At 40.0% G+C, this 72,089-nt stretch overlaps 2 protein-coding genes across 2 annotated transcripts; both read right to left on the bottom strand.

Annotated features, from left to right (window-relative positions):
• Nucleotides 1-40,437: 40,437 nt before the first annotated feature.
• LOC129728253 (uncharacterized) lies at nt 40,438-41,433 on the bottom strand. The gene has a single exon (XM_055686676.1). It carries the CDS (start codon nt 41,431-41,433, stop codon nt 40,438-40,440), a length of 996 nt encoding a protein of 331 aa, XP_055542651.1.
• A 37-nt stretch (nt 41,434-41,470) lies between these two features.
• On the bottom strand, nt 41,471-44,395 carry LOC129728252 (uncharacterized). The gene has a single exon (XM_055686675.1). The coding sequence runs from the start codon at nt 44,393-44,395 to the stop codon at nt 41,471-41,473; it is 2,925 nt and encodes a 974-aa protein (XP_055542650.1).
• Between the last annotated feature and the right edge of the window lie 27,694 nt (nt 44,396-72,089).

Raw genomic sequence — 72,089 nt, 5'->3', positions numbered from 1 at the left:
CAAAGACTGCATCCAATGCAGCTGAACTTCCGCAGAGACGTAGTTCTACGTCCAAATGTTGCAACTCGAGTTTTACTCGCAATATCTTTGAGCCATGAGAGTTTTTTGCGGGAATTTCTCCAGGAAGGCAATAAATTTGTCAAATTTGAAATGAAATTTGTCAAATTTGAAATGAAATTTGTCAAATTTGAAAAGAAATTTGAAAACTACTCATTTGTCGTAAAACGAATTTTTTTTTCTCTAATGGAAAAACAAAATATCAAGCAATACTGCTACACAAAATATATAAATCAACCGGATTCCTTGACAATTATTTTTTACAAAATTCAATCTCTAGAAAGTCCATGATTGTAAAAAACCAGGAATATTAATGAAGTAGATTCCATAAAACCAGCGAAAATTTTGTTTCATTTTTTTAAATGCTGTAAATCGAATTTTGTTCATTATACTAGTGATAGGTATGTTCCGTATAAAACTTTCTCAGAAATATAATGAAATTATCAAATTTAAAATCTAATTAAATCGTCGAAAAATGCAATATAATTTTTCTAATTCGAAAACGCCCAGCAACGAAGGTTTGATTTTTTGTCGTTCCTAAATAAAGGGTGTTACTGTCAAAAATTGGTCAACTTCAATCTGTCGTATAATTTGTATCGCGTAACCAAGAAAACCTCAACACCCTTCCTTCTAAAAATGTGTGTCATGCCTTGTGTTTGTTTTTGACATATGTACTCCAGATGTGAAAATGGTGTCGAAACAAGAGAAGCAACGCGTCAAAATTTTGCTCGCGCATCACGAAAATCCGAACTACTCGCATGGCAAGCTAGCAAAATTTTTGAATGTGACCAAATCAATCGTCACCAACGTAATGAAAAGAAAAAAAAAGACATGACCGAGGGAGAATCGTAATCCGAAGGCCACAAAGATGACGAAAAGAGTGGCCTGCAAACTCTGAATCGAGCCAAATAAACGAGCCGGACTGTCGACTTACAAAAAAGTGGTGACTCCCAATCGTGGCGATAAGCGAAACAAGCCGGCCAGATAAAGATCGCGAAAACAGTACGTGAAGATGCTGACGAAGTTTGATTGCGTGGTACAGGATGATAAAACTTACGTCAGAGTGGACTTTGAACAGCTCCCTGGACAGGATTACACTGGGGTCTTTTTTTACGCGGTTGATCGTACCGCGTTTGAAAGATAAGATTAGATTTACTTATACTAAACTTATTGAAACCGCGTACAAATAATCTTCCGAATCGCGTGAAAATAATCCGCTTTATTGTATAAAAATCGCGTTTAATAAAATTCACAAAAATAACCCGCGTAAAAAAAGACACCAGTGTATTATACGGTAAGAGAAATAGTGACCGAAAGACACATTAAGTTGCTAAAGTTTGCAAAGCAAAATCTCGTGTGACAGATCATCTCTTTCTGTAGTTTGAAGAGTAACATTTTAATAGCGAAAGGTTCCCGTTAACCAGGAAACTTACCAGGCAGTCTTATAAGTACCTGTAAAATGAAACACGCAGACGTTTTTTGACCAAAGTCAGATTTATTTTTCAACATACTCTCCTTTTAGGTCGATACACCGAGTCCAACGATTTTCTAACTTTTTGATACCGTCCGAAAAGTACTCGATCGGAAGGTCTTCAAAATACGCCTAAGTTTAAGCTATGAGCTCCTTATTTGAGTAAAAACGGATAGCGGAGAGCCATCTATTCAGATTACTGAACGAGCAGTAGTCGCTGGCTGATATCCAGCGGTGAATACGGTGGCTGAGGAACCAATTCGAAGCCGATTCCATGCAATTTCGCTTGTGCAACCAAGTATGAATGAACAAGCGCATTGTAGTGTTGTGAAAGCGGTTTTTTCTTTTTTTAAATGTGGTCGTTTATCGGCGATTTCGATTTTCAATCGGTTATATAATGATGAATAGTATGACTGCGGTTATGGTTTTACCCATTTCAAGATAGTCAACGAATATTATATATATTGAAATACGGAGGCCGTAACCTTTCCGGCCTATTGTTGCGTTTTTAGACGCTTCGAAGCACTTTGACCCGGTGAAACCCTCTGTTATAACTGTTGCGTTGACTCAGAAGTGTATATGTTATTTTTAAAATTTGAGTTAATTCAATTCAAAAACATGACAAAAATTTTGATATTTTCATATATTATGCATATCAAAGCACACAGGTTTATTTTTTGGTATTTTTTTTTTCTTTAAACTAGAAGAAATTACCTTTAATTTGATCCTAAAAGATCGAAAATCGTTCAATTGGTTCAAAAGTTATGAATTTTTGGAAATAAAATACATCGAATACAGCCGTTTATTTATGGTCACCCTATTTCGGGATTATTCACGCAAAGCTCTTCAATTGTGCTCAAAATTGCAGGGATGAATCTATGTTCAAAATAATCAAACCCGTACTTTTTCGTTGGGTCGTTTTTTTTTCAAAAATTCATAACTTTTGAACCAGTTGCTTGATTTTTGATCTTCTGGGATCAAATTAAAGGTAGTTACTTCAGTTTTAAGAAAAAATACCAAAAAAATAAACCTGTGTGCTTTGATATGCATAATAAATGAAAATATTGAAATTTTTGTCATGTTTTTAAACTGAATTTACCCAAATTTAAAAAATAATAATATTTTTAAAAAATTCTCCATTTCTAGAGTCAAATGTGCCCTTTAAATTGAAATTTAAAGATATTTTTTTATGTTTGCCCCAAAAAGAATGACAAGCGAATGAAAAACGCATATTTTTTATGAAAAACAATAATAACTTTGAGTATAAATGAGATATTCACGATATCAGCATTGTAAACTGTTTCTCTTAAAAAGCCCTAAAGTCGTTCAAAAACAGTTGCAAGATGAAAGTTAAAATTAAAAAGTTAGAAAGCAAAATGGGTTTTTCCAATATAAATTGGTTGTTTTCAAAGATAGGGAGAAACTTTTTTCACAAAGTCGCTTAAAATTAACGGATTTATAACATTGTAGAACAACTTTTTCTTCTATGTTCAAAGATAACAAAGGTAAATACTTAACTTCATCGAAAATTTTGGTCACCACAATTTTTGAAATTTTTTCTCTAAGCGCTTTAGTATATGTAACAACTTTGTAGAAGAAAGTTTTTCTCTAAAATATTGCTATAGAGCTCTAGACCCAAATTTTCCCCTAATTGTGCAATGGTCCTGAAACCGAATGTTGGGGGAAATTTTGTTCTAGTACTCAATTGCAGAATAACCATCTCCTACAAAAAGGTTATATATGATGAAGCGCTTATGGAAAAATTATCAAAAATTATGGTGACCGAAATTTTCGGCGAAATGGGGTTATTTAACTTTTTATTTTTGTAGATAAAAAAAAAAGTTCTTCAATATTGGTACCCCGTAAAATTTTAAACTTCTTTGTGGAAAAAAGTTTTCTCTATCTTTGAAAATAACCGGTTTAGAGTAAAATAAGCTTTTTTTTCTTTAATTTTTTTATTTTATTTTCTTTGAAAGACTTTTAGGGCTTTCTAGAACAAACAATTTGTAAATAACTCAATTCTACGCCATGTTATTGATGTTTTCATAAAAAAAAATATTTTTCATTGGTTAGTTGTTTTGTTTTGGCTAACATAATTTATATCTCTTGGTTTCTATCATACGGGCATATTTGACTCTATATATGGAGACATTTTTAGAAATATTTTTTTTTTTTAGTAAATTAAATTTGGGTGATTGCAAAAATTATAAAAATTGAATGCATTTTGCGTTTGAATGCACAAAGATTTGATTTATCGATATTGTTCATTAAAACAGGATCAACTGGATCAAAAGTAATGATTTTTTGAAAATAAAATATAAAATAAATAAAGTCGTTTTTGTGGCCTATTCTGGTCATAAATAGACAGTCTTGATGTGAAAATTTAAATTAAGAAATCTGAAGAAAAAAAATGTTTTTCCAATTTGAATCGATTATTTGAAAAGATACAGATAAACGTAGAATTAATTCGTTTGTTCAGCGATTTAGGTATTTTAATTCTCAGCCTCCCCTTCGTTTTTTCAGAAATATATTTAAGAACACTCGTGGGAACTTCATTTACACTTAGTGATATTGTGCCGGTAGTGTTTTTTTTATGTGCAAACAACATTTAATAATCACAACGAAGAATGCACACAGAATGCATATCAGAATAGAAAACAAAGACGTAGTAATATGTCAAAAGAGCCGCGGTAGTTTTGACAAGGCCACGATTGGGACATACTCATTATACTCACTCTTTTTTTTGATGTCGAAAGATAATCTCCCAATTTGTGATTATTGCAAACGAAATATTTCTGTTCAATACATATTTGAACATTGCACAGAGGAGTACCTAGAACAAAAAGCTGGCCAAAATAAGAAATTTTTTTTTTCTTTTTGGTGCCGCTTTATTTTTTTCTGCAGCTTAACCCTCTAGTGCCCAGTGTCGCCTTCAGACGGTCTTCAGTCAAACCTCTAAAAAGCTTCGATACGGACTTAAAAAATGTTTATAAGGCTCTATAGTGATTTTTTCGAAGTACGTCTAAAAGTTAATTTGGGCACTAGAGGGTTAAATAAATGCTTCACAAAATGCCATCACTCGATAAATATTAATCGGTATTATCATATGCTGGGAGCGCTGTAAACATTGACAAATTTGCAAGCATTTCTTTTGGGAATCGAACCATTTATAGTAACAAGTTGTGCCAGGCATAAAAAAAATGACAATTGATCAATATTTTGCAGCAAATGAGTTTTTTATGTTCAATGCTAATAAACCGGTTGATAGAAATTCCGAAATTAAAAATTATAACTACTCTTAGGAAGTTTTCGAAATTAGTGATTTTTACGCATTTTCAAGCGTTTTCAATATTAAAAAAGTTATCAAATCTCGCGGAATCCGATCATATAATCATCGGGGGAATGGAAGTTCATAACATCACGAACACATCCTCGCAAATATCTCATCCGGTGACGTCCGGATTGACATTTTTTGACGTTAAGTGTTCACGCGTACACGGGAAATAAAAAAAAATCCTGATTGGTGCCTGCCTCGTTGTTAAAACAGTGTTTCAGCTCAACAAAGATGAAATGAGATTAGTTTAGTGGATGAATTTCCACTAATTTAAGTAAACTTAAAAATAACTTGATGCACAGAATCAATAGTCCGGGTAAATAACACTCCGTACAAAAGGCTTTTTCCAAACTACGTAGATTCCACGAGGCATCATATAATCTGTGAGCATCAAATGGATAATTCCAAATGAAGATATTTTGCTACCTCATTTTGCTGGTAAATTCTTCGATTCGTTTCGCTGCCCGGTTTGCGAAAACAAATCATACGAGCGTATTACTTCATATGCTCACTAACATTATTGAAGACACATAGGCTATGTGAATGTAAACATTAAGTTGTGTGTGTGATATTCAGAGTTACTCTTTGATACAATACTCGAACCAGCCACTTCCACTTCTCACTTAAATATCTCCCAAAATATTGCTAAATAGCAGCGAAAATAATTTTGGCCAGGTTTTCACTCGAGTTGCTCCTCTGTGCATTGCTCCAAATATACTGCGTTTCGAAGAAACCTGTCTATTAATGGCATGGATGCCCTCAAAGATGACTTAAGAAGTACAAAAAATGTTATAAGTTTTATGAAACAAACTGATTTATATAAGCTCATTTTCAGTTTTCTAATTTGTATGAATGTGAACCAAAACTACTATGGTATTTGCGAAAAACATTAGAAAAACGCTCGCTAGAGAATCTTTCACTCCCTGCAACACAGAGGAATAATGCACATTGAAAGGCAACTCACAGTTGTTAATAGGGGAAAGAAATGTTTTCTTCTTATGATCAAGAATAGCGAAAAGAAGTCAGTTTTTTTCAAATAAAAAATGGTCGTTATCGGAAGATGGGATAAATTCCGAGGAAAACAAAAAAATTTAAACAAAAATGTGTAGATCAATACTAAGTTTTAATTTACAAAAACAAGAGAGATTTTTTTTTACTTTTGGCAAAACAAAATTTTTTGTAAAAGTCCAGGATGGAGAAAGAAAAAATATTTTTGATTGAAACGGAAAAATTTAGGCGGTTTAAAAAATCCAACATTTTTGAAAGTCAATTTATTTTAAAATGCATATCAATGATGCATATGCATCACTTTTCAAGCTATTTTGATTTGAAAAAATAGCAAAATAAACACTAAACTGTACATTTTACCAGAAAAGGCTCAAATTTTCTCTTCGCTTTGTTGAGGTTCGACGATAATCTAAAATTGGTGGCGTGAAAATCGAAAGTAAAAAGTCAAGTTCACAAGACAAAAGTTCAAGTCAACAATAATAAAGTTGGAGTGATCATCGGAGAAGTTAGAGAATGGGTAATAGTTTCATATAGATTTGAGTATTAATAACCTAGATACATAAACAGCAAACAGTTTGATTGCTTTTTCAAAATGGTCTTACACCGACTCACTCTTTTTCATCTTTCCTACGAAAACTCTGAATAACTGTGTTAAGCCAAATGCAATGTGCAAGGCAACAATGTATGCAAACAACGATCAGCACATTTGTGCAAATTTACTCGATATTAATACATTTTTATACTAAATATTAATGCTGATTTGTCAAAACCCCAGTTTCCACTTTTCAAATCCCAGTCGCAAATCCCGAAAAAAAGATTTGTTAACGAACCGCTCTTAAGCAGGTATTAGACGAAGCAAATATTTGCTATTTTTGGTACGATTTTTATTTGCACAAAACAAAATCCGTACCAAAAACAGCAAATATTTGCTTCGTGTAATACCTGCTTTAGTTTCGGAATGGAGTCCTTTGATCAGTATTAATCCTACTCTACCCTCCCAGCAGAAGGTATTACAGATGTGGGTTACAATTCACTTTCCCAATTTAGCACACATACACACAAGCGCGTGCCACCTCATGTATGCTGAAGCATTTTCCAGTTTGCAACGCAATCAGTCAATGTAAAACCATTTAATACAACAAATACGTCTTCCCAAGCAGCCAAAATCTTCGAACTTTTAATGATCCTTTTCACCCCGGTGTACCGCTCACTCGGCACCGCCGCCGGTAGGAGAAATTCAATTTAATACATTTTCAATTGTGATATATGATGGTACATTTATTTTCGTTGCCCGCAGCCACGAACCGAACGGATGGGTGTATCCATCGTTCCACCGTGAGTGTATGCTGTCCGTCCGATTCCAGCGACCGGGCGGTGGCAGTAGAAAATGATCAAATATTTATCGATTTCCCATTAATATTCCCTGTGTACTCGGTAATAAATCGGACGATGTGAATTTCATTCTCCAAAAACGACATGCTTTCCTTGACTTTGCTGGAATTTACCCCGCAAACGTCCACCTCAGCGGAAGGCAAACGTTTTTGAAGTGGTGCGGTGAAATCATTCGCCCAAAAACTCAATTTACGATCATACACCGAGTTTCTATTCGCATACCTTCGGCTTCCTGCTACCTCCAGCAGCCGGTGCAAATCCAGCGGCGCTCTGAAGCTGAACACTATTCACATAATGTTGGGCATTCCGTTGGCTTTGGTTCGTGCAGCTATCTTCTACATCATCGTGAAACCGCATCATTTCAGCAAACGGTTCACATGGTTGGTTGCTGTATCGAACCTGAAGACTAGGCCACTCTCATGCAGCACCAAGGAAAGCTAGTAAGCTGGAAAAGTCCGTACGGAACAGGCCTTGCGGTTAAGCCAGTTCCACCGCACACTATTCGCAAGATTGTTTTACGGCGACGAGGAGAAAACACTTTGAAACTATAAATACGTTTTTGACCTTTTTTTCGGTTGCCTGTTCTGTTGCTCGGGCCCCACCCCCCTCACTTTTCGTCCGTCTGGTCCTATTTTTCCCGAGCCGTGTCTTGCTTATTTTCTGCTCTTTTGAACGAGTATGCAATTTTCTCTGACGCTTCTTTTGATCCGCTTCAAAGGGGGCTCAGTGCGCGATATGGACTTCCGGCGTCGTCGCCCGAGGGCATTGAAAAGGGAATCATAATACTTGGAAACCGTCCAACGCTTTTTGTTAGGCCGGCCCAACTTCAGGTTGATTGTGTATCACTATTCCGGTAGTGTAGGAATTGCATTTACAATAAACATTAAATAGACTAAATAAGACTTAACTAAGCTCACGATGAACAATACAAGATTATATGTGTTAAGAAATTACAGAACATTTGAAATAAATATTCGTTGACGATATCACAATTAATCTTTATGGTGCAATTTAAATTCAACCCAATAGTCCTATAGTGCTTGGTGAGAGCCCTGACCTAGAATCATAGAGTGCGCTTTCTAAAAACCAGCCAGGAGTTGAGTCGACCTAATACCAGACCAAGCATTTCGCCATTACGGCTGTTACCGGTTTGCTTTTTCCAGCTGGCTGGGGAAAGTTCTATCCAGTAGCCACCGCTGGGATACATTCGAATTCATCCGACCGAATCTTAACTAGTTTACAAGATGCTACCAACCAAAGTGAAACGATTGGACACAAAACACCATCCCACTTAATTTTTTTGGTTTTCAGTGGTGAATCTACATCTACTGTAGATGTCACAGGAACCGAATAGAACCTCTGGGTTCCCATTTGTTTTCGAATGAAGTATCCAAATTTGTTTTGATTATCATAAAGGTTTTCGCTGAAAAGATTTTTTCTTTCCAAAGTATACCACACCCCCCCCCCCCCCCCATGAATATATAAACAAAACATGATTTTTTTGGTGATATGAGAAAACTCCAAAATTCAATCAAATTTAATTTCAAGACTGTTGTCTTGATCTAATCAAATGCAGCAGCAACGAATAAACACAAATAAAAAACAACCTTCTTGTAATTAATATTACTCGTTAGTTGTTTACAAAAACTTTAAGAAAAATTAGGATGCTGTTTTTTAAACCTGTTCAGATTTCTGAGACTGAGTTTAGTCATTCTTTTCATTTTATACTATCGATCCGAATCCGAATTATTATTATCCCGGTAGCTGTTCAACGTTTTAGCATGATTGAAAAATGTTACACGAAAACACTAACCAACTCGAAGTATTCTGGGCAAAACTCCAGTTTTAGCATTTTTCGCAAAAAGATGTGTTTTAATTTCAAATTTGGCAATTCAATCGTTTTTTCTGAGAAAATTTTACATGCAAATCATTTATCACTCATAGTTTTTATGAGGAAACCTCAAGTTATAGCATTTTCAAGGAAAAAATCAAATTTAAAAAAATAAATTACAATTTTAATAGCTTTATGGTTCTAAATTCATTTTCTAAATTCAATTTCATTCTGCGAAAAATAAAACCCAAGGTGTAACGTCGGAATGAAAGATTTCAAACGTTAATACTGATGTAACCACATGATGGATCACAATAAGCAATATGTCTTTGGATTGATAAAATAATGGACAATTTTGTGATTCTTCAGTTATCATTATCACTTCAATGTTGAACAGTGAAAATTGAATAAAAGTTTCAAGGTCGAATTTTCACGAACAATGTACCAATCACATCCTTGCACCCCTGGCACAGGCTTCACGAGTAGACACCAACTGCTCGCTGTGATATCCTGTATAGCAGAGGCAAAAAAAATTGACAGAATCTTCCCTTCCCAATAGGTCAACTAATGTTTGCTTCCATGAGCCTAAACTATTTTGATGTCTTGAAGGTGAAGCTTTTTCGGGAAGTTCGTGACTACCTCCTCTATCAGACTGTTTTAACGATCCGCTGTTAGAATGATATTAAAACTGATGTCTTGGAGGAAAACACGCTGGCACGGGCAACAGTACTGCACCGAGCAATGTATGAATAGAGCGCTGGTCACCCGTCGTTTATCAGTGCAGAAGAACTCGATATTCATTTGTGTGCAGTCAAGCCAAGTGAAAACTACATTGCCGCTGCGACAGACAGTGCTGTGTGCTGGGGTAATGCGACCTGGAACACAATCGAATTGCCTATTAAATTGTCTTCTTCTTCTTCTTGTTTCGTATAGTAGCAAATGTCATAATTCAATATGATTATTCGGGCGCCGCAAAATACGCTGCACCACCGGGGACAACAAAATTCTGTACGTGTTGGTAGGGGCAGATAGCAGGGTATATAAATTTGGTGAATTGTACAGATAAAATGTGTGTTTATTTTTGAACTCTACACTCTGTTCTCTCAGATTTATTAAAATAACTAAATATAGGGTATTCAAGAGACAATAGAAAACCACTCTCCCAGCTAGTCCCGAGGAACGATGCTGGCCTAACAAGCCAGTCGTCGTAGGTTTGAGTCTCGGCTCGGGAGAAGACTGTTAGTGTCAGTATGATCGTAGCGTAGCCTCGCAATTGTACTGTACACTTTACAGTTGGCTGCGAAGTTTGTGTAACATTAAACAGAAGGTCGAGTTCCGAATCGGAATTTAGCACCAAGGCTTTGATTTGTTAGAAAACCAAAATGCTCCGTACAGATCTTTGAATAGGTAGTTAAACGAGCTGTTCTGATGATTATATTTTGCTAGATAAATGAATTAGGTTCAATCCTAGTTGCATCCCGCGGTGGTGGTATAGAAGAAAACCAAATTCATTGCATCTTGATGTTAGAGCTCCGACATTTGTATTTCTATTTTTTCAATTGAAAATTTTTTTGTATTAGCACCTACAAGAAATTGTTACTTTCCATAACCTCACTTGTAACTGAACAACACTATGCGTACATTATTTGCTAAGGCTAATGTTGTGCATCACTTTAGCCCGGTTTATTTTTGAAGATAACAGACATATGACTTTCAAATATGGTATCTTCGTTGTTCTTTGGTATCATGAAACTGATTAATTTTTTTTCTGATTGATTTTGTTTACTGATAAAATGTTCAAATTGACCTGAATTGAATGTTAACATGCTCATAAAATTCTATGTCTATATTCTGTGAATATACAATTTCGACTGAAACTGTAATTCGTTATCGATATTTTCCACGAGCTTGTAACTGCATGGAAAATTCTATGTGAAATCTTTGCCGCTCTGTGATCGGTGAGTGAGCCATCTTTCACAAGACAAATGGACATAGAAAAAAGTTAAATTTCTACTAAATCGTACTCAATTTATTTTTTTATAGAATGTTGCTTTTTTGCATATTAAAGAAAATTTTCTGTATAAGAATGAAAGGTATTCATCAATGTTTTGAGAATGTTTTTTCTTCTAAAATAGAGTGCTGTAAAAAAAGAATCAAAATACAAGCCCCGTTCAATTTTGGCAACACGCCATTTTTTTCGTTGCCAAAATCGAACCATGCCAAAAATGAACGGTATAGTAAATCAAGAAAACTAAAAAATGTGATTAAACGTAACCGCTCGGTTTTGGCACATGTGTGTTAAATTCGAACCGTGCCAAAAGTGAAACAAGCTCAAGTCAAACAGAGCCTCAAAAGGAAATATAAAACTATTGTAGTCCTACGTTGACTATGCGGTCGTGTCTTGGATACCACCCTCCTACTATTTTTTTCTCTAATACAGTCATACCTCGATATAAGGCAACCTCGATATAACGTAACTTTTACCTCGATATAGCGTAACTTGAAAATGTATTGAAATTGAAAATAAATGATACAGCAACTGTTTTTGGGGTATGAATTGCTTCAAAAAATTGTTTGTAGTAAGTTTTAAAATTCATAAAACTAATGCGAAAATTGTCCTAGATGGGCATAAGAAAGGTTTAAAAATACTAACAGGTGATGGAAAATAGGTTTTCTCGCATCCCTCAGTAACAATTCACAGTCTTGCATCAATTAGAGAAAAAATATTTTTTTTACTTGTTTAAATTTTCTCTAAATGGGCATAGGGAAAGTTAAAAAATACTGATAGGTGATGGGAAATTGGCTTTCGCGCATCTTTGAGTAACCGTCAACAGTCTTGCATCAATTAAAAAAATTTTTGTTTGTTTGTTGAAAACTGTCCTAAATGGGCATAAGAATGGTTTAAAATTACTGATAGGTGATGGGAAATAGGTTTTCACGCATCTTTGAGTAGCCTGTGTATCAATTGAAAAAAAATTTTTTTTGCTCTTGAAAATATTTCTAAATGGACATAAGAAAGGTTTGAAAATACTGATAGGTGATGGAAAAAGGGTATTGGCGCATTTTTGAGTAACCATTAACATTCTTGCATAAATTTAAAAAAAAAATTTTTTTTTTGCTTCGATATAACGTAACTCGATATAACGTAACGAAAATAAAAATAAAGTTGCCTTATATCGAGGTAAGACTGTACTGCTATTCAACTTCATGTCTGTATTTGTCGATTGATTAATCCTTAATCCTTTCCTTACTTAGGGATAAAATACGATGTTTAATATTTTTTCTTCGATTATACCGAACAATCCCAACTAATATAGCAAACATTCTAACTTGGATACCCCACTTCACTAAATTGAACATAACAAATTCAATCAAAATGAATATAGTGTCGATTATTCTTCTGATGAGATACATATAAACACAAATGCGACACACTGTCTCTTCATCTCCAACATATTCATACATTAAAATTTGAATTATACTCGTAAATACATCTCCACCGGTATCGTTCTTTCGATTTGATCGGCATTGGGCTGCAAAATTTTTGTGCTGTGCGTAACAAGCGATGCATGAAAGTATCCTTTCAAATGCATTGCTAAATGCTGGAAACAATAACACCAACAACGTATCATGCCGTATCGTCGGGGCAGTCAGACTCGATTTCGCTGCATGTTCATCGGTTCCGGTTGGTTTATCGTGAAACTAAAGCTGCAAAGCACTTCCAACAATGCATCGCATGATTTGTATTTGCCGGGCTCTTACAAGCTGAGCGCTAGTTTGCTGCTGCTGCTCGTTTGATCTACATCTTTTTCCTTCCGTTTTCTCCCATCTAAGGATTATGCAGCGTCGAAAACATTTCCACACTCGCCAGGGTGTTCCAGCTGGACGATGCTGGTGGAGCGCACACCAGCATGCTGCTTGTTTTTCTTCGAATTTTTATCCACTGCTGCTGGCTTTCCCGGTATGGATCGTCTATCTGCCCATGTTGACTTCCGGCATTTTTATTTATAGTTGTTTGATCCGGATGGACGGTCAATTGTGATTGAGAGTTAGCTTTGTTAGCTTAGCGATGACACGTGGATAAGTTTTTTCCAACTATTTGAGTAAGCAATCAGTTGAACATACGAATGCCATCATCGTCGACAGGGAGAAAGATATGTTGTGGTTGTCCAGCTGCAGGATAGACAACGATTTCATTTCTTCTCAATGTGCATAAAATCAAACCTTTCGTCTGTTGAAAAAGGCTCCGCCATGTAAGCCGCTTTGTACTCCTTTTGACCGCTTTACATTTGTTTCCTGACACGAATGGTTTGCATCAGAGAATACATGAAAGCACAGTACTGTGGTACTCTGATGGTAACAAATAGTAGTAGCAGGGAGTAAAAAAAAAGTATAATCGTGGAAAGTTTCCTTCATTCCGCTTTTGTTTTGAACCATTGCGGACAGGACGTTGAATTGGGCGACAAACAAAGAACGCGGGAGATTGTATTCTTGCTTGGAGGGTTGAATTATTATTATGAGATTATACTTTCGTTAGAGCGGAGTAAGCAAAAAAGGCGGACTTTGCTCACAGATGTTTTCGGTATTCAGAAGAGGTACCAGCGTGAGATAAGTAGCAAAACCTTTGAAGCTCGAAAATTTAAACTCAGCATAGTTAGGTACGCAAGGGTGTTGCGTTGAAGTCATTTTAAAATTAGTAAACATTTCATACCCGGTTGTAAAGCGCCAAATGTTTTAGAATTGGGTTATTCATGGGTGGAGAACATTTTTAGGTTCGAATAAAACAAAGCTCTGGTAGTAACTATCATTTCACTGTTGTAACTTGACCTTTCTGTTTATTGGACATAGACTTTGAAGGTTATTATTTAAGTTTACAAGACAATTACAGTACTAGTGCATAAATTCTACTGATACTAACAGTCACTGCCGAACTGGGATCCATACATCCCACGACTAGCTTTATAGGCCTGTATCGTACTTCGACGCAATTTTCTATTTAAAATATTGTAACTAAAAACCTTGTATATAAAAACAAGTATTTTTTCGAACAAAATAAATCCAAGCAAACACTTGGAAAAATATAAAATACAGTCGCATCGCTTGATAGCGACATGTCAAGGGACCATCGTAATAGAGAAATGTCGCAATAAAACGAAGAATTTTCATTGGCCGCCAAGGCGAAATTCGTATTTTAGCCGAATCTTTTGATGGCCATAAACATCTTTTACAGTATTTGACAGAAAAGATGTATAAATTTTATTCTTCTGATGCCAAAAACGGGAGACCGATTAAGGCTGTTTTGAAAGGTCTTTCAAATGATCAATCTATTGATTAAATTACAGATTGTTTGTCAGAATCACTTGGTTTCGCCCCCAACCAAGTTATTTTGATGAAACGAAAGGCAAATGCCAAAATTAATCAAACTGGAATACACCAGGAAAATTACTTAGTACATTTTGATCGTACCAAAGTACATAATTTGAAATGTTTGGAAAAAGCACGTGTTTTGTTTAACGTGCGAATAAAATGGGAAAATTTCAAGAGACATGGAGGAATCCATAATCTTACGCAATGTCGGAACTGTAAAGCCTATGGTCATGGAACTCGAAACTGCCATATGACAGCAAAATGTATGATTTGTGGTGACACTAGTTACACGAAAGAAATCTGCCCCGTGAAAGAGACCGCTAATTGTTTCAAACGTGTAAATTGTGGGGGAAATCACAAATCTAATTTCTTTAATTGTCCTGTAAGGTCAAAAATTATTACTTCCAGACAATGTAGGAATTCTAAACAACCTGTTGTCAATGTGGGTAATCAAAAGACTTTCAATACTGTTCAGGCATCACCAGCACTTTCATTAGCAGGTGTGTCTGTAGGTAATAATTTAAATTCATAACAAATTTCAGACAAATAATCCTGTTCAGGCAACACCAGGCTGTTCATATGCCAGTGTTCTTTCAGGTAATATTTCAAATTCAAACAGTAACAAACCATTCGTGTTTGGTGCTGAATAGTCAGCCAGTATTGATTTAGGTATTCCAACACTCGAAAAGATTGATTACCTACAACAAACCATGCTGCAGTTAATGTCCGCTTTATTGAACTGTAACTCGATGTAAGCGGCTGTTCAAGTAGGTATGAAATTTACAACTAATATTGTTATGAAATTGAAATTCAGCAATGATTTTAAATAATGCTTTAAATTTTTTAAATTGGAATGCTCGCTCTTTAAAAGCGAAAGAGGATGAATTTTCCAATTTTTTAACAGTCCACGATGTGCATATTGCAGTTGTGACTGAAACGCTTTTAAGCCAAATATTAAACTAAAAACAGAACCCAAATTATATAGTTCATAGGTTTGATAGAATTGATGTTGCCGGTGGTAGAGTTGTAATAGTTATCCACCGTCGAATAAAATATCGTGTTTTACCCCATCTTGAAACCAAAGTTATCGAGAGTTTGGGAATTGAAATTGAAACAAGTATTGGCATTTTGTTTATAGCCGCAGTGTATTTGCCTTTTCAATGCAATGGTGAGCGAAAAAATTATTTCAAGGGAGATTTGCAAAAACTCACAAGGAATAAGTCTAAATTTTCAATCATCGGTGATTTTAATGCAAAACATCGATCTTGGAATAATGCTCAAAGCAATTCCAATGGAAAAATATTGTTTAATGATTGCTCGGCTGGATTTTGTTCAGTTTTATTTCCAAATGTTCCTACATGTTATTCTTCTATTAGGAATCCGTCTACAATTGATTTGGTACTAACAAATCAAAGTCAATCATGCAGTGATTTGCTGACTTTGATTCTGATCATCTTCCCATAACATTTTCTATTTCCCATGAAACCATTTTAAATCCTACTAGATCTGTGTTAAATTATCACAAGACTAATTGGGATAGATATCGTTCTACGATCGAGGAAAACTTGAATGATGATATTATTTTACAAAATAGTGCTGACATTGACAGAGCATTAGAAAATTTTAGCAGCTTAATATTCAATGCCAGGAATTTATCAGTTCCTAAGGCTCTAGTGAAGTTTAATGCACCAATTATTGACAGTGAACTTCAACTTCTTATACGTTTGAAGAACATACGGAGACGTCAACACCAAAGATCTCGTGATCCTGCTTTGAAAATTATTTTTCGAGAATTACAAAAGGAAATTAAACATAGATTCACTCTCTTGCGAAATGAGAATTTCAAGAGAGAAGTTGAACAACTAAAACCTAATTCAAACCCTTTCTGGAAGCTTTCGAAGGTTCTTAAGAAACCTTAAGAACTAATGAATCTGAAGGCTATTCGACTGGAGCTGCGCTTCTAGCTTAAGAAAAGGCATTCGACAGTGTTTGGCATAAAGGTTTAATAGCTAAAATGACAAATTTCAGTTTTCCGCTTTACCTCACAAAAATGATACAAAGTTATTTAATTGACCGCACTCTTCAGATTAACTATCTAAATGGTAAATCTAATAGATTGACTGTTAGAGCTGGTGTGCCTCAGGGGAAAAAATAAAGTATCTTGGGCCCAATCTTATATAACATTGTTACTTCTGATCTTCCTGATTTACCACCAGGTTGTAAGAAATCTCTGCTTAGTGACGATACAAACATTTCCGCAAAAGGAAAAAGCCTTCGTGTTATATGCAGTCGGCTACAAAAAAGTTTAGTTATATTTTCTTTATACTCGCAGAAATGGAAGATTTCATCTAATGCTTCTAAAACACAGTTAATTATTTTTCCTCATAAGCCAAGAGTTTCATTTCTCAAACCCACCAAAGAATCTTACTTTCAAGGAGCACATTGAAAATATCCAGTCAAAGTGCAATAAGTACCCGATCAGAAGAGCATAACAAAAAAATTACAAAATTCTATCAACGCGAGATACAAATAACATATTTTGATACAATTTTGTATTTCTCCATATAATTTTGATAACAAAATTGAATCTGAATGTGTTGTAATAACAAACCTGAAATGAAGTTGTTCTGAAACAAGTCTAACTAATTTTTCGTTTTTATCAAAACCTGTTTTTTCTAACAATGTTTGTTATTATATTGTTCTATATACTGTCTTATTTTGTTAGGAAGCTGATACATTAGTAACAAATTTTGATATGTGTTTGATACTAGTTGAATCATTTCTGTTATAATTTCTGTTATTTTAACACCTAACGGGATCAAATTGAAAACACAGCCTGTAAGGTTTTTCCCGTAACAAACTAACAACTTCTGTTACATTTTTGTTTTTTCTTTCTGATCGGGTATATCAAATGTTTTTTTCTTCTTTTTTTTTATTTTGACGTAGGACTACGTCTAACCGCACTATATCGAGATACATTCTGCGAAAAATAAAACCCAAGGTGTAACGTCGGAATGAAAGATTTCAAACGTTAATACTGATTTAACCACATGATGGATCACAATAAGCAATATGTCGTTGGATTAATAAAATAATGGACAATTTTGTGATTCTTCAGTTATCATTAACACTTCAATGTTGAACAGTTAAAATTGAATAAAAGTTTCAAGGTCGAATTTTCACGAACAATGTATCAATCACATGCTTGCACCCCTGGCACAGGCTTCACAAGTAGACACCAACTGCTCGCTGTGATATCCTGTATAGCAGAGGCAAAAAAAATTGACAGAATCTTCCCGTCCCAATAGGTCAACTAATGTTTGCTTCCATGAGCCTAAACTATTTTGATGTCTTGAAGGTGAAGCTTTTTCGGGAAGTTCGTGACTACCTCCATTATCAGACTGTTTTAACGATCCGCTGTTAGAATGTTATCAAAACTGATGTCTTGGAGGAAAACACGCTGGCACAGGCAACAGTACTGCACCGAGCAATGTATGAATAGAGCGCTGGTCACCCGTCGTTTATCAGTGCAGAAGAACTCGATATTCATTTGTGTGCAGTCAAGCCAAGTGAAAACTACATTGCCGCTGCGAATTGTACAGATAAAATGTGTGTTTATTTTTTAAACTCTACACTCTGTTCTCTCAGATTTATTAAAATAACTAAATATAGGGTATTCAAGAGACAATAGAAAACCACTCTCCCAGCTAGTCCCGAGGTACGATGCTGGCCTAACAAGCCAGTCGTCGTAGGTTCGAGTCTCGGCTCGGGAGAAGACTGTTAGTGTCAGTATGATCGTAGCGTAGCCTCGCAATTGTACTGTACACTTTACAGTTGGCTGCGAAGTTTGTGTAACATTAAACAGAAGGTCGAGTTCCGAATCGGAATTTAGCACCAAGGCTTTGATTTGTTAGAAAACCAAAATGCTCCGTACAGATCTTTGAATAGGTAGTTAAACGAGCTGTACTGATGATTATATTCTGCTAGATAAATGAATTAGGTTCAATCCTAGTTGCATCCCGCGGTGGTGGTATAGAAGAAAACCAAATTCATTGCATCTTGATGTTAGAGTTCCGACATTTGTATTTCTATTTTTTCAATTGAAATTTTTTTTGTATTAGCACCTACAAGAAATTATTACTTTCCATAACCTCACTTGTAACTGAACAACACTATGCGTACATTATTTGCTGAGGCTAATGTTGTGCATCACTTTAGCCCGGTTTATTTTTGAAGATAACAGACATATGACTTTCGAATATGGTATCTTCGTTGTTCTTTGGTATCATGAAACTGATTAAATTTTTTTCTGATTGATTCTGTTGACAGATAAAATGTTCAAATTGACCTGAATTGAATGTTAACATGCTCATAAAATTCTATGTCTATATTCTGTGAATATACAATTTCGACTGAAACTGTAATTCGTTATCGATATTTTCCACGAGCTTGTAGCTGCATGGAAAATTCTATGTGAAATCTTTGCCGCTCTGTGATCGGTGAGTGAGCCATCTTTCACAAGACAAATGGACATAGAAGAAAGTTAAATTTCTACTAAATCGTACTCAAGTACCCCGTTCAATTTTGGCAACACGCCATTTTTTCTGTTGCCAAAATCGAACCATGCCAAAAATGAACGGTATAGTAAATCAAGAAAACTAAAAAATGTGATTAAACGTAACCGCTTGGTTTTGGCACATGTGTGTTAAAATCGAACCGTGCCAAAAGTGAAACAAGCACAAGTCAAACAGAGCCTCAAAAGGAAATATAAAACTATTGTAGTCCTACGTTGACTATGCGGTCGTGTCTTGGATACCACCCTCCTACTATTTCTTATTCTTGCTTATTTTCCGTCGGTCTAGTTCCGCCACTGTTGTGGCCAATCACCGACGCCCAGGGAGGCGACTCCACACCCAGGACCCTAACTCACGACCCGTTTATTAACGGACCGGCGCCAACGGCTTTACTTCCTCATGCGATGGAAGGCGTGATCCCAGAGATTTTTCGCCTCAGAAAATCTCCCGGTGTCGGCTAGGATTGAATCTAGACCAGTTGGGTTGGTTGTGAGTGGATCACGCCACCTCACAACCATCGACACCTATGTCGGCGGTGGGATTCGAACCCAGGCGTCGAGCGTGGTTGGCGGAGACGTTACCAACCACACTAGGCCCCCGCTCGTTTATATCCTCTTATCAATAGGAATTCTAGACTTTGTCTCAAGAATAAATCTTAAACTTTGTGAAAGATACAGTAGCAATCAGATAACCCATTTAGACTCTAAAAATATTTTTTATCATTATTAAACACTCAATGCAGGAGATTATCCCGAAATGTCCCGGGCAGCCTTCTGAAAAGTACTGTCTTTCCGTGACAGCAAATTTGAAACTATTTCGGCTTTCATTGTATAGCTCTCTCCGCTCCCCATACGTTCGGTACAAAGCAAGCCTTTGACGACAGCGCTCACATGCAATGCTAAACGAGCTGTTATTTTTCATCTCCTTATGTATGTTGGTTCTTTCAAGCTGTCGTTAATGACAGCCATTACAGCGCGACATCCTGCGGCACAAATCCGAGCAGGCTATCTGGTAAATATGATTCACGAGAGCTACAATGCTACAATGAAAACGAGGCCGTGTGGAACATGTTTTTTATCAGGTGAGGATTATTCCCAACATTGGGAAAAATTCTGAAACGGTCTTCGTGCTTATTTTACTTTACTTACTTTTACGGCGACAGACCGATTATCGATCCATTGCTGAATCCAGAATACGTCACCATGTCACTCGGTCTTGGGATACTATCCTCCAATCTCCTCTAACACCAATTTCGCGGGCATCCTCGTCGATAGCACACATCCAACGAGTGCGGGATCTACCTCGAAGACGACGACTTCTATCAGGATTTTTGCTAAATATAGTCTTCGCTGGTCGTTCTTCCGGCATTCTAGCTACATGCCCAGCCCACTCCACTCTGCCGTGTTCTATCCGCTTGACTATATCCACCGATTTGTACACCTGGTACACTTCATTGTCCATGCGTCTGCGCCAAACACCATTTTCTAGTTTTCCGCCAAGGATTGAACCCAAAATTCTACTCTCGAAAAAAGGTCGCCGATCGACCTCTTTCAACGTCCATGCTTAAGGGGTTATATACCTTTTTGGTCGAGAAAAATGAGGGAAGTTTAAATCAATTTTTAAGTGCATAACACCATTTTCATTGCATCAAAGGGGTATTTTTCTGAAAGTACAGTTCATCAACAACAACAAAATACGTTTAATTTTGAGATATACCAATTATTACTGGAGTAATGGCCGTTTCCCCGAAACGCTGTTTTCTTGCAGAGGCTTGCGGTGATCCTGATAGAGACTCAGAGGGTCAACCGAAATCAAAAAACTCATATTATTTCATTAGTTTAGGAGTGTGCCGGGTCCTTGAACGATCGCTTTTATGAGTATTTTGTTTTCAGTGCAAACGGGAACGTTTTTCCCAAAAAATGCACGTTTTGAGTGCTAAAAATTGCATTAAAATATTTTTTGGCGGCAAAATGTAACTGTATGTTCAAAAAGCGGTCGTTCAAGGACCGGCGAATTTAATAACGAAAATAAAAAAAAAAAGATGAAGGAAATCGGTTCAGTAGTTTTTCCGCAATCAGGATCACGGCAAAATCATTTTTCGGAAAACACTATTCCGAGATAATCGCGTGTAAAGTTTCAAGTTTAGCTTATGCGGCCGTGGCGAGGCGCGCTGCAAATCGTTCTAACTTTCTTCCTATTGCTCAGATCTTTATGAAAATTTGTGGAAATGTTCTCAAGATGTTGTATTTGAAGATAATAAAATAAAAATTTTTTTGGTTTTTTTTTTAAACTAAAAAGGTATACAACCCCTTAATGGTCGTAGAGGGCACGGGAAGGATTAGTGTTTCTTAGAGTGCAAGTTTAGTACGGGTTTGCAGGCCGCGGAACCTCAGGTGGTTACGTAATCCGTAGAAGGCACTGTTTGCAGCTACTATCCGCCTTTTTATCTCACGGCTAACCTCGTTACCACATGTCACTAATGTACCCAGGTAAATAAATTCGTATACCAACCCAGGTAAATAAATTCGGATACCAACGATATCGTCCGCAAAATTTAGAAGCATGTGAGACTTCGGCCTCAATCTGTGGAACAGAATACGGGAGGGAATTTTGTAAACGGTGTTGAGAAGATTTATGCCCCGATAATTACTACAGTCCAGGCGGTGGCCTTTCTTGTAGGTCGGACATATGAGACGCTCCAACCAGTCCAAGGGTAATTCTTCATCGGACCGCACTCTCAGCATGATCCGGTGTAAAGCACGATACAACTGTTCGCCCCCGACTTTGAAGAGTTCAGCTGGAATGCCGTCCTTACCAGCTGCCTTGCAGTTCTTCAGCTCTTTCACTGCTTTCTTCACCTCCACCATGGATGGTGGGTTTACCCTCATCTTCAATCCCCATCCTACTCCTCTCGACTATGCTGTTTTCTTCACCGTTCAACAGCACACTAAAGTGTTCCTTCCAACGCCTGGCCACCTCCGTTCTATCGGTAATCAGGTTCCCCTCCCTATCGTTGAGCATGACAGGTGCTAACACGTTACGGTTCCTTATTCCATTTATATTCTTGTAGAAACTTCTCACATTGTGCCTAGAAAAGCAACATTCAGCCTCCGCATGAATACGCTCCCAATGCTACTTCCAGCGATGAAGTCTTTTTTCAGCAGCTCTAGCTTACCGATCTTCCTAGGCTCTGACGAGTCACAGCCATGGCTAACATGTGAACTCTGGCCTGGTTATTTTCATTCGTCGCTCGGTGGTACTCAGCGACAAACCACTCATTGGACGTGGCTGTCGCAGATGCATCCAACACTTCTCCCGCTGTGGTGCTGATTGTACTATGGATATGCCTCCACTGATCATTCAGGCTACCTCCAACTTGATCCTCGATCTGCTCATCAACCTTCTGCGGGTACCGCTGCTGGATGTTCAACTGTATCCTCTTTGTCGTCCTGGATTTCAACACGTTGGATATCTAATCTTGATGCCACGAGATAATGTTCCGAGTCAACGTTTGGTCCTCTAAAAGTCTGTAACGTCTGAAAAGTGCAGACCATCAACCAGAACATGGTCGATCTGTGAGTAGGCCTCTCTATTCGAATGCCTCCAGGTGTACTTACGTATAATCCGGCGTGCAAAATAAGTGCTACCGATAGCCATACCTCTGGCTGCAGTGAAGTTGATAAGCCTTAGGCCGTTGTCGTTGGTAGTAGAGTGGAGGCTTTCTTCACCAATCACGGGGCGGAAGAAGTACTTCTGCCCGACCTGCATCCCCGATGACGATCCTGTGCACTCATTATACGTCTTTTCTAGGCTCCTCCTTCTCTTCATCGAGTTTATTTATCAGGCTGTATTTGTGTTGTGGTTAATTCTCAACACGCATATACAGTCACGCTTCATTTATTTCTCTATGAGTACGAAACTATAGTAGATGTGGTACTTAAACAAAGTGCCAGTAATAAGATCTACTGCCCGGAATTCGCGTTCTCCCATTTTCGTATGGCAGCAACCTCCACTTTCACTTTCTGCAACTCTCTATTCAGGATACCTGCACGTGCCAGTTGAAGTAGTCCTTACATTCCAAGTACCAAGTTTCCAATAATTGTTGTCCTTTTATTCCGTTACGTATTGTACCGATTATTCCGTTACGTATTTATATCTGGATTGTTCGTGTTTTTTTATATTCGGTATGCTGCCTTACTAGGGCTGCGATACCTAGTCTCGTGAGGGGGCTGCCGTCTTAGATATAGATGGCGAGGTACCGCGTTTCGTGATTCAGCCGCCCACTCCGAGTCAGACGCTGTTGTACGCCTTTAAAACAGTGTATAAATCTTATTATTCTCACAAACTGCTACAAATCAGTCGTAAAATCCTAATAAGATCGAGGAGGCCCATACTAGAGAAGGTGCTCGAGAATAGTTCCTAAAGTTCGCTTAAAACTCTATATTTTTATCGATATGTACTCATAATAGCATTTAGGAGTTACACACAGCCATGAAAAAACTATAACAAATTTCGAGAGTTTTATAAATTAGGTTCGCGATCCTTCTTTTTAGCTTATTTCACTTGAAACAGAATTTATTAATTATTTACATAGAGCAATTTATGAAACAACCCCCATCGATCTACTCCTTCTCCAAAATGAATGTCATCGTAGTCGATAAATAAAATAGGTAGGGGAAAGTAGGTAAAGACGGACACCCTAAGGTTTAACCTTAATAACTACTCTGGTTTTGCTATTTAGATCGCAGTAATCATACAAATTGAATCTTAAGATCATCTTTGTTATAATTATTTTTGGTATTAGTGAACTTCCTCCACGTTTAATGTGTTTTGGGTCTTCAAAAATAAGACTACAAATTGCTGTTTTTTGACATGGTTGGGAAAGACGGACACCTGGGGTGAGTAAGATGGACACTCACAAAAAAGATGTAGTACGCTACATATTCTTTTGATTTATGTGTTAAGTGATGGCCATACACTACTCTACGTTCTTAGAGTACATCTATACATCACGTGAACAGTTTGGGAGGGTGGGTTAGGATGAAGGCAAAAATTCACGGCCTATGTGGCCTGTTCAAACTGCTAAGTGATTAATATCTGCAGGTTTCTCTCGCGGGTGTGCTTTGTAAACATCTGTAGTACACAACCGATATAACATGTTAAAATTCTTGGAAAATCCGTGTGTCTATATTTCCTTACCTTAGTGTGTCCGTCTTGCCTGACCTGGCAGTAAATTTTTCAAACGATCGTAGCTCTCTATCGGGACATCGAAAATCTGCTGGATTTTCACTAGAAAACCGAGGAAAGGCTAATTAAACACTTTACCATCGAGAACAAATGAAAACACATAAGTTTCACGAGTTTTCCACTATTTTCCGTGAAATGAAAGTTACATCAAATAGCGCTTTCACGAAAATATTCTTTGTTTTACTTACAAATTTGACAATTTGCCTGCTGAAAACCGACAATGCATCTCAAAAGTATTAACACATTACAAAGAAAGTATTCGCATCACTCAACTATCATAATACATTCTAGTTTGTGAAATACTAAAAGTGTCCATCTTACCCGCAGTGTCCGTCTTTACCTACTTTCCCCTAGGTAAATCGTCACGTATTTTCAAGTTTACATATAAGAATTTTTAATTGCCGAGCTCAATTTATACGTGTTATGTGGAAAAAAGTTTGTTATTTTCAACGCGTCATGATATTACTGCCAAATTAATAATATATTAAGAAAATAAGAAAAATATCTGAATTTTCGTTAAGTTCAGGTTTGCTGGACTATGGAAAATTTTACTAAGCTTTGTGTTCATCATGGTCTACATTCACTACTAAACTGCCAGAATTATTAGTAGCATTAAGAATCACGGTCTTTTATTACCGTTTAGTTACAAATGGCTATTATTTTGACGGAGTCAATCACAGTCTGTTCGCCATATTTGTCGATGGTTTTATATTGATCCCTCATAAGACGGCTTCTAACTAAAACTTCTTGTGCAAGACTAATGAGATTTTTTTAGTATCTTATAAGCTAGCATTTACTGAATGCATTCTCGGAGAAGAATACCTTGAATAAAACTTGTTTGAACTTTTCAAGAGAAACAAATTTTATCTGGGATAGCTCCCTCTCCCGTTTGACAGCTGTTTGTTTACAGTCAAACATCAAGCTGATTATGAGCTCGAACGGATGGAGATATGGCCTGATACTGAAGTGAAAGACAATCCAGTGCCGCCTCCAAGAAACGCAAGCTATCAAAGTTCACAAGCAATAAAAACAATTTACAAGCAAATGGTGGGACACCGGAAGAATTACTCATAGGAATGATTGCTGCACCCAAACCCATGGGTAATTGCTTAAATTTCTAGTTCCTTTCACATGTGTTCAATTTCTCAAATCGGTTATGGGCTAGGGCCTTAATACATGAATGGGCAAAATGAAGAAATGCAGCATAATGCATGGAGCAGAGGCATGAATGTCTTTTATCGAATGGCTTTTACAATTTTATCTCTATCTGTCAACCTATGTCAACGCCTACCTAAGTTAACTTATATATTTACTACAAGTATTTATATTTTTGGTAGACATATTGTTCAACAAGATATACTAGTGCCCAACTCGTGTTTGAACAGTTCATCTGTGCTAAAATTCATACACTCTTTTAAACAGTTGAGTCTGAAAAATTGTCAGTTTTCTATGTCAATTATTCGTAGGTACAATATTTCTTTCCGGACAAAAAGGTTCTTTTAGAATTTTAGGTATATTGCAATCACTCCAGTAAAAGAAAGTAACGTTACTTAGTCTCACTCACTTCAGCTGATACCTGATTCCAAAGGCGTCCCGAATCACGAAAGCCATTCGAGTGTTCAAATATGCACAAATAGCACTCCAGAATCCCAAATTAAACAGTAATCTGATTTCATTTATTCCCGTGGCGCGCAGAACTACATCTCCCTTATATACAAATATAAAAGTTGCTGTTCCGAAAGGCGGTAGCAGACAAGGTTTCGTACGGGTAGTAGCATCGAATAACAAGTAGAACCGACATCACTGCCCACAGTGTCGGCTGCCAGCAAACTACACCGGAACGTCAGTTGGATCTCTCTCTCTCTCTCTCTCTCTTTCTCTATCTTTCCCTTGAAATCCCATCAGCTCGGAATCGCACTGCAGAAGCTTTTCCAACCTCTGGCGAAAAATGCACTTAGAGCGATAAAAACATGATTAAAGTTAGTCTCGGGAGCATCAAACACTATATTAGCATCAGAACCGTATTATGGCGGTGTCGGTGCTACTTTGTAAACGGACACAAATGGAAGCCAGGGTACGTTCGATGCGAGTTTATGGATTGCACTAATGCAGCTGATATAGAAATCCGGCATTCCGCTGCTGGCTTGGATGCCATAATATGTATATTTTTTATGTCGCTCGCATTCTCCCTTCGCGTCGGTGGAATTATGTGCGCACACATATATCAGACCATTCCTGCGGTTATCACTCGAAACGGGACAACACTACAGCGATATAACGCATCTCTGCCATCGGATTGTGCTGTACGATGAAATGTGCATATTTTTTTCGGGATACGCTTTCGAATTTGTTGGCATAATTTCCTGTCTGATGGGTCGTTTGGGACCGGCTCGACCGAATTCGGTACCATTAGAGGGAGGGCTCCTTCCAGTGACGAAATAGAATGCGAGTGAAATTGAAATTGCTGAGCAGTCGAATGGGTGTGAGCGTACAAAAAAAAAAATGATAATAAAAAAGCGACAGATTGCAGCGACTGCGCTTTGTGTTACAAAACAAAATCAAAATACAAATAGACTCTGCTGGTGGAGAAAAATATTCGCATACAAATGTGATACTAAGGAAATCAACCATTTCGAGTAGAACAAAACAGTTTCAAAATAGTAATTGCACTGACTATAGCGAATAATGTGAGGTTATGCATCGTATCCCATTCAGTAAACGAGCGATTTCCATTTATGGGATGAATGCTGCTCATTCGGGATAGATTTGCTGCCCTGGGGTAATCGAAACGAATCGAAACTGGGGAGAATCATAATCATGGTGGTGTACGATTGCATTCTTGTTAATTTCCTGCCTGAATTGTCCGCGCTTGGAACACCGATACCCTAGCCTATCGAATCAACAAATGATGGAAGTGAAGTGGTGACGTTTGGCATTGCAACAACAGGACTGCACTCAAGTTTCATGAGCATGAGCATGAGCATGAGCATGATTGACCGCCCGCGGTTGCTACTCCGTTATTGCCAGATCAGCTGTAATTACACAGAGAACAAACAGATGATGCTTGGGACCAGCATGCATCCTCCATGTGTAAAAACTGGTGACCTAAATCTTTGTATTAGGCAATACCAGCGCCGGGCGCATCCGAATGCAGGTCAAAGAAGGAATTTGTATAGGAAAATGTTGACGTGATACTCGCTTATTGGAAGCCGAGAACACCTCTGCACTTCCACGAGAAATCACTGGGATGTTGGAGAAAGGGCAAGGTACACAGCAGGGTTCGTTTTGGTAAACGATGCGCTGGTTTCGAGTGTCGGGTTCTTTAGAACAAGTATCGCGCGAACAAGTTCATTATATCCGCCACGATATTCATAATGCGATTAGAACTTATTCAGTTTGACAATGTAACACCGCAACAATAAATCGTACGCGAGAATACCAGACCTTTGATCAAATTGGGACAACTTCAAATGATATGGTATCTCCTCGTAAGGTGATCCTCTTTTCCTCTTTACACCGAAATCAAGGGCGCGTTGTTGATCTATCTTTAGATAATTCGACCTCATGAATGTATCGACGCGGAGTCTAGGGGTTCGTTCAACCGGACATTTCTACCTAACAAATCGACCAACGACGTTTCTCGTAACACTTTGTCTGCTCTAAAAAACGATACGATCCCGCGAAAACACACCTGAAAAACAGAATATAACAATGATGCGCGCTTATCACGAAAACGAACCATGAGTATATTTCTTGCCAAACGGTCCGCGATGTAGCCTTTGCTACTCGTAGCCATCAGCTGTTTGTCAATCCCGAGTACTTTCGAAGAAACGACTGCACGTCGGCCGACGCGATTCTTTAGAGGGTATACATTGTGTTTTCGTTAATCGCGATATTTATCGACCGGACGAAATCTTCGGTTAAACAGTCACAGTGAGACATGAACAAGTATCTGGGTATAGCCCTCGAAATCACTATATTCTAAAAATGTTCATATAAGCAAAATGCTCCCGAGCCGGAAACGCAGTTTACATCGAAGCACTATGCACGACCGCTCTATTCCCTCCTACCGACGCAGAAACTCGGGGACACGACTTTTCACGCCGATTCTATCTTAGTTGTCGATGCGAATGTTGCTACTCCACTACCATAAATTCTAAAGCCTATACACCAGAGAGACGCCGAGACACTCACCGTTAAGGCAACTGTCAACATCAAAACGGGCGATCTGTATAATTTTGCATTGCCGTTATCCGTTTTGATGTTGACAGTTGCCTTAACGGTGAGTGTCTTGTCATTTCTCTAATATACAGGTTCCCTATCCCAACAGGACTGCACTCAAGTTTCATGTAGACTTATCATTTTCATTGTGGCTAAAAAATTCCTGTAAATTTGTCATTATAGACTTCATTCATTTATTTAAAAAGATGAGTCCACATCGCTATTTTATTCTGAGAAATTTATTATTGTTAGTGACAGTAAGACAAACCCATGCCAAAGGATCTAAAAATACACATAACTTTTATCGACCATTTTCGATTTGACTGAAAGTTTGAACACGTAATTGTTGATATCCATCGAATAAGCAAACCGTAACATAAATTGTGTAATGAAATTATTCATTTTTTGCTTTTCTTTACTGGTTTTACTCCAATCGCTTGCAGTTGATGCTTTGAAAATAAACAACGAAAAACTGTGGGAATCCCAACTCGTGAAATAGAAACAGCGATGCAAAAATCGGTTCACACCCAAACGTACAGAAATCGTATTGAATATTATAGAGAAAAAAAAAACACTATCCAATCACTTTTTATGACCTCCGTCAACCTGACGGCGACCAATTGGGAAATAGATCAACCAAATTATTTGGCTACAATCCACAGTTCTAGTTCAGTCGGACATATCATGTTGCTCACGGTTCCGTTTAATTACGATTTTGATGCTTATTCCAACACTTTGTTGAGTGTGTTTTTTGGCTGATAGCATTTAAGCATACTGGAAGAGATTTTTGCCCACATAGCGTTCCAATCAGCTAAGTTATTGAAAGTTCATGTTTTTTTTTGTAATACAACAAGGCTTAACATAGAAAAAAGTTTGTATCTTTTGCTTACATCAGTGACGTAAATCGCCTGCTCCATCCTATTATCAAACTCGCCTGCGTTAACTAGAACAACACACAACATTATGTGTAAAAATACCTAAATCTTCGATTCTATGAAAACTTCCATCCAGCTCAGTAATAATTTATTACATTATCATCATTACATTATAGCCTTTCCGTTTCTGTTAAATACCAAAGCCGTTACGAAAACAGATTTCGCTCGCCCTACGTGACAAGCCTGTTTAAGCATGCGCCCGTCAAAACAATCAAAATATGTTTTGGGATAAAACATGTTGCACGCGGGCGATCGGAACAAATACCAACACGGGCATGTTTTCTATTTTGCACACCGTAACATAGCACCACTGTCGTCGTCGTCGTTGAGAATTAAATTACTTTGTGATTTTCCCATTTTCACGGCTGGGTGTTAACGATGGCTGGCCACGATTATGGGTCGTTAGCCCGCTACATCATACGCTGCTCCGTCGCATGCCGAGCGGCAATTGCTGCTGTTTACACATACTGCACACACGCGAGGCTCCCTCCAGCCATACCTCAGGGCAATTCAATTCCAGTATCTGCTGGGGATAACAACGGGGAGGAACGTTTTGTATGTGAGTAAATATTTTCCGGAGGTGAGTAGACTATAATAACACATCATGCACGTTCTCTAAATTTCCAAATTACTTGAAATGGATAGAAAAAATGTGGCAAATCTACTAGAAAAAACCAATTTATATTTTATTTTAATTTTATACAGGTTAAAACATTAAAAACATATGGTTCAGCAACTCAGTTTTTTTCTAGAGTGCACACCGTCTGGCCCTAAGCAAGTTAGAGTTAACTAGAGTTTAATGCTTACCTGCTTTCTAATATTAAATTACTTATTCTGTGACCAGGTACGGAGCAGCGAAGAGAAGCACAGAGAGGTGAGAGCAACTTTTTACGACAATTCTGAGTTTCTCGCACAAACTGGCTCAATTCAATTTAAGTGATTTATTCCGCTCGGTGCTGCGATAAGAGGACTTATTTATTTACACAGCTAAACACTTTATTGTCTGCAAAGTTTAGAGATCAACAGATAAATTTCCGTTTTTTGTGCAGTTGCCGACGACGTGGTGGTGTAGTTTTTGTAGCAGTGATGCTGTGAATGAGATATCGTGTTGATTTAAACATCGAACGGTCTTGAGTTTCATTCGAATTCAGTGGCACATATGAAACAAAATCAATACTTAACAGGCTTTCACAATCAGACTGCAAGCTGCAATGCTAGAGAAAAACGTCCAGTCTGAAGTCCTGATAAAACCAGTCTTCGAGATCGAAGTTTTTCGGCTCTCACGTTTCGATATCACTTAAGGTGGACAGAAAAAACTCGTTAGGGGATCTTCTTCAATTTGCTAGATTCTCAAATTGATCCACCACAGTTGCCGTTTCTCCTGTCCACAGTGGTACGAGAGCTCAAAAACGTGAACTTAATTCATTTGCTCTCCAAATAATGGTTTTAATGACATACTATCTTCCAAAGATATTTAGTATATAAAAAGGCTCAAATAATGACAAAAAGTTTTAGTTCGAAACTCAACCGCTAGTGGCGCTGCAAAATCTAACTTTTTAGTCTTACACTTTAGAGAAATGGTGTCTTCAGCAAAGTCAGAGATAAAGTTCTTACAAAAAACATTGTCGAAGACACTTTTCTTCTAACTCTTTTTGTTTTGGATGCATAACATTTCTTATTAGACTTGTCTTTAAAATTAGTTTTTTTCGAATATACAAAAACCTGTAACATTTAGAAGGTTAAAATGTTTTACATTCATTTGTATATCATCGAAACACATAACTTTGTAGAAGACTCAAAATAGATAGCTTCCACACAAACCGAGATAGTGCCAAAAAATGTTAAAAGAGCATCCTTTTTTGTACACACATAGAGCACAAAATAGCGGACAAAAAACTAGCAGACGAAACCTGCATAGAATGAAATATTATCATAATCACTCTACGAAATCACTTTGAACGTTTGTCCCTTCCAGTATCTTCATTGCCTAAGTTTTGTTTAAAAAACAGCCTTACTCAACTTTTTCGATGACAATACACGTCAAAACGTTGGCCAGATTACTGATAACTGCATACCTTTTCCAAAATAAAAATGTTGTATCATCTATTGCATTGTTTTAATAATTAAGTTATATTTTTATGTATTAATTTAGCTTAAATAAATGTATAAAAAATAAAAAGTTGAAAAATCATCCCCATCAGAATTAGCATTATCCTCCTAAATAATATCTAGCCTGTATTTTCCATCACCGCAGATCTCATTAGGTGGCTTGTCTCGCAAACTGCTTATAACTAGATCTATTGATTCCAGAAAACGGTATAGTAAATCAACATTTACGGCTGTTCTATATAACTTTTTGATATGGTCTAATCTGTATCTATGAAGGTAATAATTATTTTGCGTTTTCAAATATTTCAGCAAGCTCATCATACCTCTTGATGTCTTTGTTCCGGCTTTCTTGTGCCTTCTCGGACTAGAAAATGCCTTCTAGATTCACAGTACTAAAAAAAGATCGATACAGTGAGATCGGTTCTTTGCGTGAATTTGTCTAAAGCTATTACTAGTTTTTGAATTTCATATCAGGCAATGAAGATACTAAAAGGGACAAACGATCAAAGTGATTTTGTAGAGTGATTTTGATAATATTTCATTCTATGCAGGTTTCGTCTGCTAGTTTTTGCATTTTTGTGTACTTGGTGTGTACAAAAAATGATGCTTTTTTAACATTTTTTGGCAATAACTCGGTTTGTGTGGAAGCTATCTATTTTGTGTCTTCTACAAAGTTGTGTGTTTCGATGATATACAAATATATGTAGAACATTAGAACCTTCTAAAAATTACAGTTTTTTGTATATTCGAAAAAAACTAATTTTAGAGAAAGTCTAATAAGAAATATTGTATATCCAAAACAAAAGAGTTAGTACAAAGGTGTTTTCGACAATGTTTTTTGTAAGAACTTTATCTATAACTTTGTTGAAGACACCATTCCTCTAAAGTGTAGGACTAAAAAGTAAAATTTTGCAGCGCCACTAGCGATTGAGTTTCGGACTAAAACTTTTTGTCATGATTTGAGCCTTTTTATATACTAAATATCTTCGGAAGATAATATGTCAATAAAACCATTATTTGGAGAGCAAATGAATTTAGTTCACGTTTTTGAGCTCTCGCACCACTGTGCTGTCGCAGCAAATCGTAAACCTCTGTTGCTTGCTGCCTCGAATGGTTGTGAAATGAAAAAGGTATTCTTTCTAATGCTTCTTAAAATCTAAAAATTTGGGGAAATCCATGGGCGCAATTACGGGGGGGCTGAAGCCCCCCCTAGAACGTGTTTAGCCCCTCCCTAGAATTTCCTAGAGAATGATTGTATTCAATATATATACATTCCATACTATATATCAGAGCAGTTCAGACGTCTCATCACTCGCAAGTCTCTTTCGATCTGATCGAGCCATCATGCACGCTGCGCCCCTTAATTTCTTGTGCCGGTAGGGTTGCTGGAGAGAAGTGATTTCACATGGTTGTCGTCCGGCATTCTTATGATGTGACCGGCCCACCGCAACCTATTGTCTTTCGCCAGGTGTGCAATGGGGTTCTCTCCAAGCAGCGCTTGTAGCTCATGGTTCATGCGCTGTAGCCATTATCCGTCGTCCGCTTATGCTCCACCGTAGATAGTCACCTTCTGTTCGCCGATAGGCACCATCTGTTCGAAAATATCAAAAGGACTTCCGTAGAGGACTACCGGTTATCAGGGTTTTGTAGTTTTTTGTATCGAAGTGGTCATGTCCGATCATCACCGTGATTGGTGCGTACGTTTGTAATGTCTGAGAAGAACGGGCCGTCGTTGAGAACGTGGTCAATTTGTTTTGCTGTACGTTGGTCGAGGTAAGAAGGGACTTTGGACTGATAATCCGCGGGAAGCTGCGAAGTTGGTGCATAGCAGGCTGTGCGGGCCGATAACCGGCTTATATAAGTCTATCCTTCCGTTCATGTCCCCAACGACGATCTTGATATCTCTACGCGAGCAGCTATCGTAGAGTTTCTCCAGCTGTGCGTAGAACGCTTCTTTCCCTGCATCAGGTCTTCCTTCGTGAGGGCAGTGCACATTGGGAATAGTGTAGTTGTGGAACCGGCCTTTAATTCTCAACAAACACAACCTGTCCACCGTTCCTTCTCTCCTTTCAGGCAATGCCCCTGGAGCGCAACGATGTCGAAGTGGCGGGGTTCTAGCTGATCCAGCAGAATCCGGTCGACATCCGGGTCGTTAAGCGATCTACTGTTACATGTACTGAGCTTCTAATCGTCGTCCTTATTTCGTCGGCTGGGTCATTGCCGATTGTTCCGGTTCGTTTTGAATTCTTGATTCTCCGTAGTATGTTTATTTTAGTATGCTGCCTTACTAGGGCTGCGATGCCTAGTCTCGCGACGGAGCTGCCGCCATGGATGTAGCTGGCGAGACACCGCATTTCATAGTTCAACCGTCCGGTCCGGATCAGTCGCTGTTTGAGCCGCCCCTAGCCTGTGGAGTAGACGCGCAGACAAGCTGCTCTCTAAGGAGAACAACTACCCCACCGGTTCACCGGTTTTTCCTTGGTTGCTCGTATCCCAGTCGGTACCACGTGGAGGTAGTAATAGGGCATTATGCCTTGAACCACACTGGGGTCTATTTTATTCTAACTAGTACGGGTGAACTGTTAAAAAGCACTGCCCAGCCGTTCACCAAATCTAGCTCTCCCCAATATCGAATCATTGTTAGGGTTTGCAATCCCGGGAACGATTTCCCGGGAATTGCCTTTTCCCGGGATTCCCGGATCCCGGGAATAGGAATATTGATTCCCGGGATCCCGGGATTCCCGAGCTCCTCGAAAAATTTGCCATACAATATTGCAATAAAACTAAATATCGTATCAAAACACGAAACTTACGTCGTATAAGTGTAGAGCAGCTCCATAGTGTGCATTATACGAAGCAAATATTTGCTTGAAACGACGATCAATATTTGCTTGCCGTGTAATATCAAATTATTTGCTTAATTTATTTGTCAAAAATATATGCTGTCTTAGTCAGTGAACGATAAATTAAGAAATATTTTCTTCGTCTCATGACTTTTTTTCGCTAGTGAGTTTACTACTACGCGGATAGTTGCTTGATTTTTTCTTTGTTTATCAACAAAAAATTTTGAAACCTGCTAATTGATAAAAGAAATTGAAACCCGTAAATCAATTCGACCAGAAATAAATAAATTAATAAAACTCAGTCAGTGTAACTTGGGACGTGGCCGCGATTTCACATTAAATACGAAGGCATTCAAATGTTCTAAAATCTGGCTGCCAAACACTCAGCTTTATCTCCAACAAACTAAAAGTATTGGACTCTTCAGTTTCTAATGACATGTAGCAAGAGCTGGAATCGGTGATTTAGAAGTATTTTAGAAATCAGACACCAGCGGTGATTCAGCGATCTTAAGCGAAGTGTTACAGCAGGGAACTACATTATTTGGGCCTAACGAAAAATTGTCAGCGGAACTGAGGCGATTGTTAGACGATTGTTCATGAATTTCTGGAGTGAACTTGAATAAATTTTGTGCTTCAATTGATAATTAAATTGTAATCGATTGTTTGAAACTTTTTACTAATAAACTTTATTTGAAATCTCATTTTTTCTAAGGATTTTTTCCTTTCCCGGTTCCCGGGAATTCCCGGGAAATGAGATTTTTCATTCCCGTTTCCCGGGAAATCTATTTACGGGAATATTGCAAACCCTAATCATTGTTGCTGAAAGAGCTTGGCGTTGACGATGTGTTCAAGATATTCAGTACATCTTCGGAGATTCTATCCCGAAGTGATTTTTTCTGCTTTTACGATACTATTTTAAGCGTCGTTAAATAAGCATATTTAAACTCTTTTTTCTCTTTTTTAAAATGAAATACATGAAAACTAGCCCACCCTAGAAATTTTCCTTAGTTGCGCCCATGGGGAAATTTAAAAACATTTTTTAATACATAGCAAATTAGGAGACGAAATATGTTTGGTTTGAAAGACATAGTATATAAATATGGCGTCATCCATTTATTGTGTAAGGACTTTTTTCGAAATTTTCGACTCCCCCTCCCCCCATAATAAGGCTTAGTAAGATTTTGCATCACTCCTCTCCCCTCCCCCATGAATCTTACGTAAGATTGTCTTTTTAGGGAAAAAAATATTTTCGAACGTATAACATTTTTGCCTTTCTCCTAGAAAGGTATAGCAATCTCTGGAAAAACCAAAGGTACAAAAGTGGTCCCAATGGCCGAATGGCATATACCACTCGACCCCTTTCGACGAACTGAGCATTTTCTGTATGTATGTATGTATGTGTGTATGTGTGTATGTGTGTGTGTGTATGTGCAACTTTTTTTTCTCACTCACTTTTCTCAGAGATGGCTGGACCGATTTTCATAAAATTAATTGCAAATGAAAGGTCTAGTTGCGCCATAAGTTGCTATCGAATGTCATTGTAATCGGATTTTTAGTTTAGAGGTTATGTATCAAAATGTAAAAATCACGAAACATCAATATCTCAGAAACCACATAACCGATTTCAAAAAAACGGGTTTCAAATGATTGGGCTGTTTTCAGAACCCTTAACTTTTGAATTTCGTTTTGATTGAACAAATGGTTCAAAAGTTATATAAAGAAAAGTTATCCTGAGATTGTTTAAACTCACTCATTTTTCTCAGAGATGGCTGAACCGATTTTCACAAAATTAGTGTCAAATGAAAGGTCTGGTTGCTCCATAGGTTGCTATTGAATTTCATTGCAATCGGATTGTTACTTTGTCCGTTGTTTATAAAAATGTGAAATCACAAAATGAAAGTAAAAATATTGACTATCTCCTAACGATCACTGGCTAATTAAAAGGTAGAAATGGGATCCGAATGGCCGAATTTCATATACTACTCGACTCAGTTCGACGAATTGAGCATTTTCTGCATATATGCATGTATAAGAGTATATGTTTGTGTGTGGGTGTGTACGTGTGTACGTGTGTATGTGCACCTTTTTTTCGCACTCACTTTTCCCAGAGATGGTCTGACCGATTCTTTCTATCTTGGTGTCAAATTAAAGATCTATTTGCCGCTTATGTTGCTATTGAATTTCATTGTAATCAAACTTTTAGTTTTGGCGCTGCGTCAGAATGTGAAAAACGCTCTTATATCTCAGAAGCTATGAACATAGTTGAATTAAAAATAATGGGCTTTTGAACCCTTAAACAATGAATTTCATAATGTTTAAACATGTGGTTTAAAAGTTATAGAAAGAAACGTAACCCGCAGGCTGTTTAAAACTATAGCTACGATCAAAATATGTGGCCTCAATATCATTTAAATTTGATATTGTACTAATTTAATGTTTACGGCCTTGCTCGGGATTGAAGTTGAAATTAAAAGTCATATCTATCATTTCACTTTTTACCTTTCTCCTAGAAAGATATAGCAATCACTGCAAAAATTAAAGGTATAAAAGTGCTCAAAAGGACCGAATGTCGTAAATCATTCGACTCAGTTCGACGAGCTGAGCATTTTCTGCATGTGTGTGTATGTGTATGTGTGTGTGTGTGATGCTCTCCCAATATCACTTTTTTTTTCAAATGGATTATTACTTTGCCTGTTATGTTCAAAAATGTGAAATCCAGCTATGAAAAGAAACATATCCCGAAAACTACTTGGACTCAATAAGAGATGGTTGACCCGATTTCCACAGAATTTGTATCAAATGAAAGGTCTAGCTGCCTCATAACACCCTATTTAATTTTGCTGTAATCGGACTGTAACTTCGTCTGTAATGTATCGAAATGTGAAAATCACGAAACTTCATTATCTTAGAAACTACACAACCGATTTGAACAATATTGATTTCAGATGAACGAACTAGTTAAGGGTTAACTGATGTATTATGAATTATGAAGACTATTCAACAATATACCTGCTTTGATCAATATGGCCTCAACATGATTTAAATATGGTATCGTACTATCTGAACGCTCGTGATTAAATTGTTCGAAATTAAGAGCCATTTCTTTTATTTCGCTATTTCTTCAGCACTAACATTACGTTAAATTTCATATTTTATACTTTAATAACAACATCAATATTTTGGAACCCAAAGAGTGAATATACCTTTATTAGATTTAAGCATTCATGTAAATCTATTTTTACAAATAATAAGTTTAAATGAGAAAGGCTGAGTCTGACCGCTAGTTGAAATAATTTAGGTTTTTTTACACATAGCATATTCGTAGAGGATGAAACAGAACAAGTTAATACAGTTAATACTATGTTAAAGTAAACAAAATTCAAAATTAAGTAAGAAATTGAAGTAAAGCACGCAATCACCCAGCGACGGCGATTCACTGCTTTCCCAAGGTTCAACTGTTAAGATCGCAGCGATAAAAAAATTCAACTAATTTAATTTTTTTTGTTTTGTAAACTTTTTTTTCAGTTTTTTATAAATTTTTAATTCTTACGTAAGATGCTTCTGAATCCCCCTCTCCCCTTCGTAAGCATTCGTAAGAAATTTGCTGGCACTTTTCTGCATGAACATTGTAGGGCAAGAGTTGCGCAACGGTAACACGGTCATAAGACACAAAAATCGTCTCCGTTTGTATTAGGTGTGCTACTTGAAATCAATCTATTAAATAAAAATATGTTGGTGTCTGTATAACGGCGTTTCACTCCAAATGAAATCAACGGATTTAAATGATTCTTTTTGTGCTTGTTTTGTCTTGATCTCCGACGAGTTAATAAGTCATGAAAATAACAATAATCAATTGATAAAGTTAAAAAAAAATGAAATACATTTTCGCCTTTTCCCGCCTTTTACTCCAAAAACAACGTCATTAGATTATTATGATTGCAGGCTATGAGCGGTAGACAACCTGTTGTAGCGCCGTTATTGAGGCGTCGTTGCTGAGTAAACAAGCACCTGTTAATGATTCACATATAAAGTGATATTCGTTTTCGCTGCCTACTACACCTTTTCTGCAAAAGAGCTATAGCGTGGTAGCAACAACCCAGACAACCAATTTACGCGTATAATGCAAACAGTCATCGCATTGTACGTGCATTTATTCGTGATAGTTCCGTCGCACAAGATGCTGCTAATGTTGCTTATTCGCGCAAAAGTGGAGGCGATATGCGTGCATTTCCAAAATATCAAAAAACTTTTACGATGAAAAAAGTTCATATATGCGACTTTAACTGTTAAAGCTTGATAACTTATACGAGCTGTTTCATGATTCAATGCCACTCTACAACTTCATATTTGCGATTTGAAACGAAACTATAAGCGATATATGAATATTCACTACGGGTTCTTTTATTACTTAATGCGACTTCACAAGTCAACATTAGCAAATTATTTCAGATATTTATGCGATGTTCGCCATGCATTCCTCCGTATTTGTTTATTATAACGTGCGATTAAATCACCTTCAAGTAAAAATAAAAAAATATAGCGAACAAAGTAGCAATTATTTTGCATTATTTATCCCTTGCTATTCATATTACAAGGAATAGTGTTCGCGATACGAACTAAATTTGCCGGCCACCGAAGGTTTTTCTTTGCCAATGAATTGGCTCCCGGAAAATGCACTAGCTGCAGCACAAATATCACTCACGCCGCAAAACGGATAGCAGTTTGGGGACTGAGCCAACTTGCCCGCCAGAATGAACTTTGATTCCACTGATCGAGCACTTATCACACTGAGCTAGTTCCGCGCACACGTTGCGGAACAATAGGAGAAAGATTCCACTTAGCTTTTTCACTTTATTTGCTTTCGGACTAGAAACGCGCAAACCGACCGTACTGTTCCACTGATATATTGGGTACTGATCTCATATCTGAGTTGCTTCTAGATTTATAGATGACAATAAACGAATAATATTTATTTGATCGATTGACCAATACTTGCGCACAAAGCATACTGGTGTTCGCCTTGAATTTGATTCAATTGAATTTATGTTAAGAAAGACCTTTAGCGTAAGTATAGATTTAGGCGTTTAACATATTTAGTTCTAAGTTAATTCTAAATTTAAGGTTTACGAATTGTATTATGCTTAGTGTTCAACTCCAACATTCCGGCCACCTTGAAATACGTCGGTGTTTCAATAGTTCCATAGAGCTTGCTCGACTGCAGCAGTTTTGATGAGAAACGGATACTGTATTTTTGTTTCCCATCCATCGACCGGTAAATTCAACAGTTGGAGCCATAGGAAGCGAGTACTGTCTTCACATGATTTCCTCACCATCACCGAGAAGAAAGAAAAGATCAGGTAGATCGAACGATTGGATTTAATACATTGGAATTGCAATTACCTGTGCGATGCGCAGGTGCGCCTCGAGCAGGTTCTCCCGGTCCGGGTGGCTCTACCAGGATTATGGATTCTTCGAGACTGTCGGAAGCAGGGCGATTTTGGCTACGGGGTGGACAACTTCTTTGGATGTTGCGGTTCGCAGCGTGACCACACGAACGACACCAACTTTGCCCGGATGACACTTGATGATCCTGCCTAGCGGCCAGCTGGCAGGTGGGATGTTGTCCTCCTTGATGACGACGATTCTGCCGACTTCGACCGCAACTGGTGGGTTGCAACCCTTTGTTGCTCGGGACTGCAACTGCTGCAAATACTCTGGATACCAACGAGACCAAATTATTTGAAACCGTTTCTGAGTCAGCTTTCAACTGGTCAAACGATTACCCGGAGTTTCCTTAAGGTCGGCTTCAGGAATAGCTTGTAGACTATTTCCCACGAGGAAGTGTCCTGGCGTGAGGACCTCTAAATCGGATGGATCGTCCGGTAGCGGACGAGAATTAAGGCACATTTCTATCTGCGCCAGTAATGTGAGCATATCCTCATATGCTATGTTGACGTTGCCCATTGTTTTCAGTAGTTGGGTCTTCGCTGACTTGACCGCGGCCTCCCAGAGGCCACCAAAATGTGGTGCTCGAGGTGGAATGAATTTTCAGGTTATCTCATTCTCGGAACACCAGTTGAAGATCTGCTTCCGATCTTCTCCATCGACCTTCAGCATCCGGTAAACACTGTTTAGTGCATTTGAAGCACCCTTGAAGGCGGTTGCGTTGTCCGAGTGCAGTTCACTTATTTTACCTCTGCGGGCCACCAAACGACGAAGAGCTGCTAGGAACGCTGGCGTAGACAGGTCACTCACCAGCTCGATGTGAACCGCCTTTGTAGAGAAGCAGACGAAGATGGCCACATACACCTTTGTAGGGCCACGGTTGCGGACTACGGACTTCAGAAAGAATGGTCCACAGTAATCGACTCCGCAGACGGAAAACGGTCGCGTCGGTGACACTCGCGATTGGGGTAAATCTGCTGTGCTCTGCTGGACTAGTGTGGGCTTGCTACGAAAACAAGTGTGGCAATGGTGGAAGACGGATATTACTAAATTCCTCCCGCCAAGAATCAAAAACTTCTGGCGGAGAGTGGCTAGCAGGAATTGCGGACCTGCGTGCAGTAGCTTCAAATGGAAGTGACTAGCCAACAGAGCAGAAAATGGATGCTCAGCAGACAACACTATCGGATGACGTTTGTCATTGGAAGCGGCATGACGAAGCCGGCCACCAACACGTAGGATGCGATCCGAATCAATAAACGGGTTCAACCATTTAAGTACTGACGATTTGGCAACTTGTTCGCCAGCAGTGAGATCGGAGATCTCTTGAGCAAATATCTCTGCTTGTGCTAGGTAGCAGAGTGACAGTTCGGCGTATTCAAGTTCGCGCGTGGTAAGCGGTGAAACTATCGGTGAAACTAAACGATGTGTGTTCTTTACGATAAGCGGTGTGTCCTTTCTTGTATTTAAACGACGTAGCAGGTAGCGCGCACGGAACGCTCGAAGGAAACGTTGACAGAAAGCAGTTACTCGGCGTAGTTTTGTATAGCTGGAGTATCGTGCAAACAGCCAATTGCAGAAGCTGAGTTGTGTTGTGGTCATGGCAACAAGTGGGACCTTGCGTCCCTCGGCAGCCACATCAGTTGATTCTCGTTCCAACAACGGTGATTTTGGCCAACGTTCTTGCGGAAGCAGTAGATATGGTGGGCCAGTCCACCAGCGTGTGCGATTTAGGAGATCGATTGGGTTCAAACCGCGTGATAAATCGTCGGCGGGATTCTCGATGCCGGAAACGTGACACCAGATCTCTGGATCGGTAGAAAGCTGCATCTTCGATACCCGGTTGGCAACGAAGGTTTTCCAACGCGTCGGAGGCCCACGCAACCACGCAAACAGTTGCGGAATCTGTCCAGAAGTATGCGATTGATGACAGTTTTACGGCGGTTTTAATTTTCTTGTACAGCTTGACCGATAATTCTGCGGCGCATAACTCCAACCTGGCGATAGTGTGACGTGTAGCTAACGGCGAGACTTTAGATTTAGAAGCCAACAAATGGACCGAAACAATACCTGCAGTTTCGGTACGAACATAGCAGCATGTCCCATAAGCTCGCTCTGACGCATCCGAGAAAAAATGAAGCTGGATGTTATTGCCCTCAGGTACAGACACGAAACGTGGAACGCGAACTTCGCCTATCATCAAAAGTGTGGTATGGAATTGTTTCCATACCGCTTGCAGTTTCGGGGGGAGCGGAGTGTCCCACTCACAGGATTCGCCATTCTTTTTCAACGCCCAGAGATGTTGCATGAAGAGTTTGGCCATGGCAATCGTTGGACCCACGATTCCAAGTGGGTCGAAAATCTGCGCAATGTACGACAGTACCTTGCGTTTTGTCAGGACGGGAGCGGGCAGTACGTCCGACTTTGGTTCCCAAACAAGACCGAGGGTGGACACGGCTTGATCGTCCTGTAGGTTCCGATAAGGGAGAATGGCCAGATCGTCTGGCGGGACATCCTCGAGAACCTCGGGGGCATTCGATGCCCACTTTTTTAGTGGCAGCCCAGCGGTGCTAAGCATTGTTGAAACTTCTTTGCGACGTCTTATAGCAGATTCTATGTCTGGCGCACCAGACAGAAAATCGTCCACGTAGAAATCTTCCGTGACTGAGTTGGCTGTTGTAGGATAATACTGTCGATTATCCTCTGCTATCTGCTGCAAAGATCGAGTGGCCAGATAAGGAGCACTAGCCGTGCCATATGTTACTGTCTGCAGCTCATAAGTGAAAACAGGTGCGTCTGGGTGCGCACGCCATAGGATTCGCTGAAGCGGTTGATCCTCAGTGTGAAGCCGAATTTGCCGGTACATTTTTTCAATGTCGGCAACGAGAGCGATGGGATGTGTCCGAAACCTCATGACGATGGACAGCAAGTCTTGCTGCACTACGGGTCCAACCAGTAACGTGTCGTTGAGTGAATAACCAGACGCCGTCTTGCACGACGCGTCAAAAACGACTCTGACCTTCGTCGTTGTGCTAGAGTCCTTGAATACTGGGTAATGCGGTAAGTAGCAATGTAATTTGGTATCGTCTATAGGCTCTTCTAGCCTTTTCATATGACCGAGCTGTTCATACTCAGCCATAAAGCGGTGATACGAGTCCTTGACTGTAGGAAAATCGACGCTCCAGACTATGAAAACGGCGTTCTGCAATAGCCCTGGAGGTCCCCAGAATGATTTCAGGATTTTCAACTCGTGGCAGCCGCACGATATATCTACCCGACGGTCCGCGACTAACAGTTGCGTTGTACAATTCTTCGCAACGATTCTCTTCGATGGAGTGTGCAGGCCCAGTGGGAATCGTTCGAACTTCTGAAGTGCAGCCTCTAGCTGTTGATTTAAAGTGGAAAAATTGCAGATCCGTGGAATGCACATAAGCCCATTTGATGCGGCACCAGAGACCGCCCATCCGAATGGCGATTCACTCAACCAAGGAAGCCCATTTCCAATACAGAGCTTCCTACCTGTATGTAATTCCCAGAAAGCTTCACTTCCGATAACAAGATCAATACTTCCTGGTACATGGAATTGTGCATCTGCAAGCGTAACTTGCGGGAGATTCCAGGCCGATATATCGATCGGCATGGTTGGCAGCTCAGCGGATGGCTGCCCCAAGATGAGAAACTCGAGTTTGGTAGTGAATGGTTGAGTTCTCGACACTATTGTAGCCCTAATAGCGCTCTTAATCCTTTGTGTGGACAGGCCGATCCCTGCAACTGAAATATCCACCTTCGACCGACGGGTGAGCAGAAGCTGTGCGAAATTCTTCGAAATGAAATTCGACATGGATGCCGAATCAAGGAGTGCTCTGGCCTTGTATTCCTTACCGTGATCATCAGCAACGTTGAGTGCAACTGTTTCCAACAGGACCATATTGCATGCGGTTTGAGCCGCCATGCTTACTTGCGGTTGAACGGAGTTTGAAGCAGATGGAAGCGGTTGCTGAACCGGGGAGATTGGTTGTGGCGATCCTGAATCGGTAGCATTTTGCGTGCCTTTGCTTGAAGACGAATCATGTAATAATGAATGATGTTTGTCGTGACACGAACGACACGTATATTTCGACCTACATTTTTTCGCTTGATGGCCGAAACTCAAACAGTTCCAACATAACCGTTTCTGCGAAACCAGCTCGCGACGCTGGCGGACACCTTTTGCCAGAAACACTGGGCAATTTCGTAAGGAGTGGCTGTCTGAGCACGACAACAGGCATGACGGAGACTTGTTGGACAGTTCAGCTGCATTGGCTGCGAATTTCAACTTGGTTTCTTCCCAAGTACTGCCGGCCACCTTCGATGTTGTCGGTTGCTGTATCCCAGGACCTACAGAATTCAACACACGTACACGTTGGTAGATGAACTCAACCAGTTCTTCGTATGTCACGTCGTCTTTGTTGCTCGTTTTCTCCTCCCAGGCTCGTAGTGTGGACGGATCCAGCTTATACGACAGTATATTCACCAGCGTCCCAATGCTGCACGAGTTCACCCAACTTCGCCAAGGCTCGAACATGGCGCTGAAAATCATTGACGAGATTGTGTAACCGTGTAGCAGACTCCTGCTTTACCGATGGTAGATCGTAAAGGGTTCTAAATAGCTGTCGCTAGAGAAAACGGCGGTTATCGTACCTTTTCAGAAGTGCATCCCATGTTGATGAATTCGGCTTCGATGTCTACCGACTCAAACGGCTTCTTGGCGTCGCCTTCTAGTGACTGTATGAGATACTGTAGCTTGGCGACCGTTGGGATGTCGGCATTGGAATGTACCATCTACATGATGGTGTCCCGAAATGACAACCAACGTGAGAAGTCACCATTGAATCTCGGTAGGTCAATCTTTGGCAATCGGAGGTGGAAACTGGATGATGTTGAATGAGAATTGGCCATCACAGAATTATTTAACGTCTGGTTAACGTCGTTGCCGAAATGAGAAAGCAGAAAACCCTTCGCTTCGCAGTATCGTTGCTCAAAATCCACGCGTTCCGTCAAATGCGTCTCCAAGTTATCGTTCTTGTCCAACCTCTCGACATCATTCTGTACTTCCATAAATTGTGTATAAGCACGGTCCAAGGATTCTAATCGCACATTCACTTGACATAAGTCACGCGCGGGCTCGAATCGAGCGATAAATTTCTCAACCGCATCACGGATTGACATTAACTCTTTCCGCTGGACCAGTCGGTCAGACAGCACCTTTTCCTCCTTAGGTGGCATGTTACGAAAATCGAAACGGAAACGACAGCCAAAACGAAAACGAATCTCCTTCCCGACGCGGACTGATCGTTTCTAAGCGAAACCAAACCGAAATCGAGAGCAAATCACAATCGCACGGATTAATCCTTCCCGTCGCGGTGATTTGATCTTCGCGAACGCGAATTCGACCGGAAGTGAGCAGTTTTAAAACGATTCGTATGCTCCTTCCCGTCGCGAACGTACCCACTTCTACGCGGTATCGCAAATCGAGGGCGCGAAACGTTTTCCACTCGATTAGCGACCGTCTTAAACACCAATTGCCACAATGACTTAAAGTCACCCACTTAACCCACTTTCTTATGATTAAAATGCTACTGCTAGCCACATGCGGATAAATCAGAACGAACTCACCAAATTTCCAGTCCGTTATTGGGTCCACTGACGGTAATCGAGATAGCGATCAGCTTGATCACTATTTGTAGCAATGGCTACCCAAGCGACGCTCCAAGCGTCCAAAATGGCGTTTACAACGCAATAACAATACCGCCAGCTCGATGGCGTCGTGGTACGACACCTGTCCTCGGCGCTTTCCTCAGTAATAATGCGCTCTTCCGCACGAAATTTATCACTTCGCGACTAACCGTGTCACTACCGTTAGTTAATGCGTGTCGATCACGCAAATAATCGCGCACAAATCAGATTTATGTTTGCGCATTTATATTCACTGCGCAGCCGTGAGCGCGATGGCGGCTACAATCAATTTCGCGATGGCGAATTGTTGTCCGAACACGTGCGGTGGCAATTAATTAGTCAAACGATGACTCTTTAACGCGTTTTTTGTCACATTACGCGCACTTCCCGGTTTGCTATATTCCTTCGATCCGGCTCGAAGGACCAAATGTTCTCGATACGAACTAAATTTGCCGGCCACCGAAGGATTTTTTTTGCCAATGAATTGGCTCCCGGAAAATGCAATAGCTGCAGCACAAATATCACTCACGCCGCGAAACGAATAGCAGTTTGGGGACTGAGTCAACTTGCCCGCTAGAATGAACTTTGATTCCACTGATCGAGCACTTATCACACTGAGCTAGTTCCGCGCACACGTTGCGGAACAATAGGAGAAAGATTCCACTTAGCTTTTTCAACTTCAACGTTCAACTGATATATTGGGTACTGATCTCATATCTGAGTTGCTTCTAGATTTATAGATGACCATAAACGAATAATATTTATTTGATCCATTGACCAATACTTGCGCACAAAGCATACTGGTTTTCGCCTTGAATTTGATTCAATTGAAATAATGTTAAGAAAGACCTTTAGTGTAAGTATAGATTTAGGCGTTTAACATATTTAGTTCTAAGTTAATTCTAATTTTAAGGTTTACGAATTGTATTATGCTTAGTGTTCAACTCCAACAAATAGCAAATTACAAATGCCAGTGTTTAGTTTTTACCATTCTTTTCTTTTTCCTTTGGGCACACGCTGTAATATTTGGGTATCCATCCGGACTCGAACCTTGGATTCTTAGATTGTCAAGCATCATTCTTTTCTCTCCTCCGTGGTTTCGCTGTCGGAAATCTCTGAGTTTTGGTAATAACTTTCTAGTTTCATCGTATAAATGACCAAAAGACATCGTAAAGCATGAATCTAATAAGATCTCGTATTGCGAGTTAGTTTGTAAATTTCTGCGGGAACGTTCGTTGTTTACATTTTGGTTGAATTGTCATGGCCGCTCGGTGCTGTGTCATTTGTTTAAACAAAATTGAGTGATTTTACTGCCTTCAACAACAATTATAGGCAAGTTTCCAACAAAGATATTATGCTAAGTAGTGCATCATCTTGAATCTCCCAGATGGTCTTGAGGTACGATGCTGGCCCAACAAGCCAGTCGTCGTAGGTTCGAGTCTCGGTTCGGGAGAGACTGTCAATTGTCCTGTACACTAAACAGTCGGCTGCGAAGTCTGTGTATAAATTAACAGAAGGTCAAGTTCCGAATCGGAATGTAGCACCAAGGCTTTGCTTTTTAGTGCATCATTGATCCGAGTTGTCCGCAGATGTTTTCTGTGGCTAATTTTTTTAAGAGCAGCAGCGGCGGGAAGTGACTAAATTTATACATATGTGATACGCTGTAATGCGGATGGTTTTCGATTTTCGCGCATATTCGTCAGTGTGTGGATTTACTGCGAGTTTAACCAAGCATTAGAAAAGTTAATTGGTTTTTGAATCCGGGTTTATTACCTATTCGCGCAAAGATTCCGCAAAACAACGTTATATGCGATGAAACATTCACACTGGTCATACAAGCTAATGATCTATCATAATATCTTGTGCGATGTAAGCTGTGCAAACATTAGCGGCATCTATAGTTAACATAAATTCAGTCGTTTACGGTGTTACAAAATGATGCCTTCTGCGACTAAACATGAGACTTTTGGTTTTCGCGTATGTTAATCACTTTGCGGAATTAATAAAAGTTTGAATATACATTATATGAGTTTATCTGTATTGCTGTGTGAGTATGTTACACTCATCGCAAGAAGTTCGCAACACAAAACCATATGCGATAAAACACTTGGTTGCTCATACAGCTATACGATAGTGATGTACCATAGAACTTTATACGAGGTAACCCGTGCAAACAAAAGCGATTTTTAGTTATCTAGGCTTGTTTTCATGAGTTTAGTCATTAACGGTGATGCAAAATGATAGCTTTTGCGACTAAATTTATATGCAATACGACGTGATACTGGAGATTTTTGCTTTATACGTATAATCATCACTTTGTCAGTTCACTACGAGTTTGGACAGGCATGATATGAGTTTATGTGTATTACTATGCGAGTATGTTACACATATCGCAAGAAGTTCGCAAAATAACACCATAAGCGATTAAACACATACGTTGTTCATACAGCAATACGATACTGATGTGCCATAGAACTTTCTACGAGGTAATCCGTACAAACTTATGCGACTTCTGGTTGTCTGGGAAACTCGACATGCATGTGAATACTCTCAACGTGGCTTTGATTTTATTCAAGGGCATATACTTGATAATGTAAATTAAATTTCTGGCTTATTTGAGCAAAGTTGCATATAATCGTTTTATTTATATATCTGATAAATGAAAAGAAAGAACAAGAATAACACTACATGTGCGATGATTTAATTTACCATTGCTCGGATCTAATCAATCTGTTCCATTTTCTCTAAAATGCACACTGACTTAGATCGTTGACATTTGCTCATGCTGCAATGATTCTGTTTGCTGGTAAAAGAAACGTGTAGTTTTCGCTTCTCAAAAAACATTGATTTCTGTTCATGTTTCGTTAAATAGGCACTATTGCATTCCTACAAATCTCTGGATTTACAATTAATTGTTAAATGTTGAATTGAAAACTATAATGTTGCGAAGTGTCAATTGCACTGTGCATAGGCAGCAGATTTGCCTCAAAAAGCAGATGCAATATTAATGTCATTGAAGCGAAAATTTCGAAGCTCCGTGTACCTACCAATTTACCATTTAATTTCAAACGTCTGTATGTACCTTCGCGCTCCGCAGTTGAGTGATATTCGATAATGCCCAAAGCCCTGATAACTGGTGGCATTAAACCGAAAACATGCATATTCTCGCATAAACAGCTTTATGTCACACGGTCACGTGTAAAACAATTGGTAACATGTATGTTTGAAAAAAAAAAAATACTCGAAAAATCGTTGGCCATTAGGTTTTGCGAGAATTTTTGTTCAGGACAAAACCATATTGTCACTATGCCATGTCAATAACGAAAATCAACTGGAAAAGTTATAAAACGTTAACAAACCAACCCTTGATATTTCCCGCCCTTCTGAGATTCTGAGAGGTTTTCTGTGAGTTTTAGTGAGTAACGATTTTTTGTTGCCTTTGATCGGAAAAATTCGGAACAAGTTTTCATCACCGGGGCGTACTTAAACGATAGCCTTTCATTTTTTTAAATATTTTATGGAATAGTTCTATGCGATTTTCATATTGGTTTCTGTTGATGCCACTTAAATTCAACGTCGGTTTCTGTTAATTTGTGCTGTGACTGTTTTTCAAGAGAGAAGAAGACACTGTCGGTGCGTAATAAACAGAATAGATTAAAAATAATAATGTGTTTTTGCAAGAATTCTGTGGAGTATTCATACTGGTTTCAGTTGGTTACGAATAATTTTCTTCCACATGTAGTGGGAATGCTTTCTAACGAAGATGCCGCTAAGGGTATTTTATAAAAGGAATGTTCCCTAATCTACGAATTTCTGCTGTGGTCGAAGTGTTTTTTGTTCAGATGAAGTTGTTGTAAGTGCATTGTTCAAATACTGAACATGCCGTTGAATTAAAATTAAATTCGTTGTTTTTGTTCCAGTTTTGCGAGTTAAGACACGAGTAGTAGCAGGTCAATAAAAGTGTCAGGCTCCGCAACACTGAAGATAGAGTATTAAAAAGTCAGGAAATATACGAGTCCCGAAGGGAAGTTGATCGGTTAAGAACAAGACGAGCTCGAAATGCACGACGTTCGACACCCCATATATCTTAAAATCGTCAGTTACACACTTAGTTTCTATAGTTTTTAAACGAGTCTTGAACAAAAGAAAAATAAAGTATAATAACTTAAACACTCAATTGAGAGAGAAATGCTAATCAAATATTTTCAAATACTATTACTTTTTAGATTCAAGGTCAAATTTACCACCGAACAGATGCATTGCTGCCACTACCCGATGGCAAATGTCCTTGAAGCGACAATTCTGATAGGAAACTGCAAAGGAGAAGTCGTAATAATCCCGCGTATCTCGATTACTCCTACCGATTTGTTAAAATGCATAGTTTTCCATCACATAGAAAAATGCCAATATCTCAGTTCCCCGATAAGATATCAAGTATCTTTTTGCCTTTCTCCTAGAAAGGTATAGCAATCACTGGAAAAACCAAAGGTATAAAAGTGCTCCAAAGGGTCGAATCTCGTATATCAATCGACTTAGTATAACGAGCTGAGCATTTTCTGTATGTGTGTGTGTGTGTATGTGTGTGTGTATGTGTGTGTGTATGTGTGTGTATGTAACGCTCTCCCAATCTCACTCGATTTTCTCAGAGATGGCTGGACCGATCTTCATGAAATTAATTGCAAATGAGAGGTCTAGTTGCCCCATAAGACCCTATTGAATTTCATTGCAATCGGATTTTTAGTTTAGAGGTAATGTTTAAAAAAAAAAGAAACTTGTTCCGGTGACTTTTCAAATTCACTCGTTTTCCCAAAAATGGCTGGACTAAATTCAACAATCTTAGTGTCAAATGAAAAGTTTGGCTTTCCTTTAGGTTTCCATTTTATTCGACTATAATCGTATTTCTATTCCAACCGTTTTGTACTTACTTTTACTCTTTTGGCTAACGGACCGTTCACCGGTCTAGGGCCGAACGAATTAGAGATGTCCAGCTTCTTCTGTCTTGGGCAGCCGTTCTCCAGTCTCCCCGTACACCAGCAGATCGTGTATCTTCTTCCACCGCGCACATCCACCGCGTGCGAGGCCTACCACGGAGTCGACGGCCTCTTCCTGGTTCTCTACTGTAGATAGTTTTGGTGGCTCTCTCGTAAGGCATCCTGGCTACGTGTCCAGCCCACTGAAGCCTGCCCCGCTGTATTACCTTCACTATATCAGCATGTTTGTATACCTGGTACAACTCGTGATTCATGCGTCTGTGCCACACTTCACTTTCCAATTTACTGCCAAGTATCGATCGCAGAACTTTACGCTCAAAAACTCCGAGCACTCGCCGATCAGCTTCCTTCAGCGTCCATGCTTCATGTCCGTAAAGGGCCACCGGGAGCGTCAGCGCTAGTTTTGTGCGAGTTTGCAAACTACGGGACCTTAGCTGGTTACGCAGTCCGTAGAAAGCCCTGTTCGCAGCTGCAACTCGTCGTTTCACTTCACGGCTCATATCGTTGTCACATGTCACAAGCGTACCAAGATAAACGAATTCGTCAACCACTTCAAATCGTTCCCCATCTATCTCCACCTCAGCACCAACACCAAGCGGACTCCCACGCTCTCTACCAGCTACCATATACTTCGTTTTGGCAGAGTTAATGACAAGTCCTAATCTCGCTGCTTCTCTCTTAAAAGGTACGAAAGCCTCCTCCACGGCCTTACGGTTGATACCGATGATATCGACGTCGTCCGCAAAACCAAGAAGCATGTGATATTTCGTGATGATCGTACCGTTTCTTTCGACGTTTGCTCTTCGTACTGCACCCTCAAGAGCGATGTTAAACAGTAGGTTGGAGAGCGCATCATCCTGCTTCAGTCCATCCAACGTTACGAACGCGGCTGATGTCTCGCCAGCTATCCGCACGCACGATTTTGATCCCTTCAGTGTCATACGACTCAGCTTTATTAGTTTCGTAGGGGAAACCGTGTTCCAGCATGATCTGCCACAGCTCATTTCTTTTCACTGAGTCGTATGCCGCCCTGAAGTCCACAAACAGATGGTGAGTCGATAAGTTGTACTCCCGGAACTTATCGAGGATCCGTCGCAGGGTGGAAAATTTGATCCGTCGTGGAACGCCCTTGTCGAAAACCAGCCTGGTATTCGCCAACAAAGGATTCCGTTAGCGGTCTCAATCTGAAGAACAGGATACGTGAGAGCACTTTATATGCGGAGTTGAGCAACGTTATCCCTCGATAGTTGCCACAATCCAATCAATGGCCCTTCTTATAGATAGGGCATATGAGGCCTTCCAACCAGTCGTTCGGCATTTGTTCGTCCGCCCAGATTTTTAGTATTATCTGGTGGATCGCATAGTACAGCCGCTCGCTTCCCGCTTTTAAAAGTTCGGCCGGGATACCGTCCTTCCCAGCGGCCTTGCCGTTTTTCAGCTCACTAATCGCCTTTTTCAACTCCTCCTGTTTCGGTGGCTCCACAGCTTGTTCGTCACTCACAATCGTCATCCTGTTCCTGCTCTGCTCATCCGGTTCCTCACCGTTCAATAGCACCTGAAAATGCTCCTTCCACCTGGCTGCAACTGTCGGTTTATCAGTGAGCAGGTTGCCGTCCTTGTCATTACACATGACCGGCACAGGGAAATTCCTGCTTCTGACTCTGTTGACAGTTCTATAGAATCTCCGCACGTCGTTTTCAGCACAGCTGTCCTCTGCGCTGGCGAGCACCTGCTCCTCGTACTCGCGCTTCTTCTGACGGTGAGTTCTATTTTCGGCAGCTCTTGCCACCCTGTACCTTTCTCTGTTCTGACGCGTAGCCGCAGTGAGCATGCGGCTCCTGGCACGGTTCTTCTCATCTGTCGCTCTCTGGCACTCAGCATCGAACCAGCCGTTAGGCTGTCTTCCACGCGTCATACCTACCACCTCTCTCGCAGTCGTTTCGATGGCGCCGTGAATACTGCTCCACAGCCCATTTATGTCTTCTCCTCCTTCCTCCTGCTGTTCTGCGATCCGTTGATCCAGCTCTCTGGCGTATTCTGCTGCCACGCCATCAGCTTTCAACCGCTGAATGTTGAAACGCGTCGTCCTCTCTGTACGAGATTTCAGCACGTTCGACAACCGTGCGCGAATCTTACAAACGACGAGATAATGGTCAGAGTCAATGTTTGGTCCCCGAAAAGACCTAACATCAGTAACATCCGAAAAGTGCCGACCGTCAATCAGTACGTGATCGATCTGGGAGCAGGCTTCTCCATTTGGATGCCTCCAGGACGAACTATAACTTCGTCTGTAATGTACCGAATTGTGAAAATCAAGAAACTACATTATCTCAGAAAGTACACAACCGATTTGATCAATAGTATTATTAAATGAACGGGCTAGTTAAGGGTTACCTGATGAATTATGATTGAACACGTGGTTTCAAAGTTTGGCTGCCCTATACGTTCCCATTTAATTTAATTATAATCGAACTAAACAACCGTTATGTATTAAATTGTTAATAAAACAACGAAATTCTATTATCTCAAAGATTACACGACTTATTTGAACATAACTAGTGTCATACGAACGAGTCATCTCTCAAACTTACAAATAACAAACTTCATAACAATTTGATATGTGGTTCAGAAGTTATGGAAAGAAAAGAAATTCAAAGGCTATTTAAAACTATTCCTGCTTTGATCAATATATATATGAGCCGTTGAGAGCAAAAGTGGTACATGTGTCATTTTTGCACTTTTTGGGTTTTTTGCATAAATTGATGCGGGACGCAGTAATGTACTAGTATGTCCAAGAAAAACCGAGATCTGACAACCTAAACCAAAGTTATAGCCAAAACAATTTTTGGCAAATAACATAATCACCAATTCGTTGAGAGCAGAAGTGGTACATGTCCAGTCTGTGCATGTTAGATGAATTGTAAGTCGAGGATCTTAGGAGATAAAACAATCATGTCTTCAACAAAGTTGGTCAAGTGATTGAGTACTTTCAGATGAAGATCTGTCTGCTTTGGAAATTTCTCACTACGTGGCGCTAGTGTTTCACCTACTTCAGTATCAAATCGTATGCTGTTACCAAATACATATACACTAGCGCCGCGAAGAGACAGAATTCCTTAACAAACAGATCATCATTCAATAGTACTCAATCACTTGGACAACTTTGCCGAAGACATGAATGCTCTATGTCTTCAGATTAGAGAGCTATAATGCATCATTCATGCTCACACTGGACATGTACCACTTTTACTCTCAACGTTTTCTGGTTGTCATTATTTTTCCCATAGAACAAAAGTGGTACATGTTTTTCCATTGAAGTTTGTGTGAGTTTCTCAACCAGAACTTGTTATGTTTTCGTGTACCGTCTTTTGAAACCTTTCCAGCAATGATTTAGTGAAGTTATGTTGGAAAAAATTGTTGAAAATAATTTACTATTTGAGTGTTTTCATTTATCGCGTCTCCTGAAAAATTTACCTTATGGCACATGTACCACTTTTGCTCTCAACGGCTCATATGCCACAATATTATTTAAATGTAGTATCGTACCATTTTAATGTTCCCGGTATCGCTCGTGATTGAATTGTTCGAAATCCGAAGTCATTTCTTTTATTTCGCTATTTCTTGAGCAAATGACATTACGTCAAATTTCCTATTTTATACTTCTATTACAACATCATTATTTTAGAGCCCAAAAAGTGAATACACATTTATTGGATTGAAGCGTTCATGTAAATCTATTTTACAAATAATAAGTTTTAATGAGAAAGGCTGGGTGTGACCGCTAGATGGATTAATTTAGGTTTTCGTCAATGGTTCCAAGGGGGCGTACGTGCGCGTTTCTGGCGATCAACAACGCCTGGTTCTCAAAAGTGGTGCAACTCAAATTGTCATTTGAAATGAAGTATCGAAGCAACTCCCTCCAAGATCTGACTCAACAATATTCACACCATCAAACTGTAGGCAACATAGCTCTTGAAGCTCTAGTGAAACCTAACAAATCAAAGAGTCAAACGAGCAGTACTGTCATCAACATAAACGGGAAGCGTCCAAGAAAATTGCTGTCATAAAACTTTCCATCACGTGAAAGCATATGCATACTTGAGTCGATACAACAATGCCGTCAGCACCTCTAACAGTGGCTGTCCAGTGCAAAATCATGGTCATACGAGAAAGCATAATGTTATTAGTCTTCGAAGTGCTATGAAATCCGAATCGCTTCGCTGAACATTAAGCCGTGCGTCCGTGCGTCGGCTAGAACAAAAGCTGTGTAACGCCACCGTACAGCAACCCTTCTCTAGTCAGCAAATTCTCTAAACCCTTCATCTGTTAAGCGGGTAAACTAGTGGAACAAACATATCGCTACGAACGCGTCTACCATTTCATAGCAGCAGCATTGATAGCAACTTACACCGACAGTCTAGTCATCAGCAGTGCCAGTCAGCCAGCGGCAGCATTCCGAAATGGAGAAAATATTTTCTCGAGAATGAAAAAGCTGTCCGGGAACAAAAAGCGCGGTAATCCATCTGTCGGCAAGTGTAGCACAAAGTAGACACACAGAGGCAGAAGGTAGGTACAGTGTTGGGACCAAAAACCCGATACTGTGAGACCGGTAACAAATCCATAGATACGCGAGGACAATGAAAACAAACCGCCAAGATCGTACGCACTGTGCTGGCGCGATAAGAGGGATGATCGTAAAATTTTTACTGCTGGACAAATTACGACTCAAATGTGCGATAAATCCTACACAAAGAAACTTTATGGTAGAATATTCTGATTTTCCGGCAAAAATAAACAATTATCAAACCCTTACCCATCTGACCATCCCTTCCGGCAAAGCATCCGTGGGTACCCATTTGCGGAGACCGATAAAACGCCGGAACGGGAATGAATCAACGTTTCACAAGCCTTGCGTGGGAGTAAACTGGTGATGCGGGTGGAGTGCGAACCGCTTGCCGCGGACTACCACCACCACGGCTCATCCACAACTGACCCTTGTTTTAGGCAAGAATGCTAGATACAGGCAGCCAGTGGGGCAATAAATTTCTGGGAATTAGTTTGTGAGTGATTTGGTTTCATTTATAAATTATATCTGCTGCTTTTGGGTTCTCGCCGAGAACTTCGAGTTTTTAACCAGACTCTCCGGGAGCCAATATATAAGCCGACCGCTGGAACGTCAGAACTGAAGTAGACTTAAAAGAGGATAATATTCGCTACTGCCAATCGGAAACGGAAATGGTGGAATATTGCTGGTAGAATGTCTTCATTTATTTAAATATCTTTTTGATTTGAGCTATGCGGGACGCAACAATAAAAGGGGCGTGAGAATTAATTAACTATTTTATTGGCCAATTTGATAGACTTGTGCTTTCCCGATCAATTCAGTGTATCCGACAGTATTTTTCAATTTCGGAGGACTGCATTTTTGATATTCAAGTTTGGGACAGCATTTCATTCCATTTTAAGTTTTTGCTTCAAGATATTTGGAGATTAAGGAGTAAAATCTCACCTGACATTTGTCAAATCTAAAATACGAATTTTGACTTTTTTCTTCAATTCAACAGTATATGAACATCACGCACTGAGCAACAAATTATCTGATAGTAGATGTTTTACAGCTCACAGAAGTTTATTCACCTGCACGTTCATTAACTTTGCCGGAGCTATTTATTTGCAGAATGATTCGCACTTCTTCCGACACATAACGCAAATGTACACAATTCCGGTACGGGAATAATTTATGACATTTTCCACGTCTGGAAAGGCTCTCGGTTGTCAACGTTTAATTAATGTAAATTTTCTATACGAGATTCGAACTGCAGATTTTGTCGGGTGTAAAGCGTAAAAAATGAGCGCTGGAGCTAATTTAATTTAGCGTGCGACACTCAACGGAAAACGTAACCGGAACGGATGAGAAACAACATTACATTTTTCCTTATTTTTATTCAATTATGAATAATTATCGTTTGCAGGAACCATGCTCGGCAGTAAATTGAAACACTTCCTTCTGTAAAGTACATATAATTCCGTTCCTAACTGAAGTAGGTAGTAATCAATTTCGTTATAAACACAGGTAATTGAATCTTCAACCATCAGAACTGAACTGAACCTAGAATCTCTATTCATTCCACATAATTTAACACCGAGTAAAATTTCTCCATTCTTGAGAGCCCAACAAAAAAGTTAATTTTCTCAGCTTCCTATCGAGGCGAAAAGAAAAGAAATTAGCGCGAAGCTTTCAAACCTTAATCATATCCGTGCAAACCCGAAATTAATTTTGTGAGAAAGTTCCACCACTCCTTATACAACGCCTACTTTATTAATTATGCAAAATTCCCTTTGTAATTAGAGATGTCTGTCCCTCCTCGGGGAAACTTTTCCAATATATTACACTTTAAAGATTTATTCTAAGTTCAATCAATTCCCCGCAGTCATCGCGCTTGACATGTTTTGCCTATCCTATTTCCATCAGTTTTGGGCCTTGGCTGATGCCTTAGGGAAGTTATCCGGGGAAATTTTGCGTTCGCTCGTTGATAGAAGTTTCCCAGAATTAAAATCCACGCAGTATACGAGCAGCTTATGGTCGACAGAGCGATTTATATAAATCCGAAAAATTAGTCCAGCGTACGAATAGGTCAGCTTGATTTTAACCAACCATTCAATATGTTAGCTATTCTCAGCGGGCTAATGGAAAAGGATAGCTAAGGGCCATGCTGACCAATTTACGCTGCTCTTGTGAAAGAAGCGTCCCGCAGCGTCCAGGCGATCACCAACGGATATAATTCATAAATTATTAATTCTGCGTTGTTTACTCCGCTCGCTTTCGAATCTTTTTGCCAATCGATTCCCGGGGTTAGTGAAATACCAGCCCAAAAGGAAGGTCCTGTAGATACTCGATAAAAAAGAGAAACAGACCGAAGCAAAGTGACCCTTTTTTTCTGGGGACACGGTTGCTTTCCTCGGCAACATTTTTCCGAAGTGAGAAAGGACCATCCACAATCGGAAGGGCTCCGAAGAAAAGGTAAAAAATATGTGCTCAGCCGCCCGACTAAACAGAGTGTGCTTTTTCGTAAAAGAAGGCTAGCCAAACGAATTTGAAGGGTGAAAAGTGTCCCCAGCATTCCATCGCTAACCGAAATCTACAATGTTTGTATTCCTTTCCTTCTTTGTTGAGCTAATTTGAATCTCAATTGGAAGTGAAAGAGTACAATGGGTAGAACAACAAAAAACAGTTTGCCGCTATCAATTCTTCGGCGGCATACCGGAAGTCATGCTGGGTTTGCTTGATTGTTCAATGTGGGTTTACCCGTTTCTTCAAGGTTAAAACCTATGGCAAATTCAGACGCTGAGAGACGCCTATTCCTAAAAACAGTTAGATTCGAAAGCTTCATATCAATAAATACGCCCCCTTCGAATGCGTTATTTGTTTTGCCATCAATATTACTCTTGGTGAAGATAAGCGGGTACAGCCACCCTTCGGAAAGTGTTCAACATTTCAGATAAAACCCTGCTGCAACTAAGTTTTAAGCAAAACAATAACACATTTGAGCAAACATGCCGACGCGACCTCAACCCAAACGTTACACAGACCATCCCATGAAGCCTTCTGTGGGTTTACCGATTCAAACAGGCAAATGAATAAGACGTAAATGGTGTACTCTTTTTATTGGCGCACTCTTCCTCAGCGTGGCTTCGGGGGGACTAGTTGAATGTATGATAAAAAGTTTTCAAATTTATTCAAAATAACAGGCTCGCAACTGGGGTGGAAAAGTGCAAAACAATGTAGCCCTCCAAAAAGTATGCATCCAATGCAGCGCTTGTAAAAAAAAAACAAAAATCTCTCCTCAGTCGATTTAGGAAGGCTGTGATCATTGTTGGAACAGTTTTATACTATGCAGTATAGAATGGTGACCTGTTTGTTAAGGAATTCTGTCTCTTCGTGGCGCTTGTGTATATGTATTTGGTAACAGCATACGAGTTGATACTGAAATAGGTAAAATGCTTTCTGTTACAAAATAGTCACGGATACACTAGCGCCACCTAGTGACAAAACTCCAAAGCAGACAGATCTTCATCGGAATGTACTCAATCACTTGACCAACTATGCTGAAGACATGATTGTTTTATATCCTATGATTCTCGACTTACACTTCATGTAACATGCACAGACTGGACATGTACCACTCTCCATTCTCCATTCTCAACGAAATGGTGATTATGTGAATTACCGAAAATTGTGTTGGGCATAAATTTGGTTCAGGTAATCAGATCTCGGTTAATCTAGTACATTTTTGCGTTCTGCATCAATTTATGCAAAAAACCCAAAAAGTGTAAAAATGGCACATGTACCACTTTTGCTCTCAACGGCTCATATATCTATCTATTTATCTCTCCCTATATACATATCTCTCTCTCTCCGTTATTGTAGTAGTAGCCACTCGCAAAATATTCTTGTGGGTTCTTACCCACACGGAATTATCGGACAAAACTAATGTTTTCTATGTTCGAAGCTTAACTTGCCGCGCTTATGTGCGATTTTTCATGGATATCGTTGAGTGAGAGATTATATTTCATTCATTTCTTCAAAAAAATGTGACTTTCTCTAAGTGAAACGTTACCAAATGATCGATTAGGCCTCAATTTTTTTATGGAGACTTTTTTCGAGAAGACAAAACTGTTGAATCTTATTGTTTTCATTAAAAAAATGCACAAAAATTGCCGATTTTTCATGGGTTTACTTTTAGATGCACTGAAGAAACCATGCAGCATCAATCGGGTCAGTGCCACCGGCCGAGCAGTGAAAATTACCTTTCAAACATGCACATAAATGTCAGGAAGCGGCAGTCTCGTCCACTGGTCTTGGTCGCAGCGGCAGCGGCTGAAAAAAAAGGATAAGTCGATTTGCCCGGCAATCGCGACGTGGTAGTGGTGATGGACGTCGAGCCTTATGTCACCCTGGATCAAGGTTTTTAATCGATAATCTATCGTGAACGCCGATGACGATAGCTACTGACGGTATCGAAACAATAACGTTTACTTATGAACAACCACTGCCATACCAAGTTTTGCATCATTAAATATATCCTATAGATGCATTTGAATTGTAAATGTGACACTGCCTCTTACCTTGCTATTCATATTCGTATTTGAAAAGCGCCTCACAAGTTGAAACAATTAAAACTGAGACATTTTTTTTCCTGATGAGAAACGAAACGTAAACAAACAAGGAAAAGTTCCTCCCTGTTGCCTAGTGATGCTTCGTATCCAACCCTTCGAAGTGAAACAACGCTTCCTCTCCCCTTTCCTACTAGACTAGATCTAAACTAGTCGCAACCACAGCATACAAAACTGATATAAGGCGTTAGTGAACTGATAACGTCTGGTTACTATCGTCATCGCCGATAACGTTAATGTTTGAAGACGCTATCGTCATCGTCAATAACGATACCAGACATTTACGGTATCGGCGATGACGATTGTCGACGATAATCTATCGTATTAACAACCTTGCCCTGGATGGCAATGACTGGCACGGCACTTCGTATTCTACTTCCCCCACAAAGGAAGTGAGCCCCGAGGTGAAGTTCTTTTCACACACCAGGTTTCCCTAAGAAGGTGCTGCTGTGGCTGACAATCAGTGAGAAAGGGATGTCAAAGCCGCTCTCGTCGTTCAGCAACTTTGTCGCGTAAAATGAGGAGAAATTGATAAATAAAACGAAGAAAGAATTCAACATCATGTCTACACGAATGTTTTCGCCCGCCATGACGAATGTTCTGGGTCACTGTCGGAAGGCCGCTCGCAAGGGCGTCGAAATTGGATGGAAAATTTATCAAACCCATCTGTCTTAGTTTTTTCTATCACCATCCGAAAAAAGCAGTTTTTGCTGCAGTTAAATCCGCAAAGACACAACGGTTATCACACCTGTCCACTATTTGATTGGACGCTCTCTTACTAACCATCCACCGGCAGCACCTGAACTGGTGCGGGATAATTTTTGGCGAGTGTGGAATCGCGACTACCTAAATACGCTACAACCCCGAAAGAAGAATCTACAAACCCTGCCAAACATTCGTAACAGTATGATTGTTTCGCTTTATGATCGGAACCAGCCACACTCAACTGGAAGTTGGGTCGCATAGCAGCCGTTTACGAGGATTTTGTTCATACTATTGCTGCCATGGTTAAAGGTTCCATTTTCCGACGCCCCATTGAAAAGACTTCGGTCCTGCCAATGTCCCAGCTCTTGATAAAGTTGAATAACCTCAACCGGAGGGAGTACGTTCCGTCTCCACCGAAAGCAGATCACTCATTGCTATGTAATTACTGTCGTCATCACACGCGGCGTCGAAACAAAACAACCAATCAACGAGGACCACCAAACCCCGCCGCCAGCTCAATGCTATAAAAGCAGCAGTCGCATCGTTCGATTTCTCATTACCATTATGATTCTCTGCTAGCTTCTTGAGCAGTGCAGAAGTTTATTTTCGCTCCGTTCGTTTTGTACGTTCGTTCGTAAGTTTGTGTGTTCGCGTTGGAAGCCGACGCTACGGTGAACCCTAATATGGGTAAATCAAAAACCAGTTCCAGTACGGAAAAAAGGCCTCGGCCTGACAATACGCCTGATCCTGCGGCTAAAGGGCTTTTGGCCAACAACAGATTCGCTGTCCTGGTAAACGCCACGGATCCCGAAGTAGTGGAGAAGGAGAAAATCCCGCCTTTCTATGTGAAAGGCTTCCCGGAAGGACTACGTGAAGCAATTGTGTTTTATTTCGACAAAGGACTGAAATGCACCATCCGCATGTGCACTGAGGGATACAAACTGATGGTTCCGTCGATGAATCATTACAAGGCGGTGCAAGTGATACTGCAGAAACACGAAGTGGAATATTTCTCCCATGACATCGAAGCAGAAAAACCCCTCAAGGTTGTTCTCCGCGGTCTTTCTGACATGGAATCTGACACCCTGTTGGAGGAACTGAAGGCAAATGGACTCAAACCAATCCAGATCCACAAGATGACGCGGCACAACAAAGCTCGGAAGTACCGTGATCAGTTATATCTGGTACACCTGGAGAAAAATTGAACGTGCCTGGCGGACCTGCAGTCCATCCGAGCACTTTTTCACATTATCGTAGCCTGGGAGCGCTACAAACCAGTGCATCGTGATGTCACCCAATGCTCTAACAGCCTGCTGTTTGGACACGGGACTAAAAATTGCCATATGGCGTACCGTTGCATCAAGTGTGGCCAATCGCATGCCCCCGATGCCTGCCAGCTGATGGAGACCGCCGATCCGGTGTGCGCCAACTGTGGGGCTGCCCACAAAGCAACCAGTAGAACGTGCTCGAAACGCGCAGAGTTCATCGAGATTCGTAAGCGGGCCTCCACCAACAATCAACCAGGTCGCTGAAAGGTGCCCCCAAACAACACAAAGGAGTTCCCTGCAATTGGCTCCCGGCACCCCATACTTTTGCTCGCCCCGCTACCGCTGAATCCAACCACCAAACCAGTCACAGCTGCCTCTACGTATGCTGAAGCAACGAAATCCGGTAGCCTTTCACCCCCACCAGGTCCCCAAGGGAACTCGTCCGCGATGACTTTCTCCCAAGCTGCAACTGGCACAACTGAAAACGAACCCATGCTCACCATGGAGCAATACGTTTCACTGGTCGTGGAATGCATCAACACTTTTCGCAATTGCAAAAGTAGAGCTGAACAACTGCAGTCTGCGGTGATGATCGTTTCCAAATATGGACCGTGAAATCATCAAGATTGCTAACTGGAACGCTTGCTCCATCAGGAACAAGAATTACGAGCTTGTTGACTTCCTCAACGTACACAAAATAGACATTGCAGTCATCACGGAGACGCATCTCAAACCTGAGGTGAACATCTTTCTTCCTGATTTCCGATTGGTACGGCTGGATCGAGCATATTCTTCTGGAGGAGGTGTTGCTATTACTCTTCGGCGTGAAATAAGCTGTCATCTGCTACCAAGTTTCCAACTCAAAGTCATCGAGGCCGTGGGATTGGAAGTAACCACTGGAGTCGGTCCCATTACCATCATCGCAGCCTACTGTCCCAAGCAAGTCAACGTAAGGGACGGGACGGCAACGAACCTAAGAAGCGACATCATCAAACTGACTCGGAGGCAGGGACAGTTCATCATTGCAGGTGACCTCAACGCAAAACACCAAGCCTGGGACAGTCGACGCAACCAAAACGGCCTGATCCTCTTCAACAATCTACAAGTAGGCCACTACAACATCCTAGGTCCGGCAGCTCCCACCCGGTTGAGCAGATCCGGAGTACACGCAACCATCGACCTGTTCATTTCTAATATGGGCAACATCACCGACCCGGTTGTTCACCAAGAACTCAGCTCGGACCACTTCCCAGTGGTTGTCGAAGTTGGATCCTCTGCTAACTATCATCGAGTCGATTGGGCGTGGTTCCAACGATGTGTGGATAACGCAATAGACTACAGCGTCCAGCTTGAGTCCTCAGAAAACATCGACCGGTGTCTTCAGTCCATCGATGAGGCGTTATCCCAGGCTCGGGATCTACATGTGCCAGCTTCCAGTCTGGTGAGTAACTCTCTGAACCTAGACAACACAACCAAATGGTATATCCATTTCCGTAATACTATTAGACGACAGTACCAGCACTCTGGCCTGCCTCACCTGAGGACCAATATCAATCGTCTTAACAAAATCATCAAAGCCAGGTTGGTGGATCTAAGAAACAAACATTTTTCACAACATCTTCGCTCCCTCCCAGTGCGTGGAAAGCCGTTCTGGAGACTTACCAAAATTTTGAAAACCAAACTGAGACCTATTCCCCCTTATCATCCCCAACACCAATCCACGGTCATTTCCTTCTAACAGCATCTGAAAAAGCCAATGCACTTGGTCAGCATTTTGTCAACTCTCACAATTTGGGTCATGCCATGGTTAGCCCGAACGAGCATGCCGTCCAGGAAGTAATAACTAGAGTCGCCGATCTTCCCTCAGTCATTCCCGATGAATCTAGAACATCTGCTGATGAGAACATGAAGGCTGCCGGCGTCGATGAGGTTCTCAACCTTGAGCTGAAAAACTTGAGTCGAGAATTTTTCGAACACCTGGCAGTGATCTTTAATAAGCGGAAGCGGGCTAAAGTGATCCCCATCCACAAACCTGGTAAGGACCCTACCAACGCTAAAAACTATCGTCCCATCAGCCTATTATCGTGCATCTCGAAGTTGTTCGATAAATTGATTCTTAGTCGCTTACTAGAATTCGTAAACCAAAATAATATCTTTCTCCCAGAACAGTTCGGGTTTAGACAGGGTCACTCCACCGTTCACCAACTGACTAGAGTTACTCAAATCCTAAGTCCGTTAGTAAAACATCTGCTATGGCATTGTTGGACATCGAAAAAGCGTTCGATAATGTCTGGCTTGATGGCCTGGTGTTTAAGCTGCAGCGATTCAACTTCCCGATCTTCCTCGTGAAGATCATCAAGAATTATCTGTCGAATAGATCATTCCAGGCCTTCCTCAACAACATTCCCTCTGATTCGTTCAACGTAAATGCTGGGGTCCCCCAGGGAAGCCTTCTTGGTCCCATCCTGTTCAACATATTTACCTCAGATGCTCCTCCCCTTCCGGGTGGTGGCATCCTGTTTATGTTTGCAGACGACACTGCCATTATCTATAAAGGTCGAGTGATTAGAGCTTTGACGCGTAGATTACAAGAGGGTCTGGATGTTTTGTCCGACTATTTCAATAGCTGGAAGATCTGCATCAATGCAGCTAAGACCCAAGCTATTATATTCCAGCATTCACAATCAACTAGACTTGTTCCACCTGCCAATGTGAGAATTCATCTCAATAACACTCTCATCGAATGGTCGAGTGAGGTTGTCTATCTTGGTCTCTCCCTGGACCAAAAACTTATATTTCGTTCACACGTAGAGAAAACTGTTACCAAGTGCAACATACTGACCAAATCCCTCTATCCACTCATTAATAGGAACTCCACTCTTTCCCTCACTAACATGCTTGCTGTTCACAAGCAAATAATTTTACCGGTCATAGAGTACGCTTTACCTGCCTGGGAGGGCTGCGCTGAAACCCACCATCTTAAACTTCAGATTGTTTAGAATAAAATATTACGTATGATACTTAACACCCCTCCGAGGACACGAAACTCTGAGATCCATCGCCTGGCTGGTCTTCAGGTGCTGGAGGAACGGAGAACAACATCGTTGACTAGGTTCAGAGAGTCCTGCGCCAGGTCACCTCACCAGATCATTCGTGAGTTTGAACCGTAGTTTTAAGTTAATTTTAAGTTAGTTATTAGTAATTAAGTAGGTTATAAAAATTTACTTTTCAATTAAAAACAAATCCTATAGAGGAAAACTGTAAAATTCTACACAAATAATGTAAAACTATAGAAATAAGCAACCAGCAAACCTCAAAACAAAGATGCAGAGCCTTAAAAGGCTAAACAATTATTATGTAAACTATATGTAACCATATAAAAACATGAATAAATATTCTTTGAGTTAAAAAAAAATAGAGTTAATTCGATTTTTCAGTTTTGTTTCAACCATCGCTCTGTAAGAATCTGCAGTAGGAAACAGAAGAGAAATAGAAGTCGTTAAGTGAAGTTAACAGTGTTCAACTCTGTTACAGTTTCTCGTTCCCGGCAAGGAACAACATCAAACTTTTGTTCTTTTCACAGCTTCAAAGATTTAATTTGATTGATGGATGCTTACTTCCTTTGCTCGTCCAACCGAATACAGTGCACTTTACTGTAGCATAAGTTGTCCCCAGACCGAAAAATAGTTTTGAATTACATATTTTGAAAACTCGCTCTTTTTGGTTCTCTAAAAAAACTACACATTATAAGTAAACCAAAAATATTTAATTGAACTTGGAGCAATGAAAAATTAAATTTGTCAGTTGAATCTAAGTTTTGTTAAGCTTTTTTACAGTGTAGATTAGGGTGGCTATGCAATATATGAAAAAAATTAATTCAAACAAAAGACCATGTACATTTTGTTCATTTGCCCAAAATAATAACCTGTGCAAAATTTCAGTTTAATAAGACATGATTTAGGGGTGCCTTCAGTGTTTTAACCCTCTAAAATTAACATTCCCAATAGAAAATTATGATTTAAATGTGTAATAAACATTAAAATGATTTACATGTGGTTTGGTGAATCATTTTAATGTTTATTAGGAATCTTGAACTAGATTTTTTATTAGGGATGTTCATTTTTCGAGGGTCAAAACATCAAAACTTTGAACACTTTGAGGTACCCCCAAATCATGTCCGACATGGCCATTTTCGCTGCCACCCTGGTGTAGATTTTTTCGAAGAGGCAAACTTATAATCTATAACTTTGGCCAAGACACTATACCGATCAAACAAACCGTTTGGATACTAAAATCGAAAACCTGAATTAATCCACCTAGCCGTGCAGAAACCTTTGTTATACTAACTATTACTACACATAAACTTATTATGCCAGGAAACCATAAATCGTTTAAAATTTAATTTAAAAGATAGTTTTCCAGAGGATGAATTAAATACGATCATTGAATTAAACCTCGACGTAGTTTTCACAAATATTGTGAATGTCATCACTGGAGTCTGCATTATATTTTTTCGACCCCAAACTATTTTTTAAGCTGTCTGGGATAGAAACATTTTAAAAAATTTTTGACATAACCGAACGCCCAGAAACAATAAAGATAACAATGATGCAGATTTCATTCTAGAACAGTAAATATGTTTGTCAGTTCATTGCAATACTATTGATATACATAATTCCTCATAATCCAAGCTAAAATACCACAATGGCTTCGTTTTTAAAAATCACAAAATCTAGAAAAGAACATAGTGATTGTAGATCGTGAATTAGCATCGAATATTTCCTACGATTTGCAGCAAAGTTCAACAAACTTGCTCTCATGAAATTATAGTTCAGAATTATACAGGAACGCGTTAAATGCTTTGTTACCGTATAAAAGTTACTTGAATCATACGTGTGATTATTTCAAGAAATCAACAAAAATCTTGATAAAATCTGTGAGGATCAAATGCGGATAGATTTCATTGAAATTCATATTTTTTTTTGTTCACACAACATTTATTTGACACGGCACAACACAAATTAATGTTTTACGGAGCCAATTAAATCTAATGCCTTATGGTCTAAAATATCTTATAAGCTAAAGGCAAATTCTTTACCCTCGCTGCCGACTACGAGCTGAAACAAAATCTAATACTAAAACTAACATGTTTTTTTTTTTGTTTCGCTGTTAAATTGGCACCTTGATGCTCTTCAAGTAGCTATGAACATGTAGCATGTATGGCAAGTTTCGCTGAGCGAGAACATCACGAACTGGCACATAGGGCTGTATTCCACGGGCCCTGAGGGTATCCAAAAGTAGAGATCTGGCGCCGCAGAATTCAGTACACACCCAAACCACGTGTTCAATGTCTTGATACCCCAATCCACAAACGCAATGATTACTGTTCACCAGCCCAATACGCAAGAGATGTGCATCTAGCCCGTAGTGGTTGGACATAATCCAAGACATCATGCGAATGAAATCTCGTCCTACATCCAACCCCCGAAACCAAGGTTTGGTGGAAACCTTGGGGATGATGCTGTGTAGCCACCTCCCCAGTTCTCCCTTATCCCACGAGGCCTGCCAGTTGACAAGTGTACTCTGACGTGAAAATTTTAAAAATTCATTGTAGGCAATTGGTCTGTTATAAATATCACCGTTTATTGCGCCCACCTTAGCCAAAGTGTCCGCTTTCTCATTGCCCGGAATGGAACAATGAGAAGGGACCCACACTAAGGTAATCTGACAATATTTTTCGGATAAAACACTCAGATGTTCCCGTATTTTCCCCAGAAAATACGGAGAGTGCCTTAAATCCTTCATCGATCGGAGAGCCTCAATAGAACTGAGACTTTCCGTAAAGATGAAATAATGGTCCGTGGGCATTTTTTCGATAATCCCTAAGGTGTACTGAATTGCAGCCAATTCTGCGACGTAAACAGTAGCAGGATTATCGAGCTTGTAGGAGGCGGTAAAATTATTGTTGAAGATACCGAAGCCAGTCGACCCGTTGAGAAGTGATCCATCAGTATAAAACGCATTGGCGCAGTTGATGTTTTTATATTTGTTATAAAATATTTTAGGGATGTGCGGGGGCCTAGTGTGGTTGGTAACGTCTCCGCCAACCACGCTCGACGCCTGGGTTTGAATCCCACCGCCGACATAGGTGTCGATGGTTGTGAGGTGGCGTGATCCACTCACAACCAGCGAAGGAAAAAAATCACCTCTAGCGATTAATGAATACATATAAAACAAGCCTAGGATGCGTTTACATCGTCGTCAGTATGCGAAAAACAAAGTATCGGTGCTGGTGCACTCTTTTTGCTTTCCTCTTTACGACATATGTCTATTCATTAGTGTACACCACAATACGTGGTTCTCAATGTGCACAACTCGGTATATGAAGTTATTCGTCTCTGTTACAGAGAGCGATCAGAACTTGTTATATCCTTATTCTTTTGACTCATGAATATGATTTTTTGTCAGAAAAAGAAAGAAAATGACAGTGTATGCTCTCCTACTCTCGCTTAAACTCAACCGAAGTAGTTCCTTCCCCCACACATTCCCTCTCACCGCACCCAACCTCTGCTGCTGTTCAGGCGACATGAATTTCTCCTGTTGCTATCCTTTCTTCCCGTAACTACCGGCCTATGGAAAGACAAACGCAACGATCGAATCGCTTCTCAGAGCTGATGTAGTCTAGTCATGTGTTTGTTTTCTCCCAGAAACCTATGCACCCTATCATCATTTCATTATGGGTTGAGAGGATTCGAGTTTAGTCCCGGCCTGTACACTTCGTGAAGTACACATATGATGAATAAACGACGATTGCATCATATTCGTTTCGTTTCCATCACTGCTCACAACCAACCCAACTGGTCTAGATTCAATCCTAGCCGGCACCGGGAGATTTTCTGAGGCGAAAAATCTCTGGGATCACGCCTTCCATCGCATGAGGAAGTAAAGCCGTTGGCGCCGGTCCGTTAATAAACGGGTCGTAAGCTAGGGTCCTGGGTGGAGTCGCCTCCCTGGGCGTCGGTGATTGGCACAACAACAGTGGCGGAACTAGACCGACGGAAAATAAGCGAGAATAAAAAAAAAAAAAAATTTTAGGGATCTGCTGCACGCGTGAATGATCCGGGATTCACGAGTTTCTTCCATCATGGATGTATCGAAAAACACAGTAGAAACAGAAGTATCTAATAAGTTGACACGATTGGAGGTGTATGAGGAAGGATTTATACTTTGAGACATGTGATTAAAATACACAGTCATGAAACGGGTTTGAGAATTAAGTTCAACTAGCCTATCGAAATTTTCAATTACCAAGGGGTTCAAAACCTCACATTTGATGAGAATACGAGTAGTCAGATCCCAAAAGCGGTCTTTTAATGGGAGAACGCCCGCCAAAACTTCCAAACTCATCGTATGGGTTGAATGCATGCAACCTAAGGCAATACGCAAACAACGATACTGCAATCGTTCCAGCTTGATTAAATGGGTGTTTGCAGCGGAGCGGAAGCAGAAACACCCTTACTCAAGCACCGACAATATCGTTGTTTGGTAAAGCCTTATGAGGTCTCCTGGGTGGGCGCCCCACCATGATCCAAAAATTGTCCGGAGAAAATTCACTCTTTGTTGACATTTTTTCATCAAATACCGAACGTGACATCCCCAGGTGCCTTTCGAATCGAACCAGACACCAAGATATTTAGATACCAAAACCTGAGAAATCGTTTCACCCATTAACTGTAAGTGGAGCTGAGCATGCTCACGCTTCCTAGAAAAAAATTCTGTCTCAGTCTTCTCCGGAGAGAATTCGATACCTAGCTGTAAAGCCCAAGCAGACAAATTGTCCAAGGTATCTTGCAATGGTCCTTGCAAATCGTCAGCTTTGGCTCGCTGAGACCACGCTGTCGTCTGCGAGTTGTCTTATCGTGCATAAATTTGCCAGACATGCGTCAATGTCATTCACATAAAAATTGTAAAGAAGGGGGCTTAAGCATGAGCCCTGGGGAAGACCCATGTAGCTAATACGAAAAGTTGCCAAATCGCCATGCGTAAAATGCATATGCTTTTCGGACAACAAATTATGCAAAAAATTGTTCAAAATTGGTGAAAATCCTTGTCGGTGAAGTTTACCCGAAAGAATGTCAATAGAAACGGAATCAAAAGCCCCCTTAATGTCCAAGAACACAGATGCCACTTGTTCTTTACGAGCATAGGCTAGCTGAATATCTGTAGAAAGCAACGCAAGACAGTCATTCGTTCCTTTGGCACGGCGGAAGCCAAATTGAGTATCTGATAGTAGACCGTTTGATTCGACCCAATGGTCTAAACGACGGAGTATCATTTTCTCCATCAATTTCCGGATACAGGATAGCATTGCAATTGGCCTATAAGAGTTGTGATCAGAAGCTGGTTTTCCCGGTTTTTGGATGGCGATCACCTTCACTTGCCTCCAATCCTGCGGTACAATGTTTTGCTCCAGGAACTTATTGAACAAGTTCAACAAGCGCCTCTTGGCATTGCCGGGTAGATTCTTCAACAAGTTGAATTTGATTCTATCTAACCCAGGCGTGTTATTGTTACAGGACAGGAGGGCAACTGAAAATTCTGCCATCGTAAAAGGTGATTCTATCGCATCGTGGCCCGGAAACGTATCGCGAACAAAGTTTTGCGCTGGAACAGAGTCCGGGCACACTTTCCTGGCAAAATAAAATATCCACCGACTTGAAGACTCCTCGCTTTCGTTGACGTTATACGATTTCGCATTCTTCGGGCTGTGTTCCAAAGAGTGCTCATCAATGTCTCCCTCGACGTTTCGTTTACGAACCGGCGCCAATATCCACGTTTCTTTGCTCGGACCAAGCTTTTGAACTTGGTCTCAAGCTCCAAATACCGCTTAAAGTCGTCGGGTTGACCTTTCACCCAAAAGAAGGCCTGAAACGCGTCAGATTTTTCCGTGAAGACATCGGAGCACTCTTTGTCCCACCACGGAGTGGGAGGCCGTTCTTTGATCGTCACGCCGGGATATTTCTTCGTTTGGGCTTGCAACGCGGCGTCGAGAATCAAGCCCGCGAGGAGGTTGTATTCTTCAAGTGGTGGATGATGTTGAATCGACTCGACCGCTTTTGAAATCATTTCCTCGTATAACTTCCAATCGACATTCCGTGTGAGGTCATACGGAATGTCAATTGGTCGCATGCGAGTTGACCCGTTTGTAATTGAAATAAGAATAGGCAGATGGTCACTACCGTGAGGATCGAGGATTACCTTCCATGTGCAATCCAACCATAGCGACGTCGAACATAAGGATAGATCCAAAGCGCTAGGGCGCGCTGGAGGTTTCGGGATACGTGTCATTTCACCGTTGTTCAAAATAGTCATGTCGAAGTCATCGCAAAGGTTATAGATTAAAGAGGAGCGGTTATCATTGTAGGGGGAACCCCAAGCCACACCATGAGAGTTGAAGTCTCCCAAAATCAAACGTGGCGAGGGAAGAAGTTCTATTAAATCAAAGAGCAACCGTTGCCCAACCTGTGCTCTGGGAGGAATATATATTGAGGCAATACAAAGCTCTTTACCTTGTATTGTCATTTGACATGCGACAGCTTCGACGCCTGGGAGGTTAATACGATAGAAGGGATAGCACTTCTTAATCCCTAGAAGTACTCCTCCGTAAGGGGTGTCTCGGTCGAGGCGAATTATATTAAAATCATGGAAGCTAAGATCTACATTTGAAGTGAGCCAAGTTTCACAGAGGGAAAATGCATCGCATTTATGCTTAATAATCAAAACTTTAAATGAATCAATTTTGGGGATGATACTTCTACAATTCCACTCATTGAAATTCATGTATGATTTGAAAATGAAGGTTTTTCGCAAGACTTAAGGATTCTGGCTTTTTAAAGTGTATTGCTTAGTTCGTCGAGCTGAGTCGAATAGTATATACGGTTCGGCCCTCCGGATCTTGGATCTATTTTGCGTTTTTCGACCGATTTTATAACCTTTGTTTAGTATAACAAAGGTAAAAAATCATTATTGCACAAGTTTTGTTTAATTTAAATTCCTTTCTTTTAGCCAATAGTAATAGCAGCTATGTTATTTTCTTCGAAACGGCTGCTAAAAAGACTAAATTAAAATTACAAAAATATGCAAATTTGTGTCTTAGAAACCTGCTTGGGAAAGAAATAATAACGGATAAATTGATATTTAAATATTTCAGTAAAGGCGGCTGCTACTGCTAAGTTCAGTAAAAGAATCCAATTCTTAAAAAATTGTACGCGGTTTTGTCGACCAAAACTTGAAAAAAGCATATTTTGCATGCCACGAACTCTTTTGATATAATAAAAGGTGTTTGTAGTGATTGCTTCCCGAGATTCCAGGCACAAGATGTTTGAGAAATAAAAATTATTAACAT

This window comes from Wyeomyia smithii, chromosome 3, assembly GCF_029784165.1.
Source record: "Wyeomyia smithii strain HCP4-BCI-WySm-NY-G18 chromosome 3, ASM2978416v1, whole genome shotgun sequence".
NCBI lineage: Eukaryota > Metazoa > Arthropoda > Insecta > Diptera > Culicidae > Wyeomyia > Wyeomyia smithii.
Note: the sequence above shows the minus strand (reverse complement) of the source record. Positions and strands in the feature narration are given on the sequence as shown.

Bases quoted from the DNA above. Each gene is read 5' to 3' on its own strand.
- LOC129728253 (XM_055686676.1), bottom strand. From the start codon at position 41,433: ATGACCACAACACAACTCAGCTTCTGCAATTGGCTGTTTGCACGATAC.
- LOC129728252 (XM_055686675.1), bottom strand. From the start codon at position 44,395: ATGTTCGAGCCTTGGCGAAGTTGGGTGAACTCGTGCAGCATTGGGACG.